The sequence below is a fragment of the Podarcis raffonei genome, chromosome W, assembly GCF_027172205.1.
Source record: "Podarcis raffonei isolate rPodRaf1 chromosome W, rPodRaf1.pri, whole genome shotgun sequence".
Taxonomy (NCBI): Eukaryota; Metazoa; Chordata; class Lepidosauria; order Squamata; family Lacertidae; genus Podarcis; species Podarcis raffonei.
Window position 1 is genome coordinate 3,656,821 of NC_070620.1, and position 72,089 is coordinate 3,728,909.

Below are 72,089 nucleotides of genomic sequence, written 5' to 3' on the forward strand. Positions count from 1 at the left end.
GATATCTTTCCCTCTATCTCCGTCACCTTCTCTTTCGCTTCTTCAGCAATTTTCCTTGTCTCTTTAGATTCCTGAAGCAGCCGGTCAATAGCCTGTGTATTGGAGCTGATGGTTGTAGTGTTTAAATCAATTTTAGCTGACAATTTTTCCAAGGCTCCAAATATTTTGTCAAGTGATGCATTTAATGTCTCATCAGGGCCTACTCCCTTTGTTCCTGTCTGCCCAGTATCCTCTTTTTCTGGGAGAGATGGAACTACTATCGACTTTCTTCGTTGCTGCTGCCTAGTTTTTATCCTTGTAGATTTTTCCTGGGGTTTATCTTGATCCATAACTCTATCTTAAGGTCCCAAGGTCGTTCTCACAACTTAACTTGTTTTGTTATGAGAAAGTCTCCAAGCCAGCTGCAGTGGAAATTCCCCAGTTATATCCCAGTCCTCATCTAGGGGAGCACAATGGCAACAGTATTCTTTTCAAAGCAACTTTTGTCTAAAGGCAGCAGTATCTCTTACTTTCCAATTCTCCCATAGAATGGCAACAGTTGCAAAAGGGGGTCCTTCAAATTCAGTTCAAATGCAGGTTAAACACATAAAGTTACAATGTCACTAAACGGTGCAATACTTTCCACTTTCCTGGCAGACCAAAATCAGGGATTAAGTGGTGGTCTCTTCTTTCCTTCCACTTTTCCCTTCAAAAATACTTTCTTCTCCCCCCCCCCACTTTGAAGGGGGTTCTTAAATCTGGCATTAAAATTAAATCTTTTTAGTTCAACTTTCACAGTTCTTAGTTCCAATAGTCTTTGCTTTAATACTGTCTATAAAACCGGAAGACGGACTTCCTTTTTACGTCTTCCCCGCTTCAGAGCCTGTGGAGTTTGGAACTGACAGGGTTAAAACTCCGTGGTGTCCTGTATCTGGGAGGAGCTTGACGCAGAGAAGTGCGTCACAGTGTGTGTCTGCATTCAGACTTGCTTTCGATTCTGACTGAGACGCAGCCCAAGCTCAGAGGCTGCGTGTGTGCTTTTGGAGCACGGAGAGATGTCAGAAAGTTCTGATGGAATTACTGCTTTGTAAATAAACGCTTCTAGAGATAAGAACCGAACTGTCTCTGGACTTGATTTATCCCTCATCTCACACGGACGCATACCGCTGCTACTCTGCTCTCCTGCCAGGTCAGCTCACAAGCAGAGCCACGCAGGGAAGCCTGACTGGACACAGGATTTATTTTCCCAAAGGTTATCGGAGTTTCGCGTTTCCTGACAAGTGTGAGAAGGGAGGAAGGCTGCCAGCGTTGAGTTGCTGTAATCTCCTGCCAGGAAGGGCAGTGGGAGATGCTGGAGAGCGGAGCCAAAGGCCAAGAAGGACGGCTGCTTCGAAAGTCCAGCTTGCTGGCAAACTTGTGAGTACGCTTGAAGCCCCGGGGGGAGGAGAATGGCTGCTGCACAGGCACAGCAGAGCCAAGACAGCTACCCCGGTGAGAGACTGAATGGGGCCAACTGGGAGGCCTGGTCAAGAAGAGCAAGGGGGTGGTTTGTGGCCACAGGGCTCTGGAGTCCAGTCCAGAAGGAGCCGGCCCCACCCATGCATGCTACTGCTCTGCTGAGTGAGAGAGGGCAGAGAGAGCTTTGCATGTTGAAAGCAAGTGTGGACGCTTTGCTGTTGCCCCACCTGGAGGGCCTTAAAATGGCTCAGGCCACCTGGCGGGTGCTGAGGAGTCTGTGCGAAAGCTCAGCAGGAGCCAAGGGCCAGGAGGAAGCCGAGGGCCAAGGGAGCAAGCCCTGGGTCGCGTGGCAGGCACTGAAGACGGCATGTCAGGCCGCAGTGGGAGCCAGACCAGAGGGGGCTAGAAGATGCCCAGAGGGAGCACCAAGCCCAGAAGGGGCTGGGACTGTGTTGGGAAGCTGTTGCAATGCTTCAACACGTCTGTGTGATGGACTGTGTGCTGGAGAGCGGCTGAGAGCTGGGAAGAGGAAGGCAGTTGCAGTCTGTTCCTCTGGAAGCTGTGCACCCAGGAGTGGGGGTGCAGGCCGATCCAAGAGCTCTGAGAATGCCAAAGGCTCTGAAAGTTGTTTGTGCTTTGAGGCGACGTCCAACAGCGCTGGGAAACATCCGCTAGAGGCCCAGGCTGCCAAGGACACCGGCCGGCGTGGAATGTCAACAAAGCAGGTTCCCAGCAGAAACGTGGGAAAGCAGCAGGCCAGGAAAAAAACAAAGACAAAGTCTTATCACCTCACAGCTGCGATGGTGTCTCTGAGAAAAGGCAAAAGCCTCAGTCGGGGGGAGGCTGTGGCCATGGCAACCAATGGGAGTGCGAGCAACGCCATGGCATCTTTGGAAAACAGCCAGAGACACTCTTTATCTCTTATTATCGACTCAGGAGCTTCCCATTGCCTTGTGACATCTAGAGGGCTCCTGCGGAACTGCAAGACAGTTAAAACTGAACGTTATGTCACCTTAGCAGATGGGTCTCAAAGACCGCTGACTGAATCTGGGTTTCTTTATTGTTCTTTTATAGATCATTGGGTGCAAGCTTATGTGGTCCCCAAGCTTGCCCACTCTCTTTTAAGTGTGCCAGCTCTCATGGCTGCTGGGTTCGATGTTCTGTTCTCTAACAATTTGTGTTCCTTCTACAGGGATGGGAAGAAGATCTACAGTGTCGAGAGAAAAGACAGGCTCTTTCTGGTGGAGATGCCCATTTAAAATGGGACTGGTGGGAAAATGGGGCTGGTGGAAAATGGGGCTAGTGGAGAGTCCATTGAAGACGCCCAAGGGCAGTGTGCAAATGTCCCACCACACCATGATTGTATACACTTATGGCACAGGAGATTTGGGCATGTAGGGTGGTCATATGTGAGGAAAGCCACTGGCAACACAATTGGATGTAGGTTCAAGGCATGTGACAGATACCTAGATTGTCAAGCCTGTAAGCAATCGAAGGTCACAACATGCACATACCCCAGGTCAGAGAGGAGAACCAGTAAACCCTTTGAACTTGTGCATGCAGATTTGTCAGGCCCCATGCCAACACCTTCTTTAGCTGGGTCTAAATGGGTTCTGGTTCTGATTGGCGATTTTTCAAGACATTCTTGGGTCTTCTCGCTTAAACAGAAATCAGAGGCAGCTGCACTGATCAGGGATTGGATCACAGCGGTAGAGCTACGGTTCTCTACCAGGGTGATTTCCTTTCAATCTGATCGCGGGGGGGGGGAGTTCACAGGTTCTGCGCTGCAATCGTTTTTCAGGCAGAAGGGTATCAGTCATCGACTGACGGCCCCCCACTCTCCGCAACAGAATGGGGTTGCAGAGAGAAAATTTCGCACACTACAGGAATCAGCGAATGCTATGTTGGCAGACTCGGGTTTGCCACAGCGCTTTTGGGCTGAGAGTTATAAGACAGCATGTTTTCTGCAGAACAGGGTGTTCAATTCAAGTGTGGGAGACACACCGTACTTTCTGCTGCATGGGAAGCAACCGAAAGTGGGTTTTCTGTGCACTTTTGGGTCTGAGGCTTGGGTTCTCATTCCAAAGGCCATGCGCAGAAAGGGTGAGCCAAGGTCTAGGAAGATGATCTTTGTAGGCTATGAGCCGGGTTCAAAGGCGTGGCGTTTCGCATACCCTACTGGCAACCAGTCCAAGCTGCTTATTAGCGGCAGTGCTGAGTTTTGCGAGCAGAGTGGGTGGAAGCATCTTCACGGGAATCCGGATGTTCTGTTAGACTCAGATGAGGAAGAGGAGGAGGACGAGGCTGAACCTGTTGCTGAGGTGCACAGTCCACAGCCACAGAGTCCAGAGCCGGGATCTCCAAGGGAGAGGCTCCGTATCTCTCCAAAAGGGAGTCCCAGGACCCCTCCACAGGTCTCTGTCAAGTCTGAGCTAAGGAGTGAACCATCCTCGCCAGCAGAACCAGCTGTACGCCCTAAACGGTGCAGCAGGTCAGAGGGGGATGTTTCTGACACAGAGGATAGTAGGGTTGATCCAGGTGATTCAGGCGCAGTTCCAGAATTCACGCTGAGGAGGTCAGCAAGATCAACCAAAGGGAAGCCACCTGAAAGGTATGAAGCCACGAGTGTCTGGGTTGGTGTGGCTAGATGTGAACCTGAATCCTTTGAGGATGTTCAGAAGTTGCCTCGGGAAGAAGCCAGCAAATGGCATGAGGCGATGCAGAAGGAGATGAACTCAATGGAGTCTCTTGGTGTGTTCTCACTCACTCAGCTGCCAGCTAACAAGCAAGCTGTGAGCCGCAGGTGGGTTTACCGACTTAAACCCACAGAAGCAGGAGAACCACAGTATAAAGCGAGGTTAGTGGCTCGAGGATTCACACAGAGGAAGGGTGTCCACTTCACAGAGGTCTATTCGCTGACCTCGAGAGCGGAGACTTTGAGAACGCTTTTGGCGATAGCAGCACAGAGAGGTTGGAAGGTGAACCATTTTGATGTAGATGTCGACTACCTGAACTCAGATCTCCAGGAGGAGTTGTACATGCTTCCTCCTCCAGGATTTGAAGTCAGTGAGCCAGGCGTCGTGTGGCGATTGCACAAATCCATCTATGGATTACGCCAATCTGCCAGGAATTGGAATATGTGCCTACATGAAGCCTTAGAAGAGCTAGGTTTTAAGAGATCTCTTGCAGACAGTTGTCTTTACATTAGAGATTCAGACTTGTAACAGCAAGTGGTTCAGGTGTTTGTTGATGATATCTTGATCATGGCACAGACAGGTGAACAGGTGGAGAAGTTTGCTAAGGAGCTTGGAAAGCGGTTCAAGCTGAAGCAGCTTGGAGATGTCAAATCCTATTTAGGCGTCGAGATCACAAGAGCAAGTGATGGAAGCTTTTTGCTTCGCCAGAAAGGTAAGATTGAACAGTTGCTTGAGAAGTTCAGGATGTCTGATTGTGCAGGTGCCAGATCACCCATGGAGGCTGGATACGTGAAGGAGTGTCAGCAAGTAGAACGCGTGGTGTTCGAAAACACTGAACTCTTTCAGTCAGCTCTGGGTAGTCTGTTGTATCTGTCACAGTGGAGCAGACCAGACATAGCGTTTGCTGTCAATCTGCTCAGTAGAGAGGCTTCAAGTCCTAGTGTGCAGGCCTGGAATGGTATTAAGCGGGTGCTACGTTACCTGCAAGATACCAAAGACTTTTGCCTCAAGATGTCAGCTGAGGGCGATGTCAAGCTGACCGCCTGGGTGGATTCGGATTGGGCTAACCTTGAGGACCACAAATCAGTGTCAGGCCTAGTGGTGAAGTTTGGGGACTCAGTGATTGGGTGGAGGTCCCGGAAGCAAAGTCTCATAGCGCTTTCATCTACTGAAGCTGAGTTCAGTGCGCTATCAGAGGTTTGCAGAGAGCTGGAGTTCTATGTGTGTTTGGTTGAGGAAATCTGTGGAGAGAATTGTCTGCCCGTTGTGGTGCATGAAGACAATCAACCATGCCTCAAATTGGCTGAGACGGGGCAATTCAAGGCGAGGACCAAACATTTGGACATACGTTTCCAGAATGTATGTCAGAGCGTTCATGAGGGGCTAGTTGCTCTGAAATACTGTCCCTCAACCAAGAACCTCGCTGATGGTTTCACAAAACCATTAACCTTCCAGAAGCACGAGGAGTTCTGTGAGGGTCTGTGTATGGGGAAAGCATTGTTGGCTATTGTCCCCAGATGCAGGACAAGAGGGGGTGTGGAGTTTGGAACTGACAGGGTTAAAACTCCGTGGTGTCCTGTATCTGGGAGGAGCTTGACGCAGAGAAGTGCGTCACAGTGTGTGTCTGCATTCAGACTTGCTTTCGATTCTGACTGAGACGCAGCCCAAGCTCAGAGGCTGCGTGTGTGCTTTTGGAGCACGGAGAGATGTCGGAAAGTTCTGATGGAATTACTGCTTTGTAAATAAACGCTTCTAGAGATAAGAACCGAACTGTCTCTGGACTTGATTTATCCCTCATCTCACACGGACGCAGGACCGCTGCTACTCTGCTCTCCTGCCAGGTCAGCTTCCAAGCAGAGCCACGCAGGGAAGCCTGACTGGACGCAGGATTTATTTTCCCAAAGAGCCAAGTTCAAGTTCTTTATTCCGATTAAAGGAACAAATCCTTTGATCTTGCCAACTTTAGAAGATCTTACTCACGGGTTGTAGTTTAAAAGCCGAATTTCAAAGAAGAAAGGACAGCGCTCTCCGGCAACAGCTGCAGCGGCTTCACTCCACAGAAGTAGCGATCGACTCTCAGTGCCGCACCACCCCCGTTCCGCTCCGGGGCCCCTCGCGGGGTCCCTTTGCTACTTGGGGGGGGCGCTTTTGGCACCCGCCGAGTCCCACGGCCGCAGGCTTCCCCCGCCTGCGGTTTTTTAAAGGGTCTCCGCTGCGCCGTAGCGGATAGACCCGATTTCTGCGGAGCTTCTCCCTCGTAGTTAGAAGGAGACCACCATTGCCGTTGGCCCCGCCTCCAGAAGTCCACCGCCTCCGGAATCAGCTTAGCTCCAGTGGAGAAGGGGGGCAGATGGGGGAATCTGAGAGGGGGTCACATGACTCCTTGCCGGGGACCAGCGGGGAGAGGAAGGGTCCTCCGCTGCCTATGCCCTCCTTGCGCAGAAGGCTTCCGCGCAGGGAGAGTAGGAGGAGAATGGGCGTGAAAGAACTTCTTTGTTGGAAGAAGTTTAAGAAACGCCCACTGACGGATTCTGCCAGCGACTGAGACAGCCACGGGTGAGTGGCTGTCCGGACAGGAAAGGTTCACTTAGGCAACCCAGCCAGGTGTTGTCACCGGCTTACGCACGAGTAACCCCTAGAGCCATTACAGCAATCCGTCAGTCCCTGACATTGCTTGTGCGCAGTCCCGGAGAGGCAGCATGATGAGCCACACAGAGCCGGCCGGAGGAACAGAGCAAGAAGCCTTGGTGCGAGGTCTGGTCGAGAAGAACCGAGACCTGGAGGTGCATGTAGCTACCTTGACGGCGCGGCTGGAGGAGAGACGGGCTCAGGATGCACAGGTCAGAGCCACCCTGATTGGGAGGAAGGTTCAGGGGCTGGTACACAAATTTGGTGGAAAGCCCCAGGACTACAATGCATTCCGAACGGAAATCCAGTACGCTTTGGAACTGCAGAAAGATGACTTTGCCGATGACGGGGAGAGGGTGGCTTACATTGTGAGACATCTGCAGGATGGGGCGTGTGAATGGATCAGGTCCCTAATGGCGACCCAGAATGATGCATTGAAAGATCTCAAGAAATTCTACCAGGCGATGGACGCGATGTTCTCCAGCGAGGTTGAGCAAAGCGTGACACGACGGGAACTGATGGGGTGCAAGCAGGGGAGCCTGTCCGTCAGAAACTACTGGTCGCGGTTCGCGATGTTAGTCCACAAGCTCGGGTGGGATCTGGGCTCTGAACCAATGCAAATGTTGTTCGAAAGGGGTTTGTCCCCTGAAGTGAAAGACGAATTGTCCCGAGCGCCCCGCCCGCGGTCGATGGATGAACTCACAAAGACTGTGCTTGCGATCAGGGTACGCCAGGAAGCGCGGGCTCAGGAGAAGCGGGAGATAAGGGCAGAACGTTTCCATGACAACCACATTCCTGAGATGCTGAGGGAGCCTTCCCAGGCGGCGGAGCCGATGGAAATTGATGCAGCGCGCGTGCGCGAAGTTTCAAACGCCGGTGAAGGTCGGAAAAGGGAGGGAAAGGAGTGGAAAACTACCAAGAAGTGTTTCCTCTGTCAGCGACCGGGACATTTTGCAAAGGTCTGCCCTCAACGAAAGGCCTGGCAAGGCATGATGGGGGCTGCAGGCCACGACGAGAAGGGGGAGGAGGGGCAGGCGCAGGGAAACGCCAACGCCTGGCTGCCAACCAGCGGGGCCGGCAGCCAGGTCAGCAACCAATAGAAGTGCCCCAGCCTGACCCCCCCCAAGGCAGCGGTAGCCCTAGAGGTGGTGCTAGAACTCCCAAACGGGCACCCCGTCAAGGTGGAGGGACTGCTAGATTCTGGCAGCTCGTGTAATTTCTTCAGCAGAGACTTCGCCCTGGAGCACCAACTCCACCTGTTGCCACTAGATTTTCCCTTGCTGGTGACCACCATCGATGGCAGGGAGCTCCTGGGAGGGGAAGTGACACACCAGACACCACCAATGCGAATGAGGGTCGCCAGGCACACGGAAACCATTGCCTTTCACGTGGCCACACTGGCAGGACACCCAATAATAATAGGAATGAGCTGGCTGGCACTACATGACCCGGTGGTGTCATGGCATCAGCGGTTGCTCACCTTTGGGTCAGCTTACTGCTCAGAACACTGTCTGGGAGGAAAGGAACCCAGAATGACTGTAGCCAGGGTGGCGGGGTTGGCCCTGGAGCAAAAAGGGCAGGTGCTACCACAATATGCTGATTTGAAGGAGGTCGTCAGTGAAAGGGAGGCAGACAAACTGCCCCCCACAGGCCCTTTGACTGCCAAATCAACCTGCTTCCAGGGGCTCAGTTACCAGTGGGTAAGCTGTATGCCATGTCCGACCGGGAGATGCAGGAGCTGCGGCAGTTTATTGACAAGAATCTGAAGAGAGGTTTCATAAGGGAATCTAAGGCGGTGGGGGGCAGTCCAGTGTTCTTTGTGGACAAAAAAGAGACTAATCAGCCCAGATTAGTCGTGGATTACAGGGCCCTGAACCTGGTATCAGAACCAGTGACTTTCCCAATGCCCAGGATTGACGATATTTTGACACGTGTGAGGCAGGGGAAGATTTTTACCAAGCTGGACCTCAGGGGAGCATACAATCTGATTAGGATAAGGGAGGGGGACGAATGGAAAACGACCATGTTCACCCCCCTGGGGGCTTTTGAGTACTTAGTCATGCCATTTGGATTACAATCGGGATCGGCCTGCTTTCAAGCCTTCATGCACCATGTGTTGGGGCCCCTGCTGTACAAGAATTGCGTAGCCTTTTTGGATGACGTCTTAATCTATTCGGACGATGAAAGGCAACACGCCAGAGACATCAGGGAGGTGCTACAGAGATTGAAGAAGCATCAGTTGTGGGTCAAGCTGGAAAAATGCCAATTCCACGCCAGGGAGGTCGAGTTCCTGGGATACAGGTTGTCAGACAAAGGACTGGCCATGGATCCAGGCAAGGTGAAGGCAGTGCTGGAATGGAATGCCCCCCAAAACAGAAAGGATGTGCAGAGGTTCCTAGGCTTCAGCAACTTCTACAGGAAGTTCATAAAGAACTTCGCTCACTTGACAGCGCCCATAACGGATTGTCTTAGTAGCAAAAAGAAGTTCGCGTGGACAGAGGATGCGCAGCAATCCTTTGAAAAACTGAAGAAGGCGTTCGCCTTGGAAGAGCAGCTCCTGCACGTGGATCCGGAGAAGCCCATGAGACTGGAGACGGACGCGTCTGACCGCGCGATTTGAGCGGTACTTTTGCAACCCGGGTCTAAGGAGAACTGGAGACCGTGTGCCTTTTTCTCTAGGAAGCTGAGCAAGTCGGAACAAAACTACACGGTGTATGACCGAGAACTGCTTGCGATCTATGCGACATTTCGGCAATGGAGACATCTTTTGATAGGGGCGCGGCACAAGATCCAGGTCCGAACTGACCACAAGAACTTGGAATACTGGCGGACCGCACGAGTGCTGAACCAGAGACAGATCAGATGGTCCCAGGAGTTCGCCAAGTTTTTCTTCGAGATATGATACGTGCCAGGAGGGGAAAACATGAGGGCAGATGCACTCTCCAGGAAACCGGAGTACATGGAAGGAGAGGGGCCACCAGAGACCAGGCACGTGTTCCCCGAGGACCGGTGGGTGTGTTGGGGAGCGTTGGTAGGGAAACGAGAACTAGCAGGGCTCACCAGAGACGATGAGTTTGCTCAGACAAAAATCAGGGAGCTCAGGGACGGAAAGGAAGACAATGGATGGTTTGAGGAAAAGGAAGGGCTACTGTATGTACCGGGAGAGACTTTGAGGCGGAAGGTACTTAGACAGCTCCATGACAACCCAACAGCTGGGCACTTTGGACAGCACAAGACCATGCTACTTGTCACCAGGCAGTTCTGGTGGCCAAAGGTGAGGGAAGACGTACGAGAATATGTACGAGGGTGCGACCGATGCCAGAGGGCAAAGGGGGAAAGGACTGCCCCGGCGGGGCTACTGGAACCCTTACCTACACCGGAAAGGCCCTGGGAGGTGGTGTCCATTGATTTTATGACAGATCTGCCCATGTCAAGGGGAAAAACAGCAGTCATGGTAGTGGTCGATCTACTGACTAAAATGTGCCATTTCGTAGCTTGCTCGCATGCAGTATCGGCAGAGGAGACAGCCAAGCTGTTTGTGGACCACATTTTTAGACTGCATGGGGCCCCATTGAGGGTAATCTCGGATCGCAGGAAACAATTTACCTCCCGGTTCTGGCGGAGACTCATGAGCTTGCTACAGGTCGAGGTGAGCTTCTCAACGGCGAGACACCCAGACACCAACCGACAGGCCGAAAGAGCGAACGGTATATTCCAGCAGTACCTACGCTGCTATGTCAGCGAGAGGCAGAACGATTGGGTAGAGAAATTAGCTTTGGCTGAATTTGCGTACAATAACGCTGAACACGTGTCCACGGGAATGAGCCCTTTCATGGCCAATTACGGGTGTCACCCCAGGGCCTTCCCGGGGCGGGGGGAGGAAGGATGGAGTGTACCTGCGGCTGAGCAATTTGTGGAGGAAATGGAGGCCTTACACCAGCAACTCAGGCTGAACTTGGAGCGGGCCAAGGAAGTTTACAAGAGGCAGGCAGACAGGCACCGTCTATATAAAGTTCTGTTCTAAATGTTCTTTAACTTCTTCTGTTGTTTCATTTCCTTCCTTATAGATTTCTCTAAAGAATTCGAGAAATCGTTTCTCTATTTCTTTAGGGTTGTTTATTATTTTGCCTTCGCACTTAACTCTATTTATAAGCCTTTCTGCTTCTCTCTTCTTTAATTGCCATGCTAATAACCAGGCTCAGGTTCTTTTTCAGGCTCTGACACTGTATCAAGCACTGTTTCAGGCTCCGGCTCAGGCTCCGGCTCCGGCTTCTGCTCTTTATTAGGCTTTGTCTCAGTCTTTGGCTCTAGCACTTATTCTAGCTCTATTTCAGGTTCGGCATGTGTCTCAGCCTTTGTCTCTGTTTCACGCTGTTTCTCTGTTTCAGGCTCCGACGCTGTTTCAAGCCCTGTATCTGCCTCTGCCTCTGTTTCAGGCTCTGGCACTCTATCAAGCACTGTTTCTGGCTCTGGCTCTCTTTCAGGCTCTGGTTCTGAAGTAGGGTTTTGTTCTGGCTCTGGCTGTGTCTCTGGATCTGGCTGTGTCTCTGCTTCAGGCTCCTATGCCGTATCAAGCACTGTATCAGGCTCTGCCTCTCCCTCTGCCCCTGGCTACGTTTAAGCGTCAGGCTCAGTTTCAGACAGTGTCTCTGTTTCAGGATCCAGCACTCTATCAAGCACTATTTCAGACTCAGGCTGTGGATCTCGGCTGTGGCTGTGGATCTCGGCTGTGGCTCTAGGCTCCGTCTGTGGCTCTGTCTGTGGCTCTGGCTCTCTTTCAGGGTCTGGTTCTGAATGAAGATATGGTTCTGACTCTGATTCAGGGTCTCATGATGGCTCTTCCTCTGCCTCTGACCCAGCTATGTTTCAGGGTCTGGCTCTCTTTCAGGCTCTGGTTCTGAATTAGGGTTTTGTTCTGGCTCTGGCTGTGTCTCTGGCTCTGGCTCCAGCTCCAGCTCCGGCACTGTACCAAGTACTGTTGCAGACTCAGGCTGTGGCTCTAGGCTGTTACTGCAGCAATGTTTTGCGCTCCAGCCCTGTATCAAGCCCTATTTCTGGCTCTGGCTCTGGCTCTGGCTCTGGCTTTCTTTCAGCTGTGGCTCTGAATGAGGCTCTGGCTCTGGCTCTGATTCATGGTCTCACTCTGACTCTGATTCAGGGTCTCGCTCTGGCTCTGGCTCTGGCACTCTATCAAGGACTGTTTCAGACTCAGGCTGTGGCTGTGGTTCTGCCTCTGTTTCAGGCTCAGGCTCTGTTTGAGGCTATGTCTCTGTTTCAGGCTCCGGCACTGTATCAAGTACTGTTGAAGACTCAGGCTGTGGCTCTAGGCTGTGGCTGTTGCTCTGGTTCTGGCTCTGGCTCTTTCTCAGGCTCTGGTTCTGAATGAGGGCTTGGTTCTGGCACTGATTCAGGGTCTCGCTCTGGCTCTGGCTCTGGCACTCTATCAAGGACTGTTTCAGACTTAGGCTGTGGCTGTGGCTCTGGCTCTGTTTCCATTCTTACAATGGAATGTACACAAAACAATAATCCTTTCTATATAAATTTTCCAATACATTCTGAAAACATAATAAATCCTTAATTGTTGTCCACCTCCTTTTAGTTCCTTTATAACTCGAATGCTAGACCGGAGTCAAAACTATTATTGTATTTTTGAACATATCTTGTATAACCATTCCATTTTTCTGCAAATTTTTGCTTTGAGATTCCTCTGCGTTTCCTAGTCAATTGAGCCGTCTCCACCAATTCCTGTAATTTGATTTGCCAATCTGTTATTTTTGGAGCCTCGTGATCTTTCCATCCCTTGGCCACAAGTATACGAGCTGCTGCGGTTGCATACAAGAATACCTCTCTTAGATTTTTTGGGATCTCTTTATCTAAAATACTTCATAGAAATGCCTCCGTTTTTTTCGTAAAAGTTATCCCCATCATCTTTTTTAATTCATCGTATATTCCCCCCCCCCCAAAAAAAAACTTAATCTTTTCACACGTCCACCACGTGTGGCTCATGTCACCGTTATTTCCTCCACATCTCCAACAAGCATTCGCCAAATTTTGATACATTCTTGATCATCTGGAAGGAGTGAGGTACCACCTATGAGCCATTTTCATCATGTTCTCTCTTATATTATAGCTGGCTGTAAATTTCAAATTTACATTCCATCAGTTTTCCCCATCTTTTAGCATAATTGGACGGCCCACATCTTGGGCCCACTTTATCATTGAAGCCTTAACCTCCTCATCCATTACTTCGTAGTCTAAAAGAAGTCTATACATTTTTGCGATTATTTTGGTTTTACTATTCAGCAGTTTTTTTCAAATCTTGAAGGCTCCTTTTCAAAACCCATCTGCTTATCCTGTCTGAACACTTCATTCACCTGGAAGTAATCTAGCCAACTAGAAAAGTGATCTTTTATTTTCTCATAACTTATCAATATTAGTTGACCCTCCTCCTCCCCCCTTAATATTGTGTTATACGTTATCCAGTTCTCTTTGATGTTGTTGCTTTTTTTAACAGCGATTGCTTCTAGTGGAGAGTTCCATCTTGGGGTTTTCTGTTCCAAATATCTTTTGTATTTTCCCCATACCTTATATATAGCATTTCTTATTATATGATTTGAAAAACTCCTATGCGTCTTTATTTTCCCATAATAAAGATAGCCATGCCACCCAAAACGGGTGTCATGACCTTCTAGCTCTAAAATATCCCAATTTTTTAATAAATACCAACCTTTCAACCAGAGAAGACATGAGGCTTCGTAATATAGCTTCAAATCCGGTAACCCGTAGCCACCTCTTTCTACAGTATCTATTAATATCTTATGCTTTACTCTTGGTCTTTTACCCTTCCACAAAAATTTAGAAATTTCTTTTTGCCATCTGTTGATACTGCTGGTCTTTCCTGTAATTGGAATCGTTTGGAATAGAAAGAGTAGCTTCGGTAAAACTATCATTTTAATTACCGAAATACGGCCCAGGAATGATAAATTTAACCTTGTCCATGTCTCCAACTGCGTTTTGATATCTTTCCAACAATTAGTATAATTATCTTCATATAAGTTAAGATTCTTTGGTGTTATCCATAATCCTAAATACTTGATTTTGGGGTAGATTTCAATGTGTATTATTTGTTCTAATTCTGCTTTTTCAGCTGGCGACATATTTTAAACTAATAGTTTTGTCTTGTTGAAATTCATTTTGAACCCCGCAGCTTTACCGTAGCCATATATTATTTCCAACGCCTTTCTTAAACTCTGTTTTGGTTGCTCCGTAGTTATAATTAAATCGTCAGCAAATGCCCTCGTTTTGTAACTTCTATTTCCCAGCATAATCCCTTTTATTTCTTTTTCTTCCCTAATTTGTTTACATAAAACTTCCAATGTTAATATGAAAATTAAGGGGGATAGTGGGCAACCTTGTCTGACCCCTTTACTGATTTCACACTCCTGTGATAAATTTCCATTGATTATGATTTTAGCTTTTTGTTTTGATTATATTGCTTCAATCCCTTTTATATACTGAATGAACAGAATGAAGCACAGAATGAACTCAGGCTTGCTAGAGAGGTTAAAAGCAACAAAAAAGGCTTTTATGGGTATGTTCGTAGCAAAAGGAAGAACAAAGAAACAGTGGGGTCACTCAGAGGAGAAGATGGTGAAATGCAAACAGGGGACACAGAAAGGGCTGAACTCCTCAATGCCTTCTTTGCCTCAGTCTTCTCCGATAAAGAAAACAATGCCCGACCTGAAGAATTTGGAGCAAAGGATTCAGCAGAGGAAACACAGCCCAGAATAACTAAGGAGATAGTACAAGAATACTTGGCTAGTCTAGATGTATTCAAGTCTCCAGGGCCAGATGAACTGCATCCAAGAGTATTAAGAGAACTGGCAGATGTGATTTCAGAACCACTGGCAGTCATCTTTGAGAATTCCTGGAGAACAGGCGAAGTCCCGGCAGACTGGAGGAGGGCAAATGTTGTCCCTATTTTCAAAAAGGGGAAAAGAGAGGACCCAAATAATTACCGCCCAGTCAGTCTGACATCAATACCAGGGAAGATTCTGGAGCAGATCATTAAGCAAACAGTCTGTGAGCACCTAGAAAGGAATGCTGTGATCACCAATAGTCAGCATGGGTTTCTGAAAAATAAGTCATGTCAGACTAACCTGATCTCGTTTTTTGACAGAATTACAAGCCTGGTAGATGAAGGGAACGCAGTGGATGTAGCCTACCTTGATTTCAGCAAGGCATTTGACAAGGTGCCCCATGATATTCTTGTAAAGAAGCTGGTAAAATGCGGTCTTGACTATGCTACCACTCAGTGGATTTGTAACTGGCTGACTGACCGAACCCAAAGGGTGCTCATCAATGGTTCCTCTTCATCCTGGAGAAGAGTGACTAGTGGGCTGCCACAGGGTTCTGTCTTGGGCCCGGTCTTATTCAACATCTTTATCAACGACTTGGATGATGGACTCAAGGGCATCCTGATCAAATTTGCAGATGACACCAAACTGGGAGGGGTGGCTAACACCCCAGAGGACAGGATCACACTTCAAAACGACCTTGACAGATTAGAGAACTGGGCCAAAACAAACAAGATGAATTTTAACAGGGAGAAATGTAAAGTATTGCACTTGGGCAAAAAAAATGAGAGGCACAAATACAAGATGGGTGACACCTGGCTTGAGAGCACTACATGTGAGAAGGATCTAGGAGTCTTGGTTGACCACAAACTAGACATGAGCCAACAGTGTAACGCGGCAGCTAAAAAAGCCAATGCAATTCTGGGCTGCATCAATAGGAGTATAGCATCTAGATCAAGGGAAGTAATAGTGCCACTGTATTCTGCTCTGGTCAGACCTCACCTGGAGTACTGTGTCCAGTTCTGGGCACCACAGTTCATGAAGGACACCGACAAACTGGAACGTGTCCAGAGGAGGGCAACCAAAATGGTCAAAGGCCTGGAAACGATGCCTTATGAGGAACGGCTAAGGGAGCTGGGCATGTTTAGCTTGGAGAAGAGGAGGTTAAGGGGTGATATGATAGCCATGTTCAAATATATAAAAGGATGTCACATAGAGGAGGGAGAAAGGTTGTTTTCTGCTGCTCCAGACAAGCGGACACGGAGCGATGGATCCAAACTACAAGAAAGAAGATTCCACCTAAACATTAGGAAGAACTTCCTGACAGTAAGAGCTGTTCGACAGTGGAATTTGCTGCCAAGGAGTGTGGTGGAGTCTCCTTCTTTGGAGGTCTTTAAGCAAAGGCTTGACAACCATATGACAGGAGTGCTCTGATGGTGTTTCCTGCTTGGCAGGGGGTTGGACTCGATGGCCCTTGTGGTCTCTTCCAACTCTATGATTCTATGATTCTATGATTCTATGATTCTATGATTCTATATACTGTATACCAAAATCCATATGGTGTAATAGACCTTTCATAAATTTCCAGGATACCCTGTCGAAAGCTTTTTCTGCATCTATAGCCATTAAGACTGCCTTCTTTTCTATTCTTAAGTCTAAATACGCTAATAAGTTTATAATGTTTCTAGTGTTGCTATAAATGTGCCTCCCGGGCAAAAAGCCAGCTTGGTCATTGTGTATCATCATCTGGAAGACTTTTTTTGATCTTTCAGCTAAAATATTTGCATATAATTTATAATCGTTATTTAGAAGTGCGATAGGCCTATAGTTGTTAATAAGTAGATTGTCCGTTCCCTGTTTTGGAATTAATGCAATAAGGCTGTCTTTCCAAGAATCCGGCATGGTTCCGTCTTTGAAGATGCTGTTCATGATACTTCTTAATGGGTCAGACAGTAAGTCCTCAATTCTTTTATAATATATTGCCGGTAGGCCGTCTGGCCCTGGTGGCTTTCCTATCTTTGCTTCCTTAATTGCTCTTTGAATTTCGTACGATGTAATAGGGGCATTCAACAGTTCTTTTTGTTCTTTAGTAAGTTTCGGACGCAGGTGGCGCTGTGGGTAAAACCTCAGTGCCTAGGACTTGCCGATCGCATGGTCGGCGGTTCGAATCCCCGCGGCGGGGTGCGCTCCCGTTGCTCGGTCCCAGCGCCTGCCAACCTAGCAGTTCGAAAGCACCCCCGGGTGCAAGTAGATAAATAGGGACCGCTTACTAGCGGGAAGGTAAATGGCGTTTCCGTGTGCGGCTCTGGCTCACCAGAGTAGCTTCGTCACGCTGGCCACGTGACCCGGAAGTGTCTGTGGACAGCGCTGGCTCCCGGCCTATAGAGTGAGATGAGCGCACAACCCTAGAGTCTGTCAAGACTGGCCCGTACCGGCAGGGGTACCTTTACCTTTTAAGTTTCGGAAGACAGTTCTGTTCTAAATGTTCTTTAACTTCTTCTGTTGTTTCATTTCCTTCCTTATAGATTTCTCTAAAGAATTCGAGAAATCGTTTCTCTATTTCTTTAGGCACTTAACTCTATTTATAAGCCTTTCTTCCTCTCTCTTCTTTAATTGCCATGCTAATAACCAGGCTCAGGTTCTGTTTCAGGCTGTGTCTCTGTTTCAGGCTCCGGCGCTGTATCAAACACTGTTGCAGACTCAGGCTGTGGCACTATGGCTGTAGCTGTGGCTCTGGTTCTGTTTCAGGCTCTGACACTGTATCAAGCACTGTTTCAGGCTCAGGCTCAGGCTCAGGCTCAGGCTCCGGCTCCGGCTTCTGCTCTTTATTAGGCTTTGTCTCAGTCTTTGGCTCTAGCACTTATTCTAGCTCTATTTCAGGCTTGGCCTGTGTCTCAGCCTTTGTCTCTGTTTCACGCTGTTTCTCTGTTTCAGGCTCCGACGCTGTTTCAAGCCCTGTATCTGCCTCTGCCTCTGTTTCAGGCTCTGGTTCTGAAGTAGGGTTTTGTTCTGGCTCTGGCTGTGTCTCTGCTTCAGGCTCCTATGCCGTATCAAGCACTGTATCAGGCTCTGCCTCTCCCTCTGCCCCTGGCTACGTTTAAGCGTCAGGCTCAGTTTCAGACAGTGTCTCTGTTTCAGGATCCAGCACTCTATCAAGCACCATTTCAGACTGAGGCTGTGGATTTCGGCTGTGGCTGTGGATCTCGGCTGTGGCTCTAGGCTCCGTCTGTGGCTCTGTCTGTGGCTCTGGCTCTCTTTCAGGGTCTGGTTCTGAATGAAGATATGGTTCTGACTCTGATTCAGGGTCTCATGATGGCTCTTCCTCTGCCTCTGACCCAGCTATGTTTCAGGGTCTGGCTCTCTTTCAGGCTCTGGTTCTGAATTAGGGTTTTGTTCTGGCTCTGGCTGTGTCTGTGTCTCTGGCTCTGGCTCCAGCTCCAGCTCCGGCACTGTATCAAGTACTGTTGCAGACTCAGGCTGTGGCTCTAGGCTGTGGCTGCAGCTATGTTTTGCGCTCCGGCCCTGTATCAAGCCCTATTTCTGGCTCTGGCTCTGGCTCTGGCTCTGGCTCTGGCTCTGGCTCTGGCTCTGGCTCTGGCTCTGGCTTTCTTTCAGCTGTGGCTCTGAATGAGGCTCTGGCTCTGGCTCTGATTCATGGTCTCACTCTGACTCTGATTCAGGGTCTCGCTCTGGCTCTGGCTCTGGCACTCTATCAAGGACTGTTTCAGACTCAGGCTGTGGCTGTGGTTCTGCCTCTGTTTCAGGCTCAGGCTCTGTTTGACGCTATGTCTCTGTTTCAGGCTCCGGCACTGTATCAAGTACTGTTGCAGACTCAGGCTGTGGCTCTAGCCTGTGGCTGTGGCTGTTGCTCTGGTTCTGGCTCTGGCTCTTTCTCAGGCTCTGGTTCTGAATGAGGGCTTGGTTCTGGCACTGATTCAGGGTCTCGCTCTGGCTCTGGCTCTGGCTCTGGCTCTGGCACTCTATCAAGGACTGTTTCAGACTTAGGCTGTGGCTCTGGCTCTGGCTCTGTTTCCATTCTTACAATGGAATGTACACAAAACAATAATCCTTTCTATATAAATTTTCCAATACATTCTGAAAACATAATAAATCCTTAATTGTTGTCCACCTCCTTTTAGTTCCTTTATCACTCGAATGCTAGCACGGAGTCAAAACTATTATTGTATTTTTGAACATATCTTGTATAACCATTCCATTTTTCTGCAAATTTTTGCTTTGAGATTCCTCTGAGTTTGCTAGTCAATTCAGCCGTCTCCACCAATTCCTGTAATTTGATTTGCCAATCTGTTATTTGTGGAGCCTCGTGATCTTTCCATCCCTTGGCCACAAGTATACGAGCTGCTGCGGTTGCATACAAGAATACCTCTCTTAGATTTTTTGGGATCTCTTTATCTAAAATACTTCATAGAAATGCCTCCGTTTTTTTCGTAAAAGTTATCCCCATCATCTTTTTTAATTCATCGTATATTCCCCCCCCCCCAAAAAAACTTAATCTTTTCACACGTCCACCACATGTGGCTCATGTCACCGTTATTTCCTCCACATCTCCAACAAGCATTCGCCAAATTTTGATACATTCTTGATCATCTGGAAGGAGTGAGGTACCACCTATGAGCCATTTTCATCATGTTCTCTCTTATATTATAGCTGGCTGTAAATTTCAAATTTACATTCCATCAGTTTTCCCCATCTTTTTGCATAATTGGACGGCCCACATCTTGGGCCCACTTTATCATTGAAGCCTTAACCTCCTCATCCATTACTTCGTAGTCTAAAAGAAGTCTATACATTTTTGCGATTATTTTGGTTTTACTATTCAGCAGTTTTTTTCAAATCTTGAAGGCTCCTTTTCAAAACCCATCTGCTTATCCTGTCTGAACACTTCATTCACCTGGAAGTAATCTAGCCAACTAGAAAAGTGATCTTTTATTTTCTCATAACTTATCAATATTAGTTGACCCTCCTCCCCCCCTTAATATTGTGTTATACGTTGTCCAGTTCTCTTTGATGTTGTTGCTTTTTGTAACAGCGATTGCTTCTAGTGGAGAGTTCCATCTTGGGGTTTTCTGTTCCAAATATCTTTTGTATTTTCCCCATACCTTATATGTAGCATTTCTTATTATATGATTTGAAAAACTCCTATGCGTCTTTATTTTCCCATAATAAAGATAGCCATGCCACCCAAAACGGGTGTCATGACCTTCTAGCTCTAAAATATCCCAATTTTTAAATAAATACCAATCTTTCAACCAGAGAAGACATGAGGCTTCGTAATATAGCTTCAAATCCGGTAACCCGTAGCCACCTCTTTCTACAGTATCTGTTAATATCTTATGCTTTACTCTTGGTCTTTTACCCTTCCACAAAAATTTAGAAATTTCTTTTTGCCATCTGTTGATACTGCTGGTCTTTCCTGTAATTGGAATCGTTTGGAATAGAAAGAGTAGCTTCGGTAAAACTATCATTTTAATTACCGAAATACGGCCCAGGAATGATAAATTTAACCTTGTCCATGTCTCCAACTGCGTTTTGATATCTTTCCAACAATTGGTATAATTATCTTCATATAAGTTAAGATTCTTTGGTGTTATCCATAATCCTAAATACTTGATTTTGGGGTAGATTTCAATGTGTATTATTTGTTCTAATTCTGCTTTTTCAGCTGGCGACATATTTTTAACTAATAGTTTTGTCTTGTTGAAATTCATTTTGAACCCCGCAGCTTTACCGTAGCCATATATTATTTCCAACGCCTTTCTTAAACTCTGTTTTGGTTGCTCCGTAGTTATAATTAAATCGTCAGCAAATGCCCTCGTTTTGTAACTTCTATTTCCCAGCATAATCCCTTTTATTTCTTTTTCTTCCCTAATTTGTTTACATAAAACTTCCAATGTTAATATGAAAATTAAGGGGGATAGTGGGCAACCTTGTCTGACCCCTTTACTGATTTCACACTCCTGTGATAAATTTCCATTGATTTTAGATTTTAGCCATTAAGACTGTCTTCTTTTCTATTCTCAAGTCTAAATACGCTAATAAGTTTATAATGTTTCTAGTGTTGCTATAAATGTGCCTCCCGGGCAAAAAGCCAGCTTGGTCATTGTGTATCATCATCTGGAAGACTTTTTTTGATCTTTCGGCACTTTGAACTAGCGAAACACGCCTACAAAACGCAGTCGGACAGGCACAGGAGGGTCGGGGAAGACATCCAGGTGGGGGACTGGGTCTGGTTAGCAGCCCAGGCAGTGCCGGCCAGAACGTTAGCTAAGAAGAAGCTCAGGCACAAGCAACTGGGACCTTACCAGGTTGCGGCACAAATCAATCCAGTGGCCTTCCGGTTGACACTCCCGGAGGGCTCCAGAATGCACCCAGTCTTTCATAGGTCAGTGCTCACTGTTACGAAAAAGGAGCAATGCAGAAGCGAGCTCCAGGTGGCTGGAATGGTAAACAGGAAACTGATGTTATTGGACTGAACCGTGGGAACCAGGGACGGTCTATTCAGTGCACTGAGCACCGGATGTTAGCTCAGAGTGGCACATGACCCTGTACTGGAAGTACATGGGTGGAGTTATTTTCTCTCTCTGCAGTTGGGATGAGAGAGTACAGACATGTTTTCTCTGTACTGCTGGAAAGACAGGAATAAAAGTATGTAGATATATTTCTGTCTGTCTCTTTCCCCTCCCTGGGAGAGGAGGGGGAGGAATGGTGTGTTCTTCTTCACGTTGAGAAGAATCGCCGATTGGAGACCTCCCTTGATCCTGCCGGGAGTCGCTGGCAGGGGAGGTCAACAAGGATTCAAGCCGGGCACCTGGAGGGTGGCCAAATTCCTCAGAGCTTCGCTGGCTCTGCTGGCTTGAATTCGACATCTGGTAGCAGAGCCGATGGATTCTGATCTATGAGAATCAGCATGAGAGGTGAGAGGTCAATGAATCGTTGCCATCCTCTGCACCTAAGGAGATAAAGAAAGCGTCTGCCTGCAGCCAGAAGCTGAAACAGACAGCTGGACACCGAGAGGAGTGTATTTCAAGGCAACGGAGCCCCAAAAGGTATGCTGCATTTCGGGCTAAAGAGAGTGAACGCAGAAAGGTTTAATTCTCTGGTTCACATAAAAGAGCTACGTTTGAAAAAAAACAGCTCTGGAAGAAGGGTTGCATACCAGGAATTCTTGTGGTAAGATAAGATTCCCGTCCCGAGAAAGGTTGCTAGGCAACGACCGCCAGTACTTGGAAAGTTACTGAATGGCTGGGAAAGAGCCTGGGAAGTGGAATTGTTTTGAATTCTGCGCAGCTGTGCAAGGATTTTGAAAACAGCCCAAAAGTTTGCCTGCCAGTGAAGCAGTAAACAGCCAAAAGAGGACCTTTGGATTTTACTGGCTTGAGAAAGTGAAAGCTGACCCTTGGATTCAAGAATGAATGCCAGAAAGGGGGGAGCGTTACCTTGTCCACCTCCCCTGAATGCCGTGGTTCTGGGTGAAAACAGCCGGCATGCTGCACTGGAAGAAAAGGACAGGGGGAGGGAGGAACGGAGTTCTAATTCCCCCGCAGATGAAGCTACTGGAGAGAAAGCTCTAGCTTTGAACGTTGTCCGATGTTACAATTGTGGACAGGCTGGGCATCTTCAGCGGAACTGTAAGAAGCCACGCCAGCCAAAAGGAGCTAAGGGCCGCTCAGCAAAGCCTGAGGCGTCAGGCAAAGGTCATACCAAGCCTATGGTGAAACCTGGAAAGGCTTTGATGGCGAAAGGAAACACGCCAGATGTTGGCAACTCGTTTGTTATCGACACTGGATGTACCGTTCATATGTCCCCACACAGAGGACTCTTTTCAACGTTTAAGAAGCAAAGCTTCGCTGTGAAACAGGCCAACGGTCAGGAGCTGGAAGCGACCGGCGTAGGGACTGTGTATCTTAAGAGTCTGAACTTGACTATAAACAATGTTTATTTGGTTCCTGAATTGAAGTTCAATCTGCTGAGTGTTTCGCAGATTGCAAAGAAAGGACTGAGACTGTCCTATGATGCTGAGAGCTGCAAGATCTACAAAGATGGAGAGTTATTTCTTTCTGCCAGAGAAAGATGGATTATATTTGTTGACTTTTGATCAAAGTGATTACATGGAATGTAGTTCATCTGTGTCTAACCTAGTTTCTCTTGCAGGTGTGAGCAAGAAGAAGACCGGGGTCAACAGAGCATTTCAGCGGGTGTATGCTGATGTGATTGGTCCTCTAGAACCATCTAGGGGCAATGCAAGATTTTATCTTGTGTGTGTGGATCATTTCTCTAACTTTGTCTGGATTTATGTGTTGAGAAAGCCACACGAAGCCTTGGAGAGGTTTCAGGAGTTTTGTGACAAGGTTAAGAGTATGCATGATGCTAACATTGATTGTCTATTCACAGACAAGAAGCAGATTTTTCTTTTACAGGATTTCCAGAGGTTCCTGCAGAAGAAAGGGATAAGACACAAGATTGCTGTTTCAGAGGAAGCGTGGAACAGGGGTGTCTGTGTACGGGTGAACAGAGAATTGCAAAAGGGGATGAATGCGCAATTGCTTAGTTCACATCTGCCACATGAGTTCTGGGCCGAGTCGCTGATGTCGTATTGTTATACGAAGATGAGAGAGGTTTCAAAAGAGTTGGGAAGTTCTCCATTTGAGAAACTGTTCCATAGAAAACCTTCTGTTGCCCATTTCAAGGTTTTTGGGTCTCATGTGAGGACAGAAGCTCCAGGTGGAGTAAAGAATGCCAGAGGCATTTTTGTGGGGTATGAAAAGGTAAAAAAGTAATTTTGTCTGAATCTGGTCAGGTGATTCTCACAAAATTTCTAGAGAGTGCTCCTGAACAGGAGAGAGTGATAGTACACACATTTCCCACAGAGGACGATTCAGATGATGATGTTGACTTTACAGATTACAGTGGTACTGAGAGTGATGACACTGATAGCTCGGAGAGCTCAGTTGTCACAGTCATTGAGAGGAGATCTCACACAATGGATAGGCCTTCACAGGTGAAGGATGAACCACTGTTTACTATTGGAACTAGTTCTCCAAAGAGTCCTGAGACTGGAACAGTGAGCAGAGAGGATCAGCACCTCATACGCAGGTCTGAGAGAGTTACAAAGGGTCAACCACCCAAGAGGTACTCAAAAGAGTTTGCTAACTTAGCTGTTGCATGTGTTGCTGTTGTAAACAACCGAGGACAGGTTGGAGCTGTGTCTAAGTCAGAGACAAAGACACAACAGAGAGTTGCTAGCCAAGGTAATGCAGATGCACTCATTCCTTGGAAGCCAAACAACCAGAGAGGTACACTGGGGAAACCAGTGGCGGGGAGTTCCGAGGGTGGAACTGAAACAACAGGGGAGTGTTATGTGTATAACAACTGTTTGTTTTCTTCTCTGGATCACGCTTTGCTTGCCGCAACACACATTGATTCTTTTGGGGGAGGATGTTACGAAAAAGGAGCAATGCAGAAGCGAGCTCCAGGTGGCTGGAATGGTAAACAGGAAACTGATGTTATTGGACTGAACCGTGGGAACCAGGGACGGTCTATTCAGTGCACTGAGCACCGGATGTTAGCTCAGAGTGGCACATGACCCTGTACTGGAAGTACATGGGTGGAGTTATTTTCTCTCTCTGCAGTTGGGATGAGAGAGTACAGACATGTTTTCTCTGTACTGCTGGAAAGACAGGAATAAAAGTATGTAGATATATTTCTGTCTGTCTCTTTCCCCTCCCTGGGAGAGGAGGGGGAGGAATGGTGTGTTCTTCTTCACGTTGAGAAGAATCGCCGATTGGAGACCTCCCTTGATCCTGCCGGGAGTCGCTGGCAGGGGAGGTCAACAAGGATTCAAGCCGGGCACCTGGAGGGTGGCCAAATTCCTCAGAGCTTCGCTGGCTCTGCTGGCTTGAATTCGACACTCACACCCTACAAGGCACCCCACAGGTTTCAGGCACCAGGGAACGCACCAGACCCACGTAGCAAATCGCCAACAGGGGAAGGGTCCCAGAGGGCGACGACACTCAACGAGGTCACGGAGATTTTGGACTCGAGATGGGGGGAAGAGGGAGTGGAATATCTCCTCGCCAGGGAAGGTACCCCGGCCAGCGCCAACGAGTGGGTACCGTGCTATGCCGTGGAGGAGCACTACCTCAAAGACGAGTTCCATTCAATCTTCCCACACAGACCCATGCCGGCAGAGTATTTCGACGACTGGCTTTTCACACCCACACTTTCAGCCAGTACGTTCCAGGGTTTCTCATCAGCTGAGGAGCCGACGCCAGAAACAAGCTCCCCGGAGGGGTCACTCTCGGGGTTGGTCACAGACCGCTCCTATTGGTGGGACACTCAACCAGAGGTGGGGTGGAGCAGGGAACTGCTGAGGGGGCACACAGCCTCACCCGAGGGACCGGGTGGAGAGGAGGACATGGACGTGTTGGGGGAGGATCCTGGATTTGAGCACGACAGCAGAGAAATGGAAGCAGAGGAAATCGATGTCGACGAACCCATCGCGGGCGGGCCTGATCCCGCTGGCCGGTTGCACACCAGGGGGAGAGAACGGCATCCAGCACTCACACGCACAGCACTGGAGCACCCGGAACCCACACCCGAAGAGGGGGAGGGGGGAAGGGGGGGCTTCGAGGGGGGGATGGATGTCAGGGGCTCAGGAGCAGAAGCACAGGGGAGAGAGGAAATGGAGAGCGAAGGGGAGGAATCCGAGGGGAGCGTAGGGGAGTATGACAGTGACCCGAGAGATTCCATGAGCTTCTCCAGCGAATCAGAAGATTCCCAGAAGGGGGCGCCGATGGTGAGGGCAAGGGGGGTCCCAGGGGGGACGCACCAGAAGCAGGGGGCCAGCGGGGACTCCCAAGGCAGCAGCGGGGGATCAGGACCAGCTCCCCCACCAGAGCGCAGTGGGGGGGGGGAAGAGTCACATGTGTCAGGGCCAGCCTCTCCTCCAGCAGGGAGAGAAGATGAGTCAGGGCTGACCACGCCCCCATCGGAAAGTGGGGAAACGGAGGAGAGGTCAGTTCCAGCTAGCCTCCCCGAAGGAGGGAGTAGTGACAGCAGTGTAACGGTCAGAAGGAAAGTGGGAGGCTGGGCGCGCGCGCCAAGTTCAAATGTACAGGCGCGCGGGACAGCAGGAAACCCGGATTGGGAGCCAGGTCCTAAAGCCCGACGGAGGGAGGGGGAAGAGTCAGGGGACTCAGCGTCAGAGGAGTCTAGGAAGGGAGAGACCCCGACGGGCAGGCGGACCCAGGAGAGGAAAGAACAAAGGAGGAGGTGGAGCAAGGCTAGAATCTTAAACTGGTGTCAGGGGGGAGGAGATTCAGATGGAGCTTCGGCGGTCTAGAGTTTGAGACGTAGTGCTGCACGCTGCGGCTGTGGAAGTGAAACTGAACTTCAATGAAGACTTTTATACTAAACAACGAAGCAGCGTTGGTCCTTGGTGAGCTGGGACCTCGGGCGGCACTGACAACACCAAACTGGGAGGGGTGGCTAACACCCCAGAGGACAGGATCACACTTCAAAACGACCTTGACAGATTAGAGAACTGGGCCAAAACAAACAAAATGAATTTTAACAGGGAGAAATGTAAAGTACAGTGGTGCCTCGCAAGACGAAATTAATTCGTTCCGCAAGTTTTTTCTTCTTGCGAGTTTTTCGTCTTGCGAAGCACGGTTTCCCATAGGAATGCATTGAAAATCAATCAATGCGTTCCTATGGAAACCGCCTTCAGACCAGGTCGGGGACAATCTGTCCCCCGACCTCTTCTGAAGGCTGGGGGGGGGGGGACAAGGGCTTTTCTTCCCACCGCCAGCCTTCAGAAGGCTGTTCTGAAGGCTGGCGGTGGGAAGAAAAGCCCTTCTCCCCACCTCCCACCCCTCAAGCTCCGGGGACAGGAGGGCTTTCCTCCCGACTGCCAGCATTTTAAAAGCCCCCAGGACAGCGGAGACTTCTCCGCTGTCCCGGGGGCTTTTAAAATGCTGGCGGGCGGCAGCGAAGCGTTCGCTGCCGCCCGCCAGCATTTTCAGATCGCCGCGGGATAGCAGAGAAGTCTCCGCTGTCCCGGGGGCTTTTAAAATGCTGGCGGGCGGCAGCGAAGCATTCGCTGGCGGGCGGCAGCGAAGCATTCGCTGCCGCCTTCCAGCATTTTCAGATCCGAAGGCTGGCGGCGGGAGGAGGTCTCTCCGCCCCACCGGCAGCTTTCGGAGGAGGTTCGAGGACAGTGGGGAAGACGCGCTGCGCTTCCCCGCTGTCCTGGAGATTTCCCTATGGGCTTTCGTCTTGCGAAGGAAGCCCATAGGGAAATTCGTTTTGCGAAGCACCTCCAAAACGGAAAACCCTTTCGTCTAGCGGGTTTTTCGTCTTGCGAGGCGTTCGTCTTGCAGGGCACCACTGTATTGCACTTGGGCAAAAAAAATGAGAGGCACAAATACAAGATGGGTGACACCTGGCTTGAGAGCACTACATGTGAAAAGGATCTAGGAGTCTTGGTTGACCACAAACTAGACATGAGCCAACAGTGTGACGCGGCAGCTAAAAAAGCCAATGCAATTCTGGGCTGCATCAATAGGAGTATAGCATCTAGATCAAGGGAAGTAATAGTGCCACTGTATTCTGCTCTGGTCAGACCTCACTATGGGGCCAAATGGCGTCCGGCACTCTTCTTAGCTGCGTCACTGCTGTCCGTGCCGGTAATAATCTCTTCCAACCTCTTTGGCCCTCTTAGCAGAGTTTACACAGCGGGGAAAGCTGTTGCTTGCGTGGGTAATAACTCAGACTGCAACGCAGGCTTTTCTCTTATCTCCAACAGCCTTTAATGAGTAGAATAACATCGTAAATTCAGCCCGGCGAAATGGCAGGCATCCTCTCCGCTTCTCGGCAAAAGCAAAAGAGAAAAGACACACACAGAAACACTCCCCTCTGTGAACATAGCCACGCCTCAGAATGTGAGACGTCACTCAGAACTGTTTAACCCTGTAAGTTCTGATTCTCCTCACACCCCCTCTCGTCTCGCATCCTGAGGGAAATTGTGAGGACACATCTACAGACCTCTTTGAGTTCAACTCCTTTCCCATTGCCTCTTGCCCCTTCCTGGCTTTTGTCTCAGGCAACTGTTGAACCTCCTCAAAACTCCCAGGTTCGCACTGTGTGAAACCAACCCATGCGCTGGTGACCTGAAACCTCTCAGGTGGTACCCCCTTCGTGGTGCGTGCGGACCGTCTGAGCACAGTCTCAGGTCCTCCTTCTGTCCCACTGGGTCCAGCAAGTGTTTCACTGGTACCAGAAGACTCCCCCTCTGACTTACTGCGTCTTCGGGCCTTCTGAACTTTGCTAACGGGAGACGAAGGCTCACTCTTGGGCTCTCTTTTAACAACCTGTGGAGATGCCCAACCCTGTTCTTGACCTTGGTCAGCGACCTGGTCCTCATCAACAGGTTCAGCTTCTGCCTCTCCCTCCTCCTCAGAATCAGATAGACATCCTGAGAGAACGTCAGGATTCGCATGGATCCTTGACCAACCATTCTGCTCACAGAACTCAGCATTTCTGCTAACTAGAATCCTGGACTGATCACCATCTGGATATGCAAACTTCCACCCCTTTGTCCCAGGCTCATACCCACAAAAGATCATTTTCCGGAACCTCGGGTCACCTTCCTTTCGTTGAACCTTTGGCACCAGCACCCAGGCTTGGCAACCAAACACACGGAAGAAATGCAGCTTCGGCTTCTTTCCGTGGAGCAAGAAATACGGGGTGTCACCTACCACTGAATTGTAGGACCTGTTCATCGTGAAATTGGCCGTCTTTATCGCCTCCCCCCAAAAACTTTGAGGCAAACCAGAGTCACACAGTAGAATGTCAGTAGCTTCAGCTAGTGCTCTACTTCTGTGCTCCGCCACACCAATCTCATGAGGAGAAGAAGCACCCGTCAACCAGTGACGTATTCCCTTCTGGCAGAAGAAACTCTTCAGAGCAGACCCAGTGACCTCTGCGCCTCGGTCACTCTGAAACCCCTGCACCTTGGTGGAAAACTGTAGTTCCACTGCCGCAACCCAATCTTTGATCAGTTGCGCTGCCTCGCCTTTGCGTTTCAGCGAGAAGACCCATGCGTTCTGGGTAAAATCATCTGTCAGCGTCAGTGCAAATCTGGCCCCGCCCAGACTCTCTGGCATGGGCCCAAAAAGGTCTGTGTGCACAAGCTCAAAAGGCTTTGTGGTTACCCTCTCCAACCTGGGATAACTGCACCCTTTCACCTTTGCCCTTCTGCATGCCCTACAATCTAGGGATCGGTCACATGCTTTTATCTTGCACCCTACAGTGTACTGGGGCAACTTCTGGATACCTTCCCAACAGCCATGTGACATTCTCCTGTGCCACAAATGAGCACATGAATCATGAGGTGGAACGTTCGCACACTTCGCCTGTGCTTCCTCAGCGTCCCCCTCACTCTCCAGAGGTGTCTCCAGAACAAAGAGGTTGTTCTGACATGCAACACTGACCAGTTGGTCCCCACCCCTGGAAATAGAACAGACATTGTTTTCAAAGCAAACCTTGTACCCCTCCTGTAAGAGACAAGATACAGATAAAAGACAATGTTTCATCTCAGGCACAACGTAGACCTCCAGCTCCGCCTGCAAGAAAGAAACAAACACATTTCCAACAGTGGTTAAATGTCTCTGTGGAATACAGGGGGGGGGGGAGGAGCCCGAAGATGGCGGCTGTAACAACTTCTCCTTCATGAACCCTCCAGATTACAAACCTTTTATAGCCTTTTATAGCCTTTTACAGCCGCCTTTATAGCTGTTTTTATTAGACTTTTAAATCATTTTACCTCTGTTAGAAGTTTTAATCGTTTTACTTCTATGGTTGGCCAATATACGTATCAACAAGGATATTCAAACCTTCTGCTGATTAGTAACGCCGCCTTGAAGACTGGGTTATGTTGAGCAGTGGAGGAGGAGTAGCAGAGGAGTTGTGTCCATAAAAGATAAGTTCTCTTTTATCTCCGTTTACCTCTACTTTGAACCTCCGTAGTTAGTGAGACAGCGACAAATGGGTCATGGCAAGCGACCAAGATCTGCTGAGAAAGGTTGTTCACCTCCAAGAGTAAAGCAGTCAAAGCTTGAATCTCCCCCACCATCTACTAACAATAACAGCAAAACGGAGCAAGTAAGCTGATCCAGCGGGGGATGGAAGCCATAGGGAAGCCCTCCTCCCCGACACCTTAATTACCCCTCCGTCACTGAAAAGGGAAGCATTAGGGCAAACTGCCCATGAATTAGTACCTGATCAAATACAACTGGTAATCAGGACTTTAAGCTTCATTTTCAAGGAATTGGAGGGGATTTCTTTGTCATTGAACAAACTTTCACGGGCCCTTCTGGCTCATCTACCTTCCTCAACTGAGCTATCTAATTTGCATCAATCTCCTGTGCAGCTTGTAAGTGCCTTAAAGAGACAACTTGATCAGAAATCTCTCCTTAAGGGCCTAAGATGCAGGCTGCCACTGCTCCAAAGGAATAAGCAATCTTTGATTTTTCAACCTAATAAAATATGTTTATCCATTTTTTCCCGTGACGCCCCCAGTCTTAGGTGGAATAACCTGAGGATGGCTAAAGGGTACCTACGTGATTTGTTAAATATTCCTTTTTTCCAGATAGATCTTATATCTGTAGCACCCCTAAATGCCACGCCCTGGCCAAGGAAATTTATGCTCTCCTTCCAGTCTGCAAGGATCCCACATCTTCTTGCAAGACAAAAAGATCGGCTGGCACCCTGGGAGATTGTAACAACAAGAGTCTTTAAGGACACGAGTGTTAAACCTCTTTTTGCCAACATCTTAACTGGCAATGAATGCTCGTTTCCTTCTTCTGTTCCTATAATAACGGGAAAAACACCTAGCCGGGTATCCCCTGTTCCACCTGCGACCCCAAGTGCCCATCTAGTTACGTTGAGGAATGATCCAATTGCAAGCGGAGATTGGAATATCCCTGAAGAGAGAAATCTTATCTCCTCTTATGGAAAACTCCCTTCAGAAGAACAGCAGGCTATTCTCGATAGATTGGATCTACTCAAACAAAGACTCCTATCGCAAGGGGACCCCTCTATACCGATGAGAGAGGAGAGCAGGCGCTCCACGTCCCACATGGCGTCTCCATCAAATGCCTTGATAATTTCTCAACCTGCTACCTTGTTACCCCCTACTGATCTGAATCAGCAGTCACCTGTTGACCAACAGCACCATTCTACCGTGGAGGAAGTCGATAAACTCAATACTCCCGTCTCAGACCTTATGCCCAATCAAAATATGGAAGTTGATGACTCCTTTGCCTCAATGCCTGAGCTAGAATCTACCCTGCCTGAAGATCACCAGGAAATGACTATGCATGCACCATCCTCACGTTCATGTCCTTTAATACATCTGCGTGATAATTCTTCTCCATCTGCGCAGCAACTACAAGTGATGGCTGGAACACCTCTTAGCGCTACCCTGGTTAAGACTGATAACTCTGACGGATCTACTAGTGTAGCCCATCAAAGACTTGTTACTACTCACCTCAATGAACAGCATCCGACCTCACCAACTTTGCCTAATTCTTCCTTCCCGGCAAAGCCCTTCCTGCCTGTTAATGTTACCAAATCATCGATACAATTAACACAGAAGAAGACCTTATCCGCACAAACTAAAATTACCGATTTCCTTATGGGTCCTCGTTCTACCTCCAAGAACCCATTAAACAACTCAAAGTGACAATTACCGGGACAGCACAAGGACCCGACATTATCAATACTTAGCTGGAACATTGCTGGTTGGAGAACCAAAAAATCAGACCCCGAATTCAGGAAGTACATAAATTCATTTAAAATCATTCTATTCCAAGAAACATGGGATGAGGAAGAGATTACCATAGACGGCTTTGATCTTCTAACACTTCCGGCCTCCCCTTCTTTGAAAGGTGGACGCCCCAAAGGGGGTCTTTTGATTGGGATCTCACTCCAACTTCGCGCCAAATTCACTCTGGTACGGGCTTCCCCGCCTTTTGCTCTATCTGGACTGATCACAGAAGGGAAGTCCTCATTACTAATTACTAATGTTTATCTCCCCCCCGAAGGCTCAGCGCCTGATCTTGATTGGAGATGGGAATCATTTGAAAATCACCTACTGTCATGTCATACCAAATGCCCTAACTCGTACTCCTTAATTGGGGGAGACTTTAATGCTCGTATTGCCACAAATTGGGACCTACTAACCAAGTCCAAATGGTGGACTCCCCCATGTTTGGACAATTTTGACTTGGAACATGCCAGAATTAGAACTTCAAAGGACAACAGAGTAAACAAAGCAGGAGTGACCCTTTACCAAATGGCTATTCGCCTGAATCTAGTATTTTTGAACGGCACCTTCCCCCCCCCCCCCGATATACCGGGGGAGTTCACTCACCTGGGACTAACATCTAACAGTGTTATCGATTACTTCTTGATCTCCGCAAATCTGGCCGTTAATGTACTTTCCTTCCAAGTTGAAAACCAACATTTCAGTGATCACCTCCCAATAGTGACCACTTTGTCATTGTTCCGGTGCCAGAACGACAATAAACACTCAGTCCTTCTGGAAACCTCATCATCGTTCAAAATAAGAGGGATCAAATGGTCGGAGGCTGTGGCCCAAAAATACCAGGTTTTTTTCCATAGGGAAATCACTGCCTACTTACCTCAAATAACTACTGATTTACAAGATTCCAATTCGGTTTTGAAACTTTTTAACCTTCTTATAACAAACCTTACCACTTTTTTTACATCACCTCCTCAAAAGGCGAAAGTGGCGCATTGCAGTGCTGGGGCCCCTTGGTTTAACACCTCTTGCAAACAAGCAAGATCCCTTCTTCGTTCCATCTATAATGAATACAAAAACTCTAATGCCCAGGCTCTACCATTCTCCTATTTACAAGCCAAAAGAGCATACAAACAGACTTTAAAGCTGGCCAAACGCGAGTGGTATCAAAAGCGTTGGCGAGCCTTGATTGCGGCCTCGAGATCCCGCAGACCACAGGAATTTTGGGCTCTGATAAACAAAAGAGGAAGGAAGTACCCACTGACGATTATCCCTGCGCCCACATGGGAAAAATTCTTGAGTAAATATTTCTCCTTGGCAGAGGAATCCAACTCATCCACGGAATTCCGAGCCGACCATCTACCTTTGTGGCCCTCCACCGACCCAGACCTGATAATGGACTTGATATTAGATCTGAAAACGGGCAAAGCCCCCGGGCCGGATCTAGTCCCTGCTGAGGCTATTGTTGCGCAACCGAGGTGGTGGGGTGAAATTCTGGCCAAAGTCTTTGATGTAATTAATTCTACGGGGCTTATCCCTAGGTCATGGAAGGAGGCCGTGATCGTGCCAGTCCATAAAAAGGGTCCCCCTGCTGACCCGGAGAACTATCGGAACATCAGCCTTTTGTCTATCATCGGGAAAATCTATGCAAAATTTTTGCTGTCTAAGCTGTCCCATTGGGCAAACGACTCAAATTTGATTGGCCATGAGCAAGCGGGCTTTAGGAACAATTATTCGACCTCTGACCATATGGTAATCATGTATCATCTTGCCAGAAAATATTCTGCCCCGAGTCGGGGGCGCCTATGTGTCGCTTTTATAGACCTAAAGGCTGCTTTCGACAGTATCCCAAGAAACTGCCTATGGAAGAAATTAGAGAGATGGGGCATAGATAGAAGGTTGTTATGGCTTATAACCCAATTACACCATGGGTCGTCGGCTAGAGTGAGACTCACACCGGCGGGAAACCTATCCAACGAGGTCCCAATAAATAGAGGTGTGCGCCAAGGCTGCATTTTGGCCCCACTCCTCTTCAACTTGTTTATTAGCGATATGAAGCTCTTTCTGAATGAGTCTCAAGCCAACATTCATGCCCCCCGCCTAGCTGATTTTCGCTGCCCTTTGCTCCTATATGCCGACGATGCAGCGATCCTTTCCTACTCTAGAGTTGGTTTATGCAGAGCTCTAAAGATTTTTGCGGCTTATTGCAAACTTAACCATCTGACAATTAATCATGGGAAATCTAAAGTCCTGGTCTTTACCAGGTCTCGGAAAACTTACAGCTGGAAGTTAGATGGAGTCCAATTAGAACAGGTTTTCAAATTTAAATACCTGGGAGTCTTTTTTCATTACAATCTAAGCTGGAAGCCACAGATACAGTATTTACTAAACAAAGGGAAAACAATACTTTATACTCTACTCCATTTTTTTGCGGTCGACGGAGCCTCTCACATCCCTTCTGCATTGAAGGTATACCACGCAAAAGTGGTTTCCACCCTCTGTTATGCTGCCCCGCTCTGGGCCCCAGGGTCCAATTTAACATCGCTGGGGACATTGCAGAATCAGTTTCTCCGTCGCCTTCTGAAACTCCCCATGTGTGTGAGCAACGCAGCCATACGTCTGGAGTTAAGGATTGCATCATTGGAGACTGTCATCTGGAAGCGAGTCTTTGGCTATTGGCTGTCCAGCTGGCATAGGCTTCCCGGCCATTACCTTTTTCAGTGCCTCTGGCGGGACGTCTTTGTCAATCCGTGGGTAGGAAAAATCCATGCCAAACTTCTGAGCATCGGAATTTCCCCAGCGGACTCCTTAAAGATGAACTTGCGCTCAGCCAAAAGCCTTATTGAGCAAAGATTAGCGGACATTGAAAATCAACACAACCTCGCCAGGGGTGGGGGTGTCTGCTCCCCCAGGTATCACGGAATAACCCCACCACTTGGCCTTCCATCATACATGTCATCTCTTTCATCAGTACCACACCGACTGATGCAAGGTTCAATGTCCTTCCATCAAACCTGCTGAGCCACAGATTTTCCAAGGGTTTGGTGTCTCCGCTATGCGTGTGTGACGGGGAAACTGTTGAATCTCTTTCACATATAATGTTCAACTGTCCCCTACATAGCATAGCCAGGACTAAATTCCTGGGTCCTGCTTTACTGCGCTTGGTTGGCAGGCCTGTTGAGTCACACGCCGCACTGCTTTTGCAGGATACAGATCCTTCTGTAACTCTGCAGGTGGCGAGATTCCTGAATGCGGTTATCTCACACTCAAAAACCACCAAAAAACAACAACAACATCAAAACTAATCGGACTGTTATGATGAGAGTGCATGTCGGATTTCGTCTTCAGTTTTCCTTTTTCTGTGATCCGTGCCTTGGAGCTCTCCTGGCCCCAAGCTGTCATTTGGCTCTGCTCAATGACCCACCCTTGCATCGTGGTGTTCACCTTCTGTTGTCGGATATATCGGTTTTTATGTCTCTGTGTTTTTACGTTTGTACATATTTTATGGGCTAATAGCCGTAAATAAATAAATAAATAAATAAAATGTCTCTGTGACCCATCAGCAAAAACAACTGTTTTCCCAGTTGAAACAGCCCTGCAGTTCCACATTTCACCCCTAGGTGGCGCTGGCATCAGGTGATGGCTCGCTCCAGAGTCGATGACCCAACGCAGCACTCTCTCCTCACTGGAGTTGTCCCGTAGCGTTGCCATGGAGGCAGCTAGGCGATAAGAACTGTCCTTCTCACTCTCTGTGTCACGTCCTCCCTGCGCATTCCCACGCTGGCCTCCTTTCCTGGACTGGCTGCCATGGAAACCTGGCTGACTGCCATGGGAAGCGACCTTGGAGACATCCTGCCCAGCATCTCTGGCTCTCCGGGGGCAGGAACGACGCAGATGGTCAACTGATCCACAGACAAAACAACGACGAGTGGAAAAAGCCTGAACTGTGCCTTCTGCTGGCCTGCCCCCCCCCCTGCAACCGGATGGGCTCACTGTGCCAGCTCGGCCCTCTCTTAGGCGGCGTTCCTGTACGTCACACAAACAACCGGTGGAAAACTTTGCAAACTTGCCTTTGGTCTTCTCTGCCCCCCCCCAACCTTGCCAGCAGCTCTCCTTGAGGCTGTACTGCATCTGGGGACGTGGCTTTTGGCTTCCGCTGTGGTTTCTCGGCAAACCCTCTCCAGCTCCTGCCAAACAGCCTGGGCACTGTCAAGACCCTCCACCAAAGGTAGCTGTGAGCCCTCCAAACTGAGCACTATAGCTCCCAGGACTTTGTGATTTTTTCCTCTGCGAAGCATGTGCAGCTGCAATATCTGCTGCCGAAGCATCGGCTGCAGCTTGCTGTGGAGGCCCTTGGACCGCCTCCCACAGACCCTTGGCTACCAGCCATGCCTTCAGCTTCCTGCTCCACTCCTCCCAATTTCTGCCATTTAATTTTTCGAAACGGACGGAGTATGATTCCTGGATGTCTGCCATCTTCTCCCCGGGGGTCAGCTTACTCACGTAACGGCAGCTCCTCCGGCACCCGGTTCAGCAGACCAGATCCTCCCCAGCGAGCTCCTCTCTGCCTCAAACGTTAGGCACAGCTCCAACTGGCTCCAGCTTCTCCTCAGCTGGCTTCTCCCACACGCAGGCACAACGCAGCAACAGCTCCAAAGCTTGGCTGACTTCCATAACCTATGGGGCCAAATGGCGTCCGGCACTCTTCTTAGCTGCGTCACTGCTGTCCGTGCCGGTAATAATCTCTTCCAGCCTCTTTGGCCCTCTTAGCAGAGTTTACACAGCGGGGAAAGCTGTTGCTTGCGTGGGTAATAACTCAGACTGCAATGCAGGCTTTTCTCTTATCTCCAACAGCCTTTAATGAGTAGAATAACATCGTAAATTCAGCCCGGCGAAATGGCAGGCATCCTCTCCGCTTCTCGGCAAAAGCGAAAGAGAAAAGACACACAGAGAAACACTCCCCTCTGTGAACATAGCCACGCCTCAGAATGTGAGTTCTGGGCACCACAGTTCAAGAAGGACACTGACAAACTGGAACGTGTCCAGAGGAGGGCAACCAAAATGGTCAAAGGCCTGGAAACGATGCCTTATGAGGAACGGCTAAGGGAGCTGGGCATGTTTAGCTTGGAGAAGAGGAGGTTAAGGGGTGATATGATAGCCATGTTCAAATATATAAAAGGATGTCACATAGAGGAGGGAGAAAGGTTGTTTTCTGCTGCTCCAGACAAGCGGACACGGAGCAATGGATCCAAACTACAAGAAAGAAGATTCCACCTAAACATTAGGAAGAACTTCCTGACAGTAAGAGCTGTTCGACAGTGGAATTTGCTGCCAAGGAGTGTGGTGGAGTCTCCTTCTTTGGAGGTCTTTAAGCAAAGGCTTGACAACCATATGTCAGGAGTGCTCTGATGGTGTTTCCTGCTTGGCAGGGGGTTGGACTCGATGGCCCTTGTGGTCTCTTCCAACTCTATGATTCTATGATTCTATGATTCTATATACTGTATACCAAAATCCATATGGTGTAATAGACCTTTCATAAATTTCCAGGATACCCTGTCGAAAGCTTTTTCTGCATCTATAGCCATTAAGACTGCCTTCTTTTCTATTCTTAAGTCTAAATACGCTAATAAGTTTATAATGTTTCTAGTGTTGCTATAAATGTGCCTCCCGGGCAAAAAGCCAGCTTGGTCATTGTGTATCATCATCTGGAAGACTTTTTTTGATCTTTCGGCTAAAATATTTGCATATAATTTATAATCGTTATTTAGAAGCGCGATAGGCCTATAGTTGTTAATAAGTAGATTGTCCGTTCCCTGTTTTGGAATTAATGCAATAAGGCTGTCTTTCCAAGAATCCGGCATGGTTCCGTCTTTGAAGATGTTGTTCATGATACTTCTTAATGGGTCAGACAGTTAGTCCTCAATTTTTTTATAATATATTGCCGGTAGGCCGTCTGGCCCTGGTGGCTTTCCTATCTTTGCTTCCTTAATTGCTCTTTGAATTTCGTACGATGTAATAGGGGCATTCAACAGTTCTTTTTGTTCTTTAGTAAGTTTCGGACGCAGGTGGCGCTGTGGGTAAAACCTCAGTGCCTAGGACTTGCCGATCGCATGGTCGGTGGTTCGAATCCCCGCGGCGGGGTGCGCTCCCATTGCTCTGTCCCAGCGCCTGCCAACCTAGCAGTTCGAAAGCACCCCCGGGTGCAAGTAGATAAATAGGGACCGCTTACTAGCGGGAAGGTAAATGGCTTTTCTGTGTGCGGCTCTGGCTCACCAGAGTAGTTTCGTCACGCTGGCCACGTGACCCGGAAGTGTCTGCGGACAGCGCTGGCTCCCGGCCTATAGAGTGAGATGAGCGCACAACCCTAGAGGCTGTCAAGCCTGGCCCGTACGGGCAGGGGTACCTTTACCTTTACCTTTTAAGGTTCGGAAGACAGTTCTGTTCTAAATGTTCTTTAACTTCTTCTGTTGTTTCATTTCCTTCCTTATAGATTTCTCTAAAGAATTCGAGAAATCGTTTCTCTATTTCTTTAGGGTTGTTTATTATTTTGCCTTCGCACTTAACTCTATTTATAAGACTTTCTGCCTCTCTCTTCTTTAATTGCCATGCTAATAACCAGGCTCAGGTTCTGTTTCAGGCTGTGTCTCTGTTTCAGGCTCCGGCGCTGTATCAAACACTGTTGCAGACTCAGGCTGTGGCACTATGGCTGTAGCTGTGGCTCTGGTTCTGTTTCAGGCTCTGACACTGTATCAAGCACTGTTTCAGGCTCAGGTTCAGGCTCCGGCTCCGGCTTCTGCTTCTTTATTATGCTTTGTCTCAGTCTTTGGCTCTAGCACTTATTCTAGCTCTATTTCAGGGTCGGCCTGTGTCTCAGCCTTTGTCTCTGTTTCACGCTGTTTCTCTGTTTCAGGCTCCGACGCTGTTTCAAGCCCTGTATCTGCCTCTGCCTCTGTTTCAGGCTCTGGCACTCTATCAAGCACTGTTTCTGGCTCTGGCTCTCTTTCAGGCTCTGGTTCTGAAGTAGGGTTTTGTTCTGGCTCTGGCTGTGTCTCTGGATCTGGCTGTGTCTCTGCTTCAGGCTCCTATGCCGTATCAAGCACTGTATCAGGCTCTGCCTCTCCCTCTGCCCCTGGCTACATTTAAGCGTCAGGCTCAGTTTCAGACAGTGTCTCTGTTTCAGGATCCAGCACTCTATCAAGCACTATTTCAGACTCAGGCTGTGGATCTCGGCTGTGGCTGTGGATCTCGGCTGTGGCTCTAGGCTCCGTCTGTGGCTCTGTCTGTGGCTCTGGCTCTCTTTCAGGGTCTGGTTCTGAATGAAGATCTGGTTCTGACTCTGATTCAGGGTCTCATGATGGATCTTCCTCTGCCTCTGACCCAGCTATGTTTCAGGGTCTGGCTCTCTTTCAGGCTCTGGTTCTGAATTAGGGTTTTGTTCTGGCTCTGGCTGTGTCTCTGGCTCTGGCTCCAGCTCCGGCACTGTATCAAGTACTGTTGCAGACTCAGGCTGTGGCTCTAGGCTGTGGCTGCAGCTATGTTTTGCGCTCCGGCCCTGTATCAAGCCCTATTTCTGGCTCTGGCTCTGGCTCTGGCTCTGGCCATCATACAAAAAGTATAACTGATCTTGGAAATAAAGTGAATTCCAATGCAGAAGCAATTGGGAAATTATTGGAGGAATCATCTACTACACGACAGATAGCTGAGGAAGCTAAAGAAATTGCAACGGCCGCTGAGGAAAAGTTTCCACCGGTGTTTAAGAAACTAGATGAGCATGATTTGGCACTTTCTATGCAGGATATGCAACGGAAGGAGAGGAACTTAAGGATCAGACTTGTGCCGGAAAAGGAAGGAGACAACTTGGTGGACTTTTTGACAAAAGAATTTTTTGACTTTTGGAAGCAGGAGCTGGACAAGGAAGAATTTAAGATAGAGAGCGCATTCAGACTGGGAACAAGGCAGAGGAAGAACAGACCCAGAGACTGTTTAATAACTTTGAGATCAAAGGAGGAGAGAGATAAAATATTGAACCTGCACTACCAAACAACCCTTCAAATTGAAGACTTCCACATTGAGATTTTTAAAGATATTCCCAAAAATATTTTAGATGCAAGAGGTCTTTACAAGGACTTGGTGATACTGCTGAAAAGGAACTACATACCATTCAGGTGGGAGTTTCCTCAAGGCCTGTCTTTTAAATACAAGGGGAAGAAAAGAAGAATAAAGACAGTGAGTGATAAAGACAAGTTTTTAGGAGAACACGAAGAAGACCTACAGAAGGAGGTGTTTCCGGGACAAGGGCATCCTTCAAGCAAGGGACCACTAGACACGGATACGGAATCACCGACAAAAGAGGAACAACAATTAGGAGCTGTAGGAGGAAAGAGCAAATAGCTCCATCATGGCTCTGCAACTTCTAACCTGGAATTGTAATGGACTAAATATCCCCAGAAAAAGGAAAAATATATTTCATGCGTTAAGGAAAGACCAACTGGACTTGATTTGTTTACAAGAGACGCACGTGACAAGAGCACATAGAAAATTATTGATAAATAAAAGATTGGGACAAGAATTTATATCTTCAGACAGAGTAAAAAAGAGAGGAGTGGTGATCTATGCAAAGGAAAGATTGCAACCGAAACTAATTTTTAAAGATGACCAAGGAAGATACTTGGCAATTGAAATTCAATCTCAAGGAGAAAAGTTTTTGATAGTGGGAATCTATGCACCAAATGAGGGGAAAGCTGAGTTTTTTAAGAAGTTGCATGAGACTTTGATGGACTACATGGATTACAACTTAATTATGATGGGAGATATGAATGGAGTAGTTTCAACAAATATGGACAAATCACAAAGACAGGTAGTCACAAAAGACGGAAGACTACCAAAAACTTTTTTTGAAATGATTGACAATATGGACTTGATTGACATTTGGAGAACAAAACACCCATTAGAAAGAGAGGGAACCTTCTTTTCTGAAGCCAAAATGACATGGACAAGGATTGACCAAATCTGGGTGACTAGCGGTTTGGCATCAAATATAAAGAAAGTGGAAATCTGCCCAAAAACTTTCTCCGACCATAACGCAGTAAAGATGGTGATGAAGCAAACAACAACTGGTTCCTTCAGATGGAGAATGAACGACACCTTATTTGGAGATGAGGAGATCTGTAAGAGGGCCCAAAAAACTTTGAAAGATTATTTTGAAATTAACTTGAGGACTAAAGTAGAAAAAAGAATAATATGGGACGCAAGTAAAGCCGTGATGAGAGGATTTTTGATACAACAAAATACACTAAAGAAAAGAAGTCAAAATGAGAGGAAAGAGAAAATCTTGGAAAAGATAAAAGAAGGGGAAAGGAAACTAAGATCGAAACCAAAATCGCAAGAGATTTTAAGAGAAATTAAATTATACCAAACACAGTTTATGGAATTGATGAATCAAGAAGTAGAATGGAAAATTAAACAAATGAGACAAAAGACTTTTGAATCTGCAGATAAATGTGGCAAGTTACTGGCTTGGCAAATAAAGAAGAGACAAAAACTCAACACGGTAACAAACTTAGAAGTGGATGGAAAGAACATATTTAACCCAGTGGAGATTAGGAACTGTTTTCAGAGCTACTTTAGACAATTGTATACACAAGGGCCGCAGAAAGAAATGGATATACAACAATTCCTCGAGAGAAAAATGGGCTGAAAAAGATCTCTCAGGAAAGTAAGATAATTTTGAATCAGGAAATATCAGCACAAGAAATAGAAGGTGCCATTCAAAGTATGACGTTGGGCAAATCTCCCGGACCGGACGGGCTGACTTCCAAATATTACAAAGTTTTGAAGGAAGGGTTATTACAACCCCTGAAGGAAGTCTGTAATGAGATTATGGAGGGGAGAGGGGCACCTGACACGTGGAGGGAGGCTTACATTACACTTATACCAAAGACAGAGACTGAAAAGACCCAACTCAAGAACTACCGACCCATCTCGCTATTAAATGTGGATTATAAAATCTTTGCTGATATTTTAGCAAAGAGACTGAAAAGAGTTTTGATGGAGGAGATTCATGGGGACCAAGCGGGCTTTCTCCCGAAAAGGCACTTGTCGGACAACGTAAGGAATATAATTGACATTTTGGAAAAGTTGGAAGTGAATATAAACACTAAGGCAGTGTTGATATTTGTGGATGCCGAGAAAGCCTTTGACAATATATCTTGGAGTTTTATGCTGAAGAACCTCCGGGGGATGGGGGTAGGCCAAGGGTTTGAAAATGGTATAGGTGCAATATATTCTGAACAGAAAGCAAAATTAATTGTAAATAATGTGGTTACAGAAGAGTTCAAGATTGAAAAAGGGACACGTCAGGGGTGCCCTATCTCCCCACTACTTTTTATATCGGTCCTGGAGGTTTTGCTAAATAAGATTAGGAAGGACCAGTTGGTTAAAGGGGTTCAGGTCGGAGCTAAACAATATAAATTGAGAGCATTTGCAGATGACCTGGTACTTACATTACAAGAGCCAGAAGCTAGCACAAAAAGAGTTTTGGAAATAATTCAAGAGTTTGGTCAAGTGGCAGGATTTAAATTGAATAAGTTAAAGACTAAGGTATTGGAGAAAAATCTAACACAGTTTGAAAAAGAAAGGTTTCAGAATGTGACAGGGTTGACTGTGGTTAAAAAAGTGAAATATTTGGGGATAAATATGACAGCTAAGAATGTGAATTTATTTAAAGATAATTATGAAAAAACTTGGATAGAAGTGAAAAAAGATTTGGAGATTTGGTCAAATTTGAAGCTTTCCTTGTTAGGTCGAATTGCAGTTATAAAAATGAATGTATTGCCAAGAATGTTGTTTCTGTTCCAAGCATTGCAAATAATGGATAAGACGGATTGTTTCAAGAAGTGGCAAAAAGATATATCTAAATTTGTCTGGCAGGGCAAGAAGCCCAGAATAAAGTTTAAGATATTAACGGATGCAAAGGAAAGAGGGGGATTTGCCCTGCCAGACTTTAAATTGTACTATGAAGCGGCAGCTTTCTGCTGGCTAAGAGATTGGCTACTTCTTGAAAATACAGATATCTTGGACTTAGAAGGTTTTAATAATATCTTTGGGTGGCATGCATATTTGTGGTATGACAAGGTTAAAGCACACAAAGGTTTCAAAAACCATATTGTCAGAAAAGCACTATTAAATGTCTGGACTAGATATAAAGATTTGTTGGAAAACAAAACCCCAAGGTGGCTGTCGCCAATGGAAGCTAAGGCAGTTAAAAAGTTAAATATGGAGTCTAAATGGCCAAGATATTGGGAAATTTTGGAAAAGGAAGGGGACAGGCTGAGATTGCAGAGTTTTGAGAAACTAAAAGGGAAAGTGAGAGATTGGTTGCACTATCATCAAATAAATGAAGTGTATAAAATGGACAGTAAAATTGGCTTCCAGGTGGAAAAATCAAAATTGGAGACTGAACTGTTAGAATCCAGCACTAGAAATTTGTCAAAAATGTACAATTTGCTGCTGAAATGGAATACACAAGATGAAACGGTTAAATCAACTATGATTAAATGGGCTCAGGACATTGGTCATAACATTATGTTTGCTGACTGGGAGAAGTTGTGGACCACCGGGATGAAATTTACGGCATGTAATGCCTTAAGAGAAAATATTATGAAAATGATCTATAGGTGGTACATAACCCCAGTCAAGCTTGCAAAGATTTACCATTTGCCTGACAATAAATGTTGGAAATGTAAGGAAAAGGAAGGCACATTCTTTCACCTCTGGTGGACGTGCCCGAAGATTAAGGCATTCTGGGAAATGATTTATAATGAACTGAAAAAGGTATTTAAATATACCTTCCCTAAGAAACCAGAGGCCTTTCTCTTGGGTATTGTCGGCCAAGGGGTGTTAAAGACGGATATAACTTTTTTTATGTATGCTACAACAGCAGCAAGAATACTTATTGCGAAGTACTGGAAGACACAAGAGCTACCCACTCTGGAAGAATGGCAGATGAAGGTGATTGACTATATGGGTCTGGCAGAAATGACGAGCAGAATCCGAAACCAGGGAAGAGAAGCAGCGGAAGAAGAATGGAAAAAATTTAAGGACTATTTAAAGAAATATTATAAAATTAATGAAAGCTAGAATGATGTTGGACTAGAAAATAAATGGTTACTATTAGTAATGGTTAAGATAAGGAGAATAAGGAAGACTAAACTAAATTAAAATAAGGGAAGATTTGCTGAATAATTGATTAGAAATTGGAATACAGAAAGGGGAAGCACGAGGAAGTCGGAGAAGAAAGGTATAAGAAATTAAGATCTGAAATTGTACTTGTTTTTGTTTTTGTTTTTGTTTGTGTATTTGTTGTGTTTGTTGTATTGTATTGTTATGTTTTTGTGGCTATAAAAAATTCTTTAATAAAAATCATATAAAAAAAAAACCTCTATTTATAAGCCTTTCTGCCTCTCTCTTCTTTAATTGCCATGCTAATAACCAGGCTCAGGTTCTGTTTCAGGCTGTGTCTCTGTTTCAGGCTCCGGCGCTGTATCAAACACTGTTGCAGACTCAGGCTGTGGCACTATGGCTGTAGCTGTGGCTCTGGTTCTGTTTCAGGCTCTGACACTGTATCAAGCACTGTTTCAGGCTCAGGCTCAGGCTCCGGCTCCGGCTCCGGCTCCGGCTCCGGCTTCTGCTCTTTATTAGGCTTTGTCTCAGTCTTTGGCTCTAGCACTTATTCTAGCTCTATTTCAGGGTCGGCCTGTGTCTCAGCCTTTGTCTCTGTTTCACGCTGTTTCTCTGTTTCAGGCTCCGACGCTGTTTCAAGCCCTGTATCTGCCTCTGCCTCTGTTTCAGGCTCTGGCACTCTATCAAGCACTGTTTCTGGCTCTGGCTCTCTTTCAGGCTCTGGTTCTGAAGTAGGGTTTTGTTCTGGCTCTGGCTGTGTCTCTGGATCTGGCTGTGTCTCTGCTTCAGGCTCCTATGCCGTATCAAGCACTGTATCAGGCTCTGCCTCTCCCTCTGCCCCTGGCTACATTTAAGCGTCAGGCTCAGTTTCAGACAGTGTCTCTGTTTCAGGATCCAGCACTCTATCAAGCACTATTTCAGACTCAGGCTGTGGATCTCGGCTGTGGCTGTGGATCTCGGCTGTGGCTCTAGGCTCCATCTGTGGCTCTGTCTGTGGCTCTGGCTCTCTTTCAGGGTCTGGTTCTGAATGAAGATCTGGTTCTGACTCTGATTCAGGGTCTCATGATGGCTCTTCCTCTGCCTCTGACCCAGCTATGTTTCAGGGTCTGGCTCTCTTTCAGGCTCTGGTTCTGAATTAGGGTTTTGTTCTGGCTCTGGCTGTATCTCTGGCTCTGCCTCTGGCTCCAGCTCCGGCACTGTATCAAGTACTGTTGCAGACTCAGGCTGTGGCTCTAGGCTGTGGCTGCAGCTATGTTTTGCGCTCCGGCCCTGTATCAAGCCCTATTTCTGGCTCTGGCTCTGGCTCTGGCTCTGGCTCTGGCTCTGGCTCTGGCTCTGGCTCTGGCTCTGGCTCTGGCTCTGGCTCTGGCTCTGGCTCTGGCTCTGGCTTTCTTTCAGCTGTGGCTCTGAATGAGGCTCTGGCTCTGGCTCTGATTCATGGTCTCAATCTGACTCTGATTCAGGGTCTCGCTCTGGCTCTGGCTCTGGCACTCTATCAAGGACTGTTTCAGACTCAGACTGTGGCTGTGGTTCTGCCTCTGTTTCAGGCTCAGGCTCTGTTTGAGGCTATGTCTCTGTTTCAGGCTCCGGCACTGTATCAAGTACTGTTGCAGACTCAGGCTGTGGCTCTAGGCTGTGGCTGTGGCTGTTGCTCTGGTTCTGGCTCTGGCTCTTTCTCAGGCTCTGGTTCTGAATGAGGGCTTGGTTCTGGCACTGATTCAGGGTCTCGCTCTGGCTCTGGCTCTGGCACTCTATCAAGGACTGTTTCAGACTTAGGCTGTGGCTGTGGCTCTGGCTCTGTTTCCATTCTTACAATGGAATGTACACAAAACAATAATCCTTTCTATATAAATTTTCCAATACATTCTGAAAACATAATAAATCCTTAATTGTTGTCCACCTCCTTTTAGTTCCTTTATCACTCGAATGCTAGCAGGGAGTCAAAACTATTATTGTATTTTTGAACATATCTTGTATAACCATTCCATTTTTCTGCAAATTTTTGCTTTGAGATTCCTCTGAGTTTGCTAGTCAATTGAGCCGTCTCCACCAATTCCTGTAATTTGATTTGCCAATCTGTTATTTTTGGAGCCTCGTGATCTTTCCATCCCTTGGCCACAAGTATACGAGCTGCTGCGGTTGCATACAAGAATACCTCTCTTAGATTTTTTGGGATCTCTTTATCTAAAATACTTCATAGAAATGCCTCCGTTTTTTTCATAAAAGTTATCCCCATCATCTTTTTTAATTCATCGTATATTCCCCCCCCCCCAAAAAAAATCTTAATCTTTTCACACGTCCACCACATGTGGCTCATGTCACCGTTATTTCCTCCACATCTCCAACAAGCATTCGCCAAATTTTTATACATTCTTGATCATCTGGAAGGAGTGAGGTACCACCTATGAGCCATTTTCATCATGTTCTCTCTTATATTATAGCTGGCTGTAAATTTCAAATTTACATTCCATCAGTTTCCCCCATCTTTTAGCATAATTGGACGGCCCACATCTTGGGCCCACTTTATCATTGAAGCCTTAACCTCCTCATCCATTACTTCGTAGTCTAAAAGAAGTCTATACATTTTTGCGATTATTTTGGTTTTACTATTCAGCAGTTTTTTTCAAATCTTGAAGGCTCCTTTTCAAAACCCATCTGCTTATCCTGTCTGAACACTTCATTCACCTGGAAGTAATCTAGCCAACTAGAAAAGTGATCTTTTATTTTCTCATAACTTATCAATATTAGTTGACCCTCCTCCTCCCCCCTTAATATTGTGTTATACGTTATCCTGTTCTCTTTGATGTTGTTGCTTTTTTTAACAGCGATTGCTTCTAGTGGAGAGTTCCATCTTGGGGTTTTCTGTTCCAAATATCTTTTGTATTTTCCCCATACCTTATATATAGCATTTCTTATTATATGATTTGAAAAACTCCTATGCGTCTTTATTTTCCCATAATAAAGATAGCCATGCCACCCAAAACGGGTGTCATGACCTTCTAGCTCTAAAATATCCCAATTTATTTATTTTTTGTTAGTGCCATCGCCTAATGGCGGATTCCCTCCGAGCTCCGGAGGGAATCAGCCCAGCAGGGGTTGGGTCCTGCCGCGGCGGCGACGCGGGGACCCTCATAAACTACAGGCGTTGAAGCCTGTGGACCTGGTGACTCGGCGGGCACCATTTGCGCCCCCCCGAACCGCAAAGGAGCCTTTTTATTTTATTTTTTTAAATAAATGTTTATTAAGGTTTTACAAAACAAAAGATTCATCATTTCAAAATGTATCATTTCCATACATAAAGTTCATATAAAAAACAAATACAACAGAAAAAAAAGAAAAATAGGAAAAAAGAAAAAAGAAAAACCCACTTTCTTAAATTTATAAAGTTCCATACCCCTCTGTCTTGACCTCCTCACATCCCCCTTTTTTGTGTTCCTCTTTATTCCAATCAAATTCAGCAAGTTCAAAACCTTATTTAAACCATACTTAATTTTATATTCTTCTAGTTATTATGTCCCGATTTTTCATTATTTTAGTCCATACCTCATCTTATATACTATGACATAATAATGTTCTGTTCATAACCCCCTATCCTTTTTAACATTCTTCTTTTTATTCCCATTTAACCAAATCACACAAACCCTGTTACCTTCACTTCCCACATCATATTAACACTCAAAGATTTTACAGTATTTTTGTAAATAGTCCTTAAACTTTTTCCAATCCTGTTCAATCAAATCTTCTCCCTGATCACGGATTCTGCCAGTCATTTCAGCCATCTCCATGTAGTCAATCACTTGCATCTGCCATTCCTCCACGGTGGGTAGATCTTGTGTCTTCCAGTACTTGGCAAGAAGTATTCTTGCTGCTGTTGTTGCATACATAAAAAATGTTCTATCTTTCTTTGGCACCCATTGGCCAACTATGCCCAAAAGAAAGGCCTCTGGTTTCTTAGGAAAGGTAAGTTTAAATACCTTCTTGAGTTCATTATATATCATTTCCCAGTAAGCCTTGACCCTTGGGCATGTCCACCAAAGGTGAAAGAATGTTCCCTCAGCTTCTTTACATTTCCAACACTTGTTGTCAGGCAGGTGATAAATTTTTGCAAGCTTAACTGGGGTCATGTACCACCTGTAAATCATTTTCATAATATTCTCCTTTAAGGCAATGCATGCCGTAAACTTCATACCGGTGGTCCACAACTGCTCCCAGTCAGCAAACATAATGTTATGACCTATATCCTGCGCCCATTTAATCATTGCTGATTTAACCGTTTCATCCTGCGTATTCCATTTCAACAGCAAGTTATACATCTTTGACAAAATCTTAGTTTTTGGTTCTAACAGTTCTGTTTCCAATTTTGATTTCTCCACCTGGAAGCCAATTTTTTTGTCCAAATTGTAGGCCTCTCTTATTTGATAATAATGAAGCCAATCTCGCACTTTGTCTTTTAATTTCTCAAAACTCTGCAGTTTCAATCTGTCACCTTCTTGTTCCAAAATTTCCCAATATTTTGGCCATTTGGCCTCCATATTGAGCTTTTTCTGAGACTTAGCTTCCATAGGTGACAACCACCTTGGGGTTTTGCTTTCCAGCAAATCTTTATATCTTGTCCAGACATTGAACAGAGATTTCCTGACAATATGGTTTTTAAATGCCTTATGAGCTTTAACCTTGTCGTACCACAGATATGCATGCCACCCAAAAACATTATTGAAACCTTCTAAATCCAAAATGTCCGTGTTCTCAAGAAGCAGCCAGTCTTTTAACCAGCAGAATGCTGCTGATTCATAGTACAATTTAAGGTCTGGCAGGGCAAATCCACCTCTTTCTTTTACATCAGTTGAAATTTTAAACTTTATTCTGGGTTTCTTGCCCTGCCAGACAAATCTAGAAATATCTCTCTGCCACTTCTTGAAACAATCCATCTTGTCCAAAATTTGCAAAGATTGAAACAGAAATAACATTTTTGGCAAAACATTCATCTTTATAGCTGCGATTCGACCCAACAAGGAAAGCTTCAAATTAGACCAAATTTCTAAGTCTTTTTTAACTTCTGACCAACATTTCTCATAGTTCTCTTTAAATAAGTTCAAATTTTTCGCAGTCATATTAATCCCTAGGTATTTCACTTTCTTAACCACAGTTAAACCTGTTTCATTCTGAAACCTGTCCTTTTCCATTGGAGTTAAATTCTTCTCTAATACTTTAGTTTTTGACTTATTTAATCTAAATCCTGCCACATGACCAAATTCTTTAATCAATTCCAAAGCTCTTTTCATACTAGATTCCGGCTCCTGTAGAGTTAAAACCAAATCATCTGCAAAAGCTTTCAATTTATATTGTTTGGCTCCGACCTGTATTCCTTTAATAGACCGGTCCCCTCTAATCATGTTCAGCAGCACCTCCAGGACCGAGATAAATAATAATGGAGAGATAGGGCAACCCTGACGTGTTCCTTTTTCTATCATAAAATCTTCAGTCACCACATTGTTTACAATCAATTTTGCTTTTTGTTCTGAATAAATTGCTCCTATACCATTTTCGAACCCCTGTCCCACTCCCATCCCTTTCAAATTTTTCTTCATAAAACTCCAAGAGATATTATCAAAGGCTTTCTCCGCATCAATAAAAACTAACACAGCTTTCGTATTAATATTCGTTTGCAACAACTCCAATATGTCAATTATATTCCTTGTGTTATCAGATAAGTGTCTGCTTGGAAGAAAGCCTGCCTGGTCCTTGTGTATTACTTCCGCTAACACTTTTTTAAGTCTATTAGCTAGAATATCTGCAAAAATTTTGTAATCCACATTCAGAAGGGAGATGGGACGGTAGTTCTTTAGTTGTGTCTTTTCAGCTTCTGTCTTGGGTATCAATGTGATGAATGCTTCTTTCCACGATTCAGGCGCCTTTTTCCCTTCCAAAATCTCATTACACACCTCCTTTAATGGTTGAATTAAAAAGTCTTTCAGAGTCCTATAATATTTGGAGGTTAGTCCGTCCGGTCCTGGAGATTTGCCCAATTGCATGTTCTGAATGGCACCTTCAATTTCTTGTTCTGTAATTTGATGATTCAATATTAATTTATTTTCTGGAGATATTTTTTGTAATCCATTGGTTCTTAAGAATTGGTCTATTTCAGTTTCTTTCTGCGGCCCTTGCGTGTAAAGTTGTTTGAAATATCTCTGGAAACACCTTCTAATCTCCTCCGGGTTCTGTATATTTTTCCCATCAATCTCAAGATTTGTAATCGTATTTAAGTTCTGTCTTTTTTTCAACTGCCACGCCAATAATTTCCCACATTTATTGGCTGACTCAAAAGTCTTTTGTCTCATTTGTTTAATTTTCCATTCTACTTCCTCATTAATCAGTTTCATATATTGCACCTGATATAACTTAATTTCTCTTAGGATCTCTTTTGAGTTTGGTTTAGCTCTCAACTTCTTCTCCCCTTGTTTTATTTTCTCCAAAATTTTCCCTTTTTTCTCATTTTGGGATCTCTTTTTTATTGCATTCTGTTGAATCAAGAACCCTCTCATAACCGCTTTGCTTGCGTCCCAGATTGTTCTTTTTTCAACCGTGGTTCTCATATTTATTTCAAAATAGTCTTTCAAAGTCTTTTGGGCCTTCCTTACAATGTCTTGGTTTCTTAATAAGGTGTCATTCATCCTCCATCTAAAGGAACCGATGAGTGTTAGTTTCATTTCCATCTTTACCGCATTATGGTCGGAGCAGGTTTTTGGGCAGATTTCCACCTTTTTTATCTTAGGTGCCAGGCCTCTAGTTGTCCAAATTTGGTCGATCCTTGTCCATGTCATTTTGGCTTCAGAAAAGAACGTTCCTTCTCTACCTAGGGGTTTTTTGGTCCTCCAAATGTCAATCAAGTCCATATTGTCAGTCAGTTCAAAAAAAGTTTTTGGTAGTCTGCCCTCTTTCGTTACAGTCTGTCTTTGTGCTTTGTCCATATTCGTAGATACCACTCCATTCATGTCTCCCATCATAATAATGTTGTTATAGTCCATAAAGTCCATCAATGTCTCATGCAATTTCTTGTAAAACTCCGATTTCCCCTCATTTGGTGCATAAATTCCTAAAATCAAAAATTTCTCTCCTTGTGTTTGAATTTCAATTGCCAAGATTCTTCCCTGTTTGTCTTTAAAAAGAAACTTTGGTGATAGGCTTTCTTTTGCGTAAATTGCCACTCCTCTGTTTTTAACCTTGTCTGATGAAATAAATTCTTGGCCTAGTTTTTTGTTAATTAACACTTTTCTGTGCAGCCTAATCACATGTGTTTCCTGCAAGCAGATTATGTCCAATTGTTCCTTTTTTAATAAATGAAAGACTTTCCTCCTCTTTTCAGGGGAATTCAAACCATGAATATTCCAGCTTAATAATTGCAGAGACATATCGAAATAGTACTATTTTCCTCCTGTTGCTCCCAAAAGTGGCGTCTCTTTCTCAGGATCTTTCAATCCCCCAGGTGTAGGTGTTGGGCTTGATGATCCAGGTCCTAAGTCGCTTGGCTCTTCAATCCCTTTCTGAAGGTCTTCTCCGTAGTCCTTCAAAAATTTGTCCTTGTCTTCCACCGATTTAATTCTAACTTTTTTCCCTCTGAAGGTAAAGGATATCCCCTGGGGGAATTCCCATCTGAAGATAATCCTGTTGCTCCTCAGTAGTTGCACCAGATCACCGTAGTTCACTCTGAGCTCCAACAGATGTTTCGGAATATCCTTATAAATTTCCAATCTTGAATCTTGGATCTCTAAAGGCGTCTTAAAGTGCGCACTCAGAATCTTATCTCTTTCTTCCTTCGTTCTAAGGGAGATCAGACAGTCTCTCGACTTAATCTTCCTCCCTCCCTTTCCCAATCTGAATGCACTTACAATTTTAAAGTCCTTTTCTTCTTCCAGAGACCAAAATTCTGTGAATTCTTTTGTGAGGTACTCAATTAGATTTTCCTTATCAATTTCCGGTACAGATCTGATTCTCAGATTATTTTCCTTATTTTTCAATTCGATCATAGACAGCAGTGCCTGATGTTCCCCTATCTGTTTGCGCATAGGTTTGATTTCTCCTTGAACTTCTTCAACTTTCTGCTTTGCCTCCTCAGCTATTTTACGATTTGCAGTAGTATCTTCCACAAGCTTTCCAATGGTTTGTGCATTTAAATTTACTTGTTGGGTCAAGTTGTTGATACTTGCAGTATTTTGGTCTATCTTAGCTGACTGGTCAATCACTTGTTTGCTTAAACCTTCCAATTTTTCCAAAATTTTGTTTAGCACTGCAGTAAAGTCCCCTCCTGAGGCCATTCCTTCCGGCCTAGGTTGTTCTATATCTTCCACTTGTGCCACAGGAATCGTGGGAACAGATGATCTGCGTAGCTGAGAAGTTAAAGTAGTTTGCACTGTTTTTGCTTTAGCTGATCTTGTCCTTCCACTCATACCCCTTCTTATCTATGCGTCAAGGTCAGTCTCACAGTCTGTCTTTCTCATGGAAATCCCCAAATCCACAGATGGAAAATTCCCCCAGTAGGTTGCCAAACTAAGTTGTTCCACTAGAGGGACACTGTATTCAAGAATGTTCAAAAATGTCGCAGTTCATAAAAGTTACAAAGTGCCCTCTAGAAATTAAACAATATCCAGTTGCAAAAAGACCTTCAGGCTCCTCTTAAATCCCTTAGATTTCCACAGAGTTACTCTTTAACAAATTAGCTTGTCCCAGCAAGATGCGAGATACTAAGTGACAGTTCCAAAGCAGCCTTCAAATTCCAGCCCTGGCACCTCAGTAACCAGAGATTCAATATTTTCCAGTCCAAAAGTTCAAAGAATAGGTAAGAAAAGGCTGATTTTTCACCTCCTCCACCCCACAGTAAGTTGAGGAGAGGTCTTAAACTTAATGTGAGAGTTTGAAACTTATTAACTCCAAGTCCGGGGCTTGGGTTCTTTTAAAAGTCTTTGCTTTGATCTTACAACAAAACCCGGGAGACGGACTTCCTGGTTGCGTCTCCCGCTTGTATGCCAGATTCGTAAATTTTAGCTTCTTAATCCTAATTCATTCCCCTACTCACGGGTTGAAGTTTGTAGCCGAATGGTTCCCAGGAAAAGGGTCAGCGCTCACCGACAGCAGCTTAGCGGCTTCACTCCGCAAAAAGAGCGATCGACTCACAGCACCGCGCCACCCCCGACACGGTCCGGAGCCCCTTACGGGGTCCCTTCACGCAACAGGGGAGCGCTACAGGTGCCCGTCGAGTCCCACGACCACAGGCTATCTCCACCTGTGGGTTTCCGACGAGGGTCTCCGCTTTGCCGTAGCGGACGACCCGTTTCTGCGGAGCTTCCCCTTCACTAACGAAAGGGGACCGCCATTGCCGTTCGCGCCGCCCCCGGAAGTCCCGCAAAGGAGCCTTTTTAAAGGCTCCGGAACGGGGGACGGAGAGTGGCGTGCTGCTGTGAGTCGACTGCTTCTCCTGCTGAGTGAAGCCGCATGCCATGGACGGAGAGCACTAACTTCTTTCTTTGAACATTTGGACTAAAAGTAACAACCCGTGAGTAATACGGAAATTGGACTTAAAAGGGAAATTTTCTTTGGGAATTAGGCACGATTGGGTGAGGTGTTAAAAGGAGGTCCGCCCACCCGTCTTGTAAACATTGTAAAGCAAGGATTTTATTACTAAGGTTGTGAGAATGCCTTTCTTCTTTGTGGAGGAAAGCAATTAACTTTGTGGAGAAAAGCAATTAACGTTGGGGCAATTTAAGTGATTGTGCTGGAGGATAAGAGCAAACATTGGAAACGGAATTCACCCCCCCCCCCAAGACCCGGGAGCGATCGATGGGAGAGCCTGCGGAAGAGAAATAAAGACTTTGACAGCTGTCAAACTAGCTGTCAAAGTTGGGAAAAAAGGAGAACTTTGTTTTTGCTATCTTTGCTGCTTATTTTTGTTACAATTTGGTAATAAATTGTTAAAAATAAAGAGAAAAGACTAATTTGACTTTTGGGTTGGAACTGGAAGATAACAAGAAACTAGAATCCCTCTAGAGGGGATTTAAGACATTACAAAAATGGCTGTAAGTGCAAAAATACTGGCTGAACTGGAGAGGTCTTTTCTTCTCTTGGGAGAGTTACAGAAACAGACTGATGTTTTGACTAATAACGTCACAATACTGAAGGGAACAGTAAACAAAGTTGCTGAGCCTGGGAGGGACTTGACTCAAGTTTTGCAGATGAACAAGAAAGTCTTGCAGTTGACCTTAAAATTTCAGCAGCCGAACAAGAAAAGAAATTTGAGAAATCTGAGAACATGATGAAAGAGGAACAGGATGATTTGAAGGAAAAAGAAGGAGGAGCTACAATGCCACAGATGGTTGAGGAGAGCCAGAGGCCGGCCAAGATGGATATAAAGGAAAATAAGATCAGGATGATGAAAATTTGGTTTGAATTGAAGAATGGAAAATGGAGAGATCTCCCTATGTGGAGATCTGAAGATATATGGAATACAAACCTGGTTAAAGTGGAAATTGGAGCTTTTGGGACATTTGGACTTAAGAGAAGTAAGAAACAAGATTTTGGCTCCACTTTTAAATATGGAGGCCTGGCTGGAAGAAACATGGACATTATTGGGACAGAGCTTCTTTGAGATTTGGTGTTAAATATAAAGGACTATCAAAAAAACCAGCAGAGAGGAGCTGAGAGAGAATTGAGAGCCTCGGATGTGAGGTCGCCAGGCTGATTGCAGATGGACTGATGGACTTTTTGTTGGGGTTCGAAACCGGAAAAAGGGGTTGGTGGGGTCCTGGGAATCCGAAGGGTGTATAACTATATATTGTTTTAATTAATTTGGTTTTGTCATTAACATAAAAATGGGGATTTTAGGGAAGGGAATTGGGGCCGACCTTAGAAAAAGACTTTTAAGAATAAGTATTGACGTATAAAGATTGAGGTTCTTAAGTTAAAGTTGGTTAATTAAATTGATGGGGTGAACTTAGAAAAAGATTTTTAAGAATAAGTATTGATGTACAAAGACTGAGGTTTATAAGTTAAAATTGGATAACTAAAATGAATTAGAGAAAATATGATAAAGTTTGGGGACAAGAACTTGCTGAGCTAAAATTGGAACTGGAATACAAGAAGGGGAGGTGTGGGGAAGTCAAGGAAATTGGTCATTGACAGTAAGAGGTGAACTTTAAGTGTTTTTAATTGTTGTTTCTCTTTTATGTTTTTTTAATGGTTTTCTTTTTATTTTTTGAAAATTTCAATAAATATTTAAATAAAAAAAAACCCTAAAATATCCCAATTTTTTAATAAATACCAACCTTTCAACCAGAGAAGACATGAGGCTTCGTAATATAGCTTCAAATCCGGTAACCCGTAGCCACCTCTTTCTACAGTATCTATTAATATCTTATGCTTTACTCTTGGTCTTTTACCCTTCCACCAAAATTTAGAAATTTCTTTTTGCCACCTGTTGATACTGCTGGTCTTTCCTGTAATTGGAATCGTTTAGAATAGAAAGACTAGCTTCGGTAAAACTATCATTTTAATTACCGAAATACGGCCCAGGAATGATAAATTTAACCTTGTCCATGTCTCCAACTGTCTTTTGATATCTTTCCAACAATTGGTATAATTATCTTCATATAAGTTAAGATTCTTTGGTGTTATCCATAATCCTAAATACTTGATTTTGGGGTAGATTTCAATGTGTATTATTTGTTCTAATTCTGCTTTTTCAGCTGGCGACATATTTTTAACTAATAGTTTTGTCTTGTTGAAATTCATTTTGAACCCCGCAACTTTACCGTAGCCATATATTATTTCCAACGCCTTTCTTAAACTCTGTTTTGGTTGCTCCGTAGTTATCATTAAATCGTCAGCAAATGCCCTCGTTTTGTAACTTCTATTTCCCAGCATAATCCCTTTTATTTCTTTTTCTTCCCTAATTTGTTTACATAAAACTTCCAATGTTAATATGAAAATTAAGGGGGATAGTGGGCAACCTTGTCTGACCCCTTTACTGATTTCACACTCCTGTGATAAATTTCCATTGATTATGATTTTAGCTTTTTGTTTTGATTATATTGCTTCAATCCCTTTTATATACTGTATACCAAAATCCATATGGTGTAATAGATCTTTCATAAATTTCCAGGATACCCTGTCGAAAGCTTTTTCTGCATCTATAGCCATTAAGACTGCCTTCTTTTCTATTCTTAAGTCTAAATACGCTAATAAGTTTATAATGTTTCTAGTGTTGCTATAAATGTGCCTCCCGGGCAAAAAGCCAGCTTGGTCATTGTGTATCATCATCTGGAAGACTTTTTTTGATCTTTCGGCTAAAATATTTGCATATAATTTATAATCGTTATTTAGAAGCGCGATAGGCCTATAGTTGTTAATAAGTAGATTGTCCGTTCCCTGTTTTGGAATTAATGCAATAAGGCTGTCTTTCCAAGAATCCGGCATGGTTCCGTCTTTGAAGATGTTGTTCATGATACTTCTTAATGGGTCAGACAGTTAGTCCTCAATTTTTTTATAATATATTGCCGGTAGGCCGTCTGGCCCTGGTGGCTTTCCTATCTTTGCTTCCTTAATTGCTCTTTGAATTTCGTACGATGTAATAGGGGCATTCAACAGTTCTTTTTGTTCTTTAGTAAGTTTCGGACGCAGGTGGCGCTGTGGGTAAAACCTCAGTGCCTAGGACTTGCCGATCGCATGGTCGGCGGTTCGAATCCCCGCGGCGGGGTGCGCTGAAAGAGAGCCAGAGCCAGAAACAGTGCTTGATAGAGTGCCAGAGCCTGAAACAGAGGCAGAGGCAGATACAGGGCTTGAAACAGCGTGAGAGCCTGAAACAGAGAAACAGCGTGAAACAGAGACAAAGGCTGAGACACAGGCCGACCCTGAAATAGAGCTAGAATAAGTGCTAGAGCCAAAGACTGAGACAATGCTTAATAAAGAGCAGAAGCCGGAGCCTGAGCCGGAGCCTGAGCCTGAAACAGTGCTTGATACAGTGCCAGATACAGTGCCAGAGCCTGAAAAAGAACCAGAGCCACAGCTACAGCCATAGTGCCACAGCCTGAGTCTGCAACAGTGTTTGATACAGCGCCGGAGCCTGAAACAGAGACACAGCCTGAAACAGAACCTGAGCCTGGTTATTAGCATGGCAATTAAAGAAGAGAGAGGCAGAAAGGCTTATAAATAGAGTTAAGTGCGAAGGCAAAATAATAAACAACCCTAAAGAAATAGAGAAACGATTTCTCGAATTCTTTAGAGAAATCTATAAGGAAGGAAATGAAACAACAGAAGAAGTTAAAGAACATTTAGAACAGAACTGTCTTCCGAACCTTAAAAGGCCAGTCTTGTCAGACTCTAGGGTTGTGCGCTCATCTCACTCTATAGGCCGGGAGCCAGCGTTGTCCGCAGACACTTCCGGGTCACGTGGCCAGCGTGACGAAGCTACTCTGGTGAGCCAGAGCCGCACACGGAAACGCCATTTACCTTCCCACTGGTAAGCGGTCCCTATTTATCTACTTGCACCCGGGGGTGCTTTCGAACTGCTAGGTTGGCAGGCGCTGGGACCGAGCAACGGGAGCGCACCCCGCCGCGGGGATTCGAACCGCCGACCATGCGATCGGCAAGTCCTAGGCACTGAGGTTTTACCCACAGCGCCACCTGCGTCCGAAACTTACTAAAGAACAAAAAGAACTGTTGAATGCCCCTATTACATCGTACGAAATTCAAAGAGCAATTAAGGAAGCAAAGATAGGAAAGCCACCAGGGCCAGACGGCCTACCGGCAATATATTATAAAAGAATTGAGGACTTACTGTCTGACCCATTAAGAAGTATCATGAACAACATCTTCAAAGACGGAACCATGCCGGATTCTTGGAAAGACAGCCTTATTGCATTAATTCCAAAACAGGGAACGGACAATCTACTTATTAACAACTATAGGCCTATCGCGCTTCTAAATAACGATTATAAATTATATGCAAATATTTTAGCCGAAAGATCAAAAAAAGTCTTCCAGATGATGATACACAATGACCAAGCTGGCTTTTTGCCCGGGAGGCACATTTATAGCAACACTAGAAACATTATAAACTTATTAGCGTATTTAGACTTAAGAATAGAAAAGAAGGCAGTCTTAATGGCTATAGATGCAGAAAAAGCTTTCGACAGGGTATCCTGGAAATTTATGAAAGGTCTATTACACCATATGGATTTTGGTATACAGTATATAAAAGGGATTGAAGCAATATAATCAAAACAAAAAGCTAAAATCATAATCAATGGAAATTTATCACAGGAGTGTGAAATCAGTAAAGGGGTCAGACAAGGTTGCCCACTATCCCCCTTAATTTTCATATTAACATTGGAAGTTTTATGTAAACAAATTAGGGAAGAAAAAGAAATAAAAGGGATTATGCTGGGAAATAGAAGTTACAAAACGAGGGCATTTGCTGACGATTTAATGATAACTACGGAGCAACCAAAACAGAGTTTAAGAAAGGCGTTGGAAATAATATATGGCTACGGTAAAGTTGCGGGGTTCAAAATGAATTTCAACAACACAAAACTATTAGTTAAAAATATGTCGCCAGCTGAAAAAGCAGAATTAGAACAAATAATACACATTGAAATCTACCCCAAAATCAAGTATCTAGGATTATGGATAACACCAAAGAATCTTAACTTATATGAAGATAATTATACCAATTGTTGGAAAGATATCAAAAGACAGTTGGAGACATGGACAAGGTTAAATTTATCATTCCTGGGCTGTATTTCGGTAATTAAAATGATAGTTTTACCGAAGCTAGTCTTTCTATTCTAAACGATTCCAATTACAGGAAAGACCAGCAGTATCAACAGGTGGCAAAAAGAAATTTCTAAATTTTTGTGGAAGGGTAAAAGACCAAGAGTAAAGCATAAGATATTAATAGATACTGTAGAAAGAGGTGGCTACGGGTTACCGGATTTGAAGCTATATTACGAAGCCTCATGTCTTCTCTGGTTGAAAGATTGGTATTTATTAAAAAATTGGGATATTTTAGAGCTAGAAGGTCATGACACCCGTTTTGGGTGGCATGGCTATCTTTATTATGGGAAAATAAAGACGCATAGGAGTTTTTCAAATCATATAATAAGAAATGCTACATATAAGGTATGGGGAAAATACAAAAGATATTTGGAACAGAAAACCCCAAGATGGAACTCTCCACTTGAAGCAATCGCTGTTAAAAAAAGCAACAACATCAAAGAGAACTGGATAACGTATAACACAATATTAAGGGGGGGGAGGGTCAACTAATATTGATAAGTTATGAGAAAATAAAAGATCACTTTTCTAGTTGGCTAGATTACTTCCAGGTGAATGAAGTGTTCAGACAGGATAAGCAGATGGGTTTTGAAAAGGAGCCTTCAAGGTTTGAAAAAAACTGCTGAATAGTAAAACCAAAATAATCGCAAAAATGTATAGACTTCTTTTAGACTACGAAGTAATGGATGAGGAGGTTAAGGCTTCAATGATAAAGTGGGCCCAAGATGTGGGCCGTCCAATTATGCTAAAAGATGGGGAAAACTGATGGAATGTAAGTTTGAAATTTACAGCCAGCTATAATATAAGAGAGAACATGATGAAAATGGCTCATAGGTGGTACCTCACTCCTTCCAGATGATCAAGAATGTATCAAAATTTGGCGAATGCTTGTTGGAGATGTGGAGGAAATAACGGTGACATGAGCCACGTGTGGTGGACGTGTGAAAAGATTAAGATTTGGGGGGGGGGGGAATATACGATGAATTAAAAAAGATGATGGGGATAACTTTTACGAAAAAAACGGAGGCATTTCTATGAAGTATTTTAGATAAAGAGATCCCAAAAAATCTAAGAGAGGTATTCTTGTATGCAACCGCAGCAGCTCGTATACTTGTGGCCAAGGGATGGAAAGATCACGAGGCTCCAAAAATAACAGATTGGCAAATCAAATTACAGGAATTGGTGGAGACGGCTCAATTGACTAGCAAACTCAGAGGAATCTCAAAGCAAAAATTTGCAGAAAAATGGGATGGTTATACAAGATATGTTCAAAAATACAATAATAGTTTTGACTCCGTGCTAGCATTCGAGTGATAAAGGAACTAAAAGGAGGTGGACAACAATTAAGGATTTATTATGTTTTCAGAATGTATTGGAAAATTTATATAGAAAGGATTATTGTTTTGTGTACATTCCATTGTAAGAATGGAAACAGAGCCACAGCCACAGCCACAGCCTAAGTCTGAAACAGTCCTTGATAGAGTGCCAGAGCCAGAGCCAGAGCCAGAGCGAGACCCTGAATCAGTGCCAGAACCAAGCCCTCATTCAGAACCAGAGCCTGAGAAAGAGCCAGAACCAGAGCAACAGCCACAGCCACAGCCTAGAGCCACAGCCTGAGTCTGCAACAGTACTTGATACAGTGCCGGAGCCTGAAACAGAGACATAGCCTCAAACAGAGCCTGAGCCTGAAACAGAGGCAGAACCAAAGCCACAGCCTGAGTCTGAAACAGTCCTTGATAGAGTGCCAGAGCCAGAGCCAGAGCGAGACCCTGAATCAGAGTCAGAGTGAGACCATGAATCAGAGCCAGAGCCAGAGCCTCATTCAGAGCCACAGCTGAAAGAAAGCCAGAGCCAGAGCCAGAGCCAGAGCCAGAGCCAGAGCCAGAGCCAGAGCCAGAGCCAGAGCCAGAAATAGGGCTTGATACAGGGCCGGAGCGCAAAACATAGCTGCAGCCACAGCCTAGAGCCACAGCCTGAGTCTGCAACAGTACTTGATACAGTGCCGGAGCTGGAGCCAGAGCCAGAACAAAACCCTAATTCAGAACCAGAGCCTGAAAGAGAGCCAGACCCTGAAACATAGCTGGGTCAGAGGCAGAGGAAGAGCCATCATGAGACCCTGAATCAGAGTCAGAACCAGATCTTCATTCAGAACCAGACCCTGAAAGAGAGCCAGAGCCACAGACAGAGCCACAGACGGAGCCTAGAGCCACAGCCGAGATCCACAGCCACAGCCGAGATCCACAGCCTGAGTCTGAAATAGTGCTTGATAGAGTGCTGGATCCTGAAACAGAGACACTGTCTGAAACTGAGCCTGACGCTTAAACGTAGCCAGGGGCAGAGGGAGAGGCAGAGCCTGATACAGTGCTTGATACAGCATAGGAGCCTGAAGCAGAGACGCAGCCAGATCTAGAGACACAGCCAGAGCCAGAACAAAACCCTACTTCAGAACCAGAGCCTGAAAGAGAGCCAGAGCCAGAAACAGTGCTTGATAGAGTGCCAGAGCCTGAAACAGAGGCAGAGGCAGATACAGGGCTTGAAACAGCGTCGGAGCCTGAAACAGAGAAACAGCGTGAAACAGAGACAAAGGCTGAGACACAGGCCGAACCTGAAATAGAGCTAGAATAAGTGCTAGAGCCAAAGACTGAGACAAAGCCTAATAAAGAGCAGAAGCTGGAGCCGGAGCCGGAGCCTGAAACAGTGCTTGATACAGTGCCAGAGCCTGAAACAGAACCAGAGCCACAGCTACAGCCATAGTGCCACAGCCTGAGTCTGCAACAGTGTTTGATACAGCGCCGGAGCCTGAAACACAGCGTGAAACAGAACCTGAGCCTGGTTATTAGCATGGCAATTAAAGAAGAGAGAGGCAGAAAGGCTTATAAATAGAGTTAAGTGCGAAGGCAAAATAATAAACAACCCTAAAGAAATAGAGAAACGATTTCTCGAATTCTTTAGAGAAATCTATAAGGAAGGAAATGAAACAACAGAAGAAGTTAAAGAACATTTAGTACAGAACTGTCTTCCGAAACTTACTAAAGAACAAAAAGAACTGTTGAATGCCCCTATTACATCGTACGAAATTCAAAGAGCAATTAAGGAAGCAAAGATAGGAAAGCCACCACCTTACGAAAAAGGAGCAATGCAGAAGCGAGCTCCAGGTGGCTGGAAAGCCAAACAGGATGTTGACGTTATGGGACTGTACCGTGGGAACAAGGGACAGTCTATTCAGTGCACTGAGCACCGGATGTTAGCTCAGAGTGGCACATGATCTGTACTGGAAGTACATGGGAGGAGTTTTCTCTCTCTGCTGTTGGTGATGAGAGTGTGCAGTCACGATTTCTCTGTACTGCTGGAAGGACAGAAATAAAGGCATGTAAATACGCCAGATGTTAGGAACTCGTTTATAATCAACACTGGAGCGACTTTTCATATGTCCCCACACAGAGAACTGTTTTCAACGTTTAAGAAGCAAAGCTTCGCTGTGAGACAGGCCAACGGTCAGGAGCTGGAAGCGACCGGGATAGGGACTGTGTATCTTAAGAGTCTGAACTTGACTATAAACAATGTTTACTTGGTTCCTGAACTGAAGTTCAATCTGCTGAGTGTTTCGCAGATTGCAAAGAAAGGACTGAAACTGTCCTATGATGCTGAGAGCTGCAAGATCTACAAAGATGGAGAGTTGTTTCTTTCTGCCAGAGAGAAAGATGGACTATATTTGTTGAGTTATGCACAAAGTGATTACATGGAATGTAAATCATCTGAGTCTAACCTAATTTCTCTCGCAGGTGTGACCAAAACGAGCGCCAAGAAGGTGACCGGGGTCGACAGAGCGTTTCAGCGGGTGTATGCTGATGTGATTGGTCCTCTAGAACCATCTAGAGGCAATGCAAGATTTTATCTTGTGTGTGTGGATCATTTCTCTAACTTTGTCTGGATTTATGTGTTAGAGAAACCGCAACAAGCCTTGGAAAGGTTTCAGGAGTTTTGTGACAAGGTTGAAAATATGCATAATGCTAACATTGATTTTCTTTTCACAGATGAAAAGCAAATTTTTCTTTTACAGGATTTCCAGGAGTTCCTGCAGAAGAAAGGGATAAGGCACAAGGTTGCTGTTTCAGCGGAAGCATGGAACAGGGGTGTCTGTGCACGGGTGAACAAAGAATTGCAAAAGGGGATGAATGCGCAATTGCTTAGTTCACATCTGCCACATGAGTTCTGGGCCGAGTCGCTAATGTCGTATTGTTATACGAGGATGAGAAAGGTTTCAAAAGAGTTGGGAAGTTCTCCTTTTGAGAAACTGTTCCATAGAAAACCTTCTGTTGCCCATTTCAAGGTTTTTGGGTCTCATGTGAGGACAGAAGCTCCAGGTGGGGTAAAGAATGCCAGAGGCATTTTTGTGGGATATGAAAAGGGTCTCTACAGAGTAATTTTGTCTGAATCTGGTCAGGTGATTCTCACAAAATTTCTAGAGAGTGCTCCTGAACAGGAGAGAGTGATAGTTCACACATTTCCCACAGAGGACGATTCAGATGATGATGTTGAATTTACAGATTACAGTGGTACTGAGAGCGAGAGTGATAGCTCGGAGAGCTCAGTTGTCACAGTCATTGAGAGAAAATCTCACACAATGGATAGGCCTTCACAGGTGAAGGATGAACCACTGTTTACCATTGGAACTGGTTCTCCAAAGAGTCCTGAGACTGAACCAGTGAGCAGAGAGGATCAGCACCTCATACGTAGGTCTGAGAGAGTTACAAAGGGTGAACCACCCAAGAGGTACTCAAAAGAGTTTGCTAACTTAGCTGTTGCATGTGTTGCTGTTGTACACAACCGAGGACAGGTTGGAGCTGTGTCTAAGTCAGAGACAAAGACACAACAGGGAGTTGCTAGCCAAGGTAATGCAGATGCACTCATTCCTTGGAAGCCAGACAACCAGAGAGGTACACTGGGGAAACCAGTGGCGGGGAGTTCCAAGGGTGGAACTGTAACAACAGGCGAATGTTATGTGTATAACAACTGTTTGTTTTCTTCTCTGGATCATGCTTTGCTTGCCGCAACACGCATTGATTCTTTTGGGGGAGGATGTTACGAAAAAGGAGCAATGCAGAAGCGAGCTCCAGGTGGCTGGAAAGCCAAACAGGATGTTGACGTTATGGGACTGTACCGTGGGAACAAGGGACAGTCTATTCAGTGCACTGAGCACCGGATGTTAGCTCAGAGTGGCACATGATCTGTACTGGAAGTACATGGGAGGAGTTTTCTCTCTCTGCTGTTGGTGATGAGAGAGTGCAGTCACGATTTCTCTGTACTGCTGGAAGGACAGAAATAAAGGCATGTAAATACATTTCTGTCTGTCTCTTTCCCCTCCCTGGGAATGGAGGGGGGGGAGGAGTGGTGTGTTCTTTTCACGTTGAAAAGGATCGCCGATTTAGACCTCGCCTGATCTTGCCGGGAGTCGCTGACAGGGAGGTCAACAAGGATTCAAGCCGGGCACCTGGAGGGTGGCCAATTCCTCTGGCTTTTGGCTTGAATCAACAGCCAGACGGCCTACCGGCAATATATTATAAAAAAATTGAGGACTTACTGTCTGACCCATTAAGAAGTATCATGAACAACATCTTCAAAGACGGAACCATGCCGGATTCTTGGAAAGACAGCCTTATTGCATTAATTCCAAAACAGGGAACGGACAATCTACTTATTAACAACTATAGGCCCATCATGCTTCTAAATAACGATTATAAATTATATGCAAATATTTTAGCCGAAAGATCAAAAAAAGTCTTCCAGATGATGATACACAATGACCAAGCTGGCTTTTTGCCCGGGAGGCACATTTATAGCAACACTAGAAACATTATAAACTTATTAGCGTATTTAGACTTGAGAATAGAAAAGAAGGCAGTCTTAATGGCTATAGATTAAGAAAAAGCTTTCGACAGGGTATCCTGGAAATTTATGAAAGGTCTATTACACCATATGGATTTTGGTATACAGTATATAAAAGGGATTGAAGCAATATAATCAAAACCAAAAGCTAAAATCATAATCAATGGAAATTTATCACAGGAGTGTGAAATCAGTAAAGCGGTCAGACAAGGTTGCCCACTATCCCCCTTAATTTTCATATTAACATTGGACGTTTTATGTAAACAAATTAGGGAAGAAAAAGAAATAAAAGGGATTATGCTGGGAAATAGAAGTTACAAAACGAGGGCATTTGCTGACGATTTATTTATAACTACGGAGCAACCAAAACAGAGTTTAAGAAAGGCGTTGGAAATAATATATGGCTACGGTAAAGCTGCGGGGTTCAAAATGAATTTCAACAAGACAAAACTATTAGTTAAAAATATGTCGCCAGCTGAAAAAGCAGAATTAGAACAAATAATACACATTGAAATCTACCCCAAAATCAAGTATTTAGGATTATGGATAACACCAAAGAATCTTAACTTATATGAAGATAATTATACCAATTGTTGGAAAGATATCAAAAGGCAGTTGGAGACATGGACAAGGTTAAATTTATCATTCCTGGGCCGTATTTCGGTAATTAAAATGATAGTTTTACCGAAGCTACTCTTTCTATTCCAAACGATTCCAATTACAGGAAAGACCAGCAGTATCAACAGGTGGCAAAAAGAAATTTCTAAATTTTTGTGGAAGGGTAAAAGACCAAGAGTAAAGCATAAGATATTAATAGATACTGTAGAAAGAGGTGGCTACGGGTTACCGGATTTGAAGCTATATTACGAAGCCTCATGTCTTCTCTGGTTGAAAGATTGGTATTTATTAAAAAATTGGGATATTTTAGAGCTAGAAGGTCATGACACCCGTTTTGGGTGGCATGGCTATCTTAATTATGGGAAAATAAAGACGCATAGGAGTTTTTCAAATCATATAATAAGAAATGCTACATATAAGGTATGGGGAAAATACAAAAGATATTTGGAACAGAAAACCCCAAGATGGAACTCTCCACTAGAAGCAATCGCTGTTAAAAAAAGCAACAACATCAAAGAGAACTGGATAACGTATAACACAATATTAAGGGGGGGAGGAGGAGGGTCAACTAATATTGATAAGTTATGAGAAAATAAAAGATCACTTTTCTAGTTGGCTAGATTACTTCCAGGTGAATGAAGTGTTCAGACAGGATAAGCAGATGGGTTTTGAAAAGGAGCCTTCAAGGTTTGAAAAAAACTGCTGAATAGTAAAACCAAAATAATCGCAAAAATGTATAGACTTCTTTTAGACTACGAAGTAATGGATGAGGAGGTTAAGGCTTCAATGATAAAGTGGGCCCAAGATGTGGGCCGTCCAATTATGCTAAAAGATGGGGAAAACTGATGGAATGTAAGTTTGAAATTTACAGCCAGCTATAATATAAGAGAGAACATGATGAAAATGGCTCATAGGTGGTACCTCACTCCTTCCAGATGATCAATAATGTATAAAAATTTGGCGAATGCTTGTTGGAGATGTGGAGGAAATAACGGTGACATGAGCCACATGTGGTGGACGTGTGAAAAGATTAAGATTTTTTTGGGGGGGGGAATATACGATGAATTAAAAAAGATGATGGAGATAACTTTTACGAAAAAAACGGAGGCATTTCTATGAAGTATTTTAGATAAAGAGATCCCAAAAAATCTAAGAGAGGTATTCTTGTATGCAACCGCAGCAGCTCGTATACTTGTGGCCAAGGGATGGAAAGATCACGAGGCTCCAAAAATAACAGATTGGCAAATCAAATTACAGGAATTGGTGGAGACGGCTCAATTGACTAGCAAACTCAGAGGAATCTCAAAGCAAAAATTTGCAGAAAAATGGGATGGTTATACAAGATATGTTCAAAAATACAATAATAGTTTTGACTCCGTGCTAGCATTCGAGTGATAAAGGAACTAAAAGGAGGTGGACAACAATTAAGGATTTATTATGTTTTCAGAATGTATTGGAAAATTTATATAGAAAGGATTATTGTTTTGTGTACATTCCATTGTAAGAATGGAAACAGAGCCACAGCCACAGCCACAGCCTAAGTCTGAAACAGTCCTTGATAGAGTGCCAGAGCCAGAGCCAGAGCCAGAGCGAGACCCTGAATCAGTGCCAGAACCAAGCCCTCATTCAGAACCAGAGCCTGAGAAAGAGCCAGAGCCAGAACCAGAGCAACAGCCACAGCCACAGCCACAGCCTAGAGCCACAGCCTGAGTCTTCAACAGTACTTGATACAGTGCCGGAGCCTGAAACAGAGACATAGCCTGAAACAGAGCCTGAGCCTGAAACAGAGGCAGAACCACAGCCACAGCCTGAGTCTGAAACAGTCCTTGATAGAGTGCCAGAGCCAGAGCCAGAGCGAGACCCTGAATCAGAGTCAGAGTGAGACCATGAATCAGAGCCAGAGCCAGAGCCTCATTCAGAGCCACAGCTGAAAGAAAGCCAGAGCCAGAGCCAGAGCCAGAAATAGGGCTTGATACAGGGCCGGAGCGCAAAACATAGCTGCAGTAACAGCCTAGAGCCACAGCCTGAGTCTGCAACAGTACTTGATACAGTGCCGGAGCTGGAGCCGGAGCCAGAGCCAGAGACACAGCCAGAGCCAGAACAAAACCCTAATTCAGAACCAGAGCCCGAAAGAGAGCCAGACCCTGAAACATAGCTGGGTCAGAGGCAGAGGAAGAGCCATCATGAGACCCTGAATCAGAGTCAGAACCAGATCTTCATTCAGAACCAGACCCTGAAAGAGAGCCAGAGCCACAGACAGAGCCACAGACGGAGCCTAGAGCCACAGCCGAGATCCACAGCCACAGCCGAAATCCACAGCCTGAGTCTGAAATAGTGCTTGATAGAGTGCTGGATCCTGAAACAGAGACACTGTCTGAAACTGAGCCTGACGCTTAAACGTAGCCAGGGGCAGAGGGAGAGGCAGAGCCTGATACAGTGCTTGATACGGCATAGGAGCCTGAAGCAGAGACACAGCCAGATCCAGAGACACAGCCAGAGCCAGAACAAAACCCTACTTCAGAACCAGAGCCTGAAAGAGAGCCAGAGCCAGAAACAGTGCTTGATAGAGTGCCAGAGCCTGAAACAGAGGCAGAGGCAGATACAGGGCTTGAAACAGCGTCGGAGCCTGAAACAGAGAAACAGCGTGAAACAGAGACAAAGGCTGAGACACAGGCCGAACCTGAAATAGAGCTAGAATAAGTGCTAGAGCCAAAGACTGAGACAAAGCCTAATAAAGAGCAGAAGCCGGAGCCGGAGCCTGAGCCTGAGCCTGAAACAGTGCTTGATACAGTGTCAGAGCCTGAAACAGAACCAGAGCCACAGCTACAGCCATAGTGCCACAGCCTGAGTCTGCAACAGTGTTTGATAAAGCGCCGGAGCCTGAAACCGAGACACAGCCTGAAACAGAACCTGAGCCTGGTTATTAGCATGGCAATTAAAGAAGAGAGAGGCAGAAAGGCTTATAAATAGAGTTAAGTGCGAAGGCAAAATAATAAACAACCCTAAAGAAATAGAGAAACGATTTCTCGAATTCTTTAGAGAAATCTATAAGGAAGGAAATGAAACAACAGAAGAAGTTAAAGAACATTTAGAACAGAACTTTATATAGACGGTGCCTGTCTGCCTGCCTCTTGTAAACTTCCTTGGCCCGCTCCAAGTTCAGCCTGAGTTGCTGGTGTAAGGCCTCCATTTCCTCCACAAATTGCTCAGCCGCAGGTACACTCCATCCTTCCTCCCCCCGCCCCGGGAAGGCCCTGTGGTGACACCCGTAATTGGCCATGAACATATTCTCATACGTCTTCCCTCACCTTTGGCCACCAGAACTGCCTGGTGACAAGTAGCATGGTCTTGTGCTGTCCAAAGTGCCCAGCTGTTGGGTTGTCATGGAGCTGTCTAAGTACCTTCCGCCTCAAAGTCTCTCCCGGTACATACAGTAGCCCTTCCTTTTCCTCAAACCATCCATTGTCTTCCTTTCCGTCCCTGAGCTCCCTGATTTTTGTCTGAGCAAACTCATCGTCTCTGATGAGCCCTGCTAGTTCTCGTTTCCCTACCAACGCTCCCCCACACACCCACCGGTCCTCGGGGAACACGTGCCTGGTCTCTGGTGGCCCCTCTCCTTCCATGTACTCCGGTTTCCTGGAGAGTGCATCTGCCCTCACGTTTTCCCCTCCCGGCACGTATCATATCTCGAAGAAAAACTTGGCGAACTCCTGGGACCATCTGATCTGTCTCTGGTTCAGCACTCGTGCGGTCCGCCAGTATTCCAAGTTCTTGTGGTCAGTTCGGACCTGGATCTTGTGCCGCGCCCCTATCAAAAGATGTCTCCATTGCCGAAATGCCGCATAGATCGCAAGCAGTTCTCGGTCATACACCGTGTAGTTTTGTTCCGACTTGCTTAGCTTCCTAGAGAAAAAGGCACACGGTCTCCAGTTCTCCTTAGACCCAGGTTGCAAAAGTACAGCTCAAATCGCGCGGTCGGACGCGTCCGTCTCCAGTCTCATGGGCTTCTCCGGATCCACGTGCAGGAGCTGCTCTTCCAAGGCGAACGCCTTCTTCAGTTTTTCAAAGGATTGCTGCGCATCCTCTGTCCACGCGAACTTCTTTTTGCTACTAAGACAATCCGTTATGGGCGCTGCCAAGTGAGCGAAGTTCTTTATGAACTTCCTGTAGAAGTTGCTGAAGCCTAGGAACCTCTGCACATCCTTTCTGTTTTGGGGGGCATTCCATTCCAGCACTGCCTTCACCTTGCCTGGATCCATGGCCAGTCCTTTGTCTGACAACCTGTATCCCAGGAACTCGACCTCCCTGGCGTGGAATTGGCATTTTTCCAGCTTGACCCACAACTGATGCTTCTTCAATCTCTGTAGCACCTCCCTGATGTCTCTGGCGTGTTGCCTTTCATCGTCCGAATAGATTAAGATGTCATCCAAAAAGGCTACGCAATTCTTGTACAGCAGGGGCCCCAACACATGGTGCATGAAGGCTTGAAAGCAGGCCGATCCCGATTGTAATCCAAATGGCATGACTAAGTACTCAAAAGCCCCCAGGGGGGTGAACATGGTCGTTTTCCATTCGTCCCCCTCCCTTATCCTAATCAGATTGTATGCTCCCCTGAGGTCCAGCTTGGTAAAAATCTTCCCCTGCCTCACACGTGTCAAAATATCGTCAATCCTGGGCATTGGGAAAGTCACTGGTTCTGATACCAGGTTCAGGGCCCTGTAATCCACGACTAATCTGGGCTGATTAGTCTCTTTTTTGTCCACAAAGAACACTGGACTGCCCCCCACCGCCTTAGATTCCCTTATGAAACCTCTCTTCAGATTCTTGTCAATAAACTGCCGCAGCTCCTGCATCTCCTGGTCGGACATGGCATACAGCTTACCCACTGGTAACTGAGCCCCTGGAAGCAGGTTGATTTGGCAGTCAAAGGGCCTGTGGGGGGGGCAGTTTGTCTGCCTCCCTTTCACTGAAGACCTCCTTCAAATCAGCATATTGTGGTAGCACCTGCCCTTTTTGCTCCAGGGCCAACCCCGCCACCCTGGCTACAGTCATTCTGGGTTCCTTTCCTCCCAGACAGTGTTCTGAGCAGTAAGCTGACCCAAAGGTGAGCAACCGCTGATGCCATGACACCACCGGGTCATGTAGTGCCAGCCAGCTCATTCCTATTATTATTGGGTGTCCTGCCAGTGTGGCCACGTGAAAGGCAATGGTTTCCGTGTGCCTGGCGACCCTCATTCGCATTGGTGGTGTCTGGTGTGTCACTTCCCCTCCCAGGAGCTCCCTGCCATTGATGGTGGTCACCAGCAAGGGAAAATCTAGTGGCAACAGGTGGAGTTGGTGCTCCAGAGCGAAGTCTCTGCTGAAGAAATTACACGAGCTGCCAGAATCTAGCAGTCCCTCCACCTTGACGGGGTGCCCGTTTGGGAGTTCTAGCACCACCTCTATGGCTACCGCTGCCTTGGGGGGGTCAGGCTGGGGCACTTCTATTGGTTGCTGACCTGGCTGCCGGCCCCGCTGGTTGGCAGCCAGGCGTTGGCGTTTCCCTGCGCCTGCCCCTCCTCCCCCTTCTCGTCGTGGCCTGCAGCCCCCATCACGCCTTGCCAGGCCTTTCGTTGAGGGCAGACCTTTGCAAAATGTCCCGGTCGCTGACAGAGGAAACACTTCTTGGTAGTTTTCCACTCCTTTCCCTCCCTTTTCCGACCTTCACCGGCGTTTGAAACTTCGCGCACGCGCGCTGCATCAATTTCCATCGGCTCCGCCGCCTGGGAAGGCTCCCTCAGCATCTCAGGAATGCGGTTGTCATGGAAACGTTCTGCCCTTATCTCCCGCTTCTCCTGAGCCCGCCCACAGTCTTTGTGAGTTCATCCATCGACCGCGGGCGGGGCGCTCGGGACAATTCGTCTTTCACTTCAGGGGACAAACCCCTTTCGAACAACATTTGCATTGGTTCAGAGCCCAGATCCCACCCGAGCTTGTGGACTAACATCGCGAACCGCGACCAGTAGTTTCTGACGGACAGGCTCCCCTGCTTGCACCCCATCAGTTCCCGTCGTGTCACGCTTTGCTCAACCTCGCTGGAGAACATCGCGTCCATCGCCTGGTAGAATTTCTTGAGATCTTTCAATGCATCATTCTGGGTCGCCATTAGGGACCTGATCCATTCACGCGCCCCATCCTGCAGATGTCTCACAATGTAAGCCACCCTCTCCCCGTCATCAGCAAAGTCATCTTTCTGCAGTTCCAAAGCGTACTGGATTTCCGTTCGGAATGCATTGTAGTCCTGGGGCTTTCCACCAAATTTGTGTACCAGCCCCTGAACCTTCCTCCCAATCAGGGTGGCTCTGATCTGTGCATCCTGAGCCCGTCTCTCCTCCAGCCGCGCCGTCAAGGTAGCTACATGCACCTCCAGGTCTCGGTTCTTCTCGACCAGACCTCGCACCAAGGCTTCTTGCTCTGTTCCTCCGGCCGGCTCTGTGTGGCTCATCGTGCTGCCTCTCCGGGACTGCGCACAAGCAATGTCAGGGACTGACGGATTGCTGTAATGGTTCTAGGGGTTACTCGTGCGTAAGCCGGTGCCAACACCTGGCTGGGTTGCCTAAGTGAACCTTTCCTGTCCGGACAGCCACTCACCCATGGCTGTCTCAATCGCTGGCAGAATCCGTCAGTGGGCGTTTCTTAAACTTCTTCCAACAAAGAAGTTCTTTCACGCCCATTCTCTTACTCTCCCTGCGCGGAAGCCTTCTGCACAAGGAGGGCGTAGGCAGCGGAGGACCCTTCCTCCCCCTGCTGGTCCCCGGCAAGGAGTCATGTGACCCCCTCTCAGATTCCCCCATCTGCCCCCCTTCTCCACTGGAGCTAAGCTGATTCCAGATGCGGCGGACTTCTGGAGGCGGCGCCAACGGCAATGGCGGTCTCCTTCTAACTACGAGGGAGAAGCTCCGCAGAAATCGGGTCTATCCGCTACGGCGCAGCGGAGACCCTTTAAAAAACCGCAGGCGGGGGAAGCCTGCGGCCGTGGGACTCGGCGGGTGCCAAAAGCGCCCCCCCCAAGTGGCAAAGGGCCCCCGCGAGGGGCCCCGGAGCGGAACGGGGGTGGTGCGGCACTGAGAGTCGATCGCTACT